The sequence below is a fragment of the Haemaphysalis longicornis genome, unplaced genomic scaffold (assembly GCF_048455015.1).
Source record: "Haemaphysalis longicornis isolate Haplotype H1 unplaced genomic scaffold, Haemaphysalis longicornis Haplotype H1 scaffold_1, whole genome shotgun sequence".
Taxonomy (NCBI): Eukaryota; Metazoa; Arthropoda; class Arachnida; order Ixodida; family Ixodidae; genus Haemaphysalis; species Haemaphysalis longicornis.
In genome coordinates, this window is record NW_027526203.1 from 150421249 (window position 1) to 150493337 (window position 72089).

Consider the following 72089-nt stretch of genomic DNA (forward strand, 5'->3'; position numbering starts at 1 on the left):
AATTTTTATTACCACCTTTTTTTACACAGTATAATTTTCCAAGTTAGATTTACATTTATATGCATTTTATAAAATTAAACCCTTTTGTTTTAAAGCGAAGAATTCTATGTCTCACCGATGGCGACCGTACGCGAAAACACACTGCAGGAAAACCAACTTTCTTTGACTTTGATGGAGACCGTCTTCGGTGAAGTCAAGTTGGTTGAACCGCAGCAATCGAGGTCCAAACCGCTAGCGGTCAAGTCCACGCCTCAAAATCTTCGCGTTTCAACCGTCTACATCGTTCTATGAATGGCCATTCAAATTTTTCCAACAACGAATGCTGTTTAAGCTGATGGTTGGGCCGGCGAACGTGCACAGATAAACCTTGTCGAGCGGTAACGTCATCGTGCGCGCCGACACCGCGCGACGTTGGAGAACACTCTCTCCGGGCCCGCCAGTTATAGAGAATTTTCAGCGGAGAAGTTCGGAAAGACATGTGAGGTGCAAAAGCCTGGTCTCCGACGAAAGGAGAGGAGGTGACAGAAGAAGAGCGTCACTCCTGAAGGAGGGGAAGCGCGGTGCGAAAGCCGCTGCGCCGCTATTCGAGAACGGAGGCGACGACTTTGTTCCAATCCAGAATATGGCGCCGGTGAAGCGGCGCCAAAACATCAGCGAGTTGTAGACGATCCGGAGTTTAGAGCTCACGTGAATAGTAGATATTTAATGACCGAGTGTTCATTCATCTTTGGAGGGGCTAACGACGACTTCACGCAGAAAACTTCACCGTGTCTCGAAACCTAACCACGCAAAAAAACATGGCCGAGTCTCCAACACGGGTCTCCAACACGAGTCTTCAAGCGTGCATAAACTTAGCCGAAACCAAGAATCAGCTCGGTGGGGCCGCTAGCTTCGCGGTTCGCCAAGTGCTTGCGCCAGTAGTGTGAAGCTGCCCCAGTTTTTATATTATTCTGCATTGGGCTGTCAGTGTAACTTGAGCGTTTTTTCGCGTGTGACCCCCGTTATGTAAAAATACCCTTTCACGAGGGCATTTAGAGATATTGCGAATAAATAAATAATGAATACACGTGGCGAGTTTTGTGAGGAATAAATTTGCATTCCGGATTACTCTGCGTGCGTGAGCACACGTAAGTAGTCATCCTTTGTGTGCGTGTTTTGTACCTCTTTTCTCTGGAATGCCCTCCGATCAAGGAATGTAGCCGTCAGAAATATTTTAATTACATTCAAAAAGGGCTGAGACAGTCTTCATTTACCCGGCCGGTGTGCTAGCTCATATGGTTTGTGTACATGTTTTGTCAACAAAAGCTCCAGCTTCTTTCACGTATTATCTCGCGGGGTGATCAATAGGTCGTGATTTTATTTATTTTTTTGCGTTGTGTCGGCACTGCAGTCGGATGTTCTGATATTTACCAGTACCAGTGCCTTGATTCTGTTATGAGCGGCATTCATCGTTTTCGCTGTATGCAGTACAAATATTTTGTACCATGAAATACTTACTGAGTTGAGCTAAAATCTACCTTTTTTTGAATGGGGTCTCACTTTTTCCTAAGTCTGTATACGGTTAACATAAGCACATGTCTTGATATGTCCTTTTCAACACGGTAATCCTCGCTGCATTCTTTTACCACGCGAACAAATTCTCGCAAATTCGCCGCAAGACATGCATCATTATAGTTTATTACGTGTCTATGCTGTTTCGTTCGGGTTCTGCAAAACAAAAGAAGCACTGAAAACTCTGACAGTGGTGGCAAACATAAAATAGATGATTCATTTCGGAAGAAACTCCCAGAAAAGCTGTTGCCATTGGTCAAAATGATTGATTGATTGATTGTAGGGTTTACCGCGCCGACGCAACGCAGGCGATGAGGCGCGCCGTAGTGGGGGGCTCCGGATTAATTTTGATCACCTGGGGATCTTTAACGTGCGCCAAAATCTCGTACACACGGGCGTTTTTACTTGTCGTCTCCATTAGAAAAGCGGCCGCCGCGGCCGGGAATCGAACCCGTGACTTCTTCCTCAGCAGCGCAACGCCTTAGACACTGAGCCACCGCGGCGGGTACCAATGGTCAAAATACTCGTTAGCGTGCAAAAATAATCATATCGCGACGCGCGCTATCCGCGGCACAGAATTTGCACAGTGAATACCTTCCACACAGCCCTCCAAACAGTTTATTTCAATAGTAATCCCATCTTAAACAGGGAACAGAACGGGAATGTCCAGCAAAACACCGCCACGAAAGGATAGAAAACGGGGAGCAAGGTGGAGGTAGGGTACCGGAGGGCTTGGCCTTGAGCGTTTGGCAGAGACTAGGAGAGGGAGATAAGCGGCACTGTGCTGTCTCCCTCTCCCTCTCCATAAGCTACCGGGCTTATGGAGGGGCGCAGTCGTCGAGTCATAATGACTATGGCAGGTTCTAGTGAAGGCCAGTTATTTCATTTGCTGCACATTGCGAAAGGTACGCACATTCGCGTATATGAATCAATACAACATTCGTGCAATGTAACGCAACGTAAAAATTTTGGTGAAGTTTGCAATAAAACACTAGCGTCCGCCGACGGGTCGTCGCAATTCGTTCGCTCAGTTGGAACTAAGGCACGACACGTTTGTGAATTGAAGAATGCGACTTTGTTTACTTTGTTAGTTTGTACACTGTATCAAGCTCCAAGTCCAGATCGCTCCACAAAAGCGCTGCACAAGCGCGCATGCGACGCTTCGCTGACTGGTACGCTAGTACGAAAATCTAAGGCCACTTGAAGGCGGGAGAAGAGTCAGCGAAGACAATATAGGTACTAAGGAAATAAAATCAAATGAAACTAACCATACAGCGTAAAACTAGGCAGCAGAAAGCACTTTTTGCGCTGGGTTAACTAGCACAGTGGTCAGCAGCACGACAACACATCCGCGAACGCTTTTCTTTCTAAGGAATGCAATTGCCAGACATGAGATATTGTGGAAATTTTGGGGACGCTTACTGCACGAGCGCTATACTACAAATAGTCACCTAAGTTGCTTGAAATGGTAAAACTAAATAAAAGTGTAAGGTGGTTATACATTATATACATTTTATTTTTATTATCGGTAGCTCCGGCCCGTGGCCGAGTGGTTTGGGATTCTGCTTCTGGTTGCCGATAGGAGCGGACGCAGAATGGTGGGCTCCGAGCGAGCTGCGTCAGCGGCCAACGCAGTCCGCGGTAACTCGTTTTATGCGGTTCCCAAAGACTACAGGATTATTCGGCCGCAAATACCTTCAGGAGAAGAAATGAACTGCACAGTTGTGCTGCATTCTGACACGAAGGGACGACCGTACAGAATAGAAGATTTTCGGCAGCCGCTCAAGGACTTAGGTGTCATTCAGGAGGTGAGTGGCATTGGCGCGTTCCAAATGTCACACGTGTGGCTTGTGAAGTTTCACACAGACGGTGCGAAGAAGAAGATTGTGGACGCAGGGCACTTAGACGTGAAAAAGCGGGTGTGTCTGGTGGTTGACCCCAACAGACAGGAAGTTCGCGTGAAACTTCATTGGGTGTCATTTGACGTGACGAATGACACTATCCGACGTTTATTCGGGGCGTACAGTGAACTGAAGGACGTGACCAGTGAACGCTGGAGAGTAGAGGACTTTGAAAACGCCGACTCGACGACTCGGTTCGTACGTTTGGTTCTTCGAGAGGGCGTGACCCTGGAATGCCTCCCACACCAGCTACGGCTGGGCAAAGGTACGGCTCTTGTGGTCGTGCCTGGAAGAGCGCCCATGTGCCTACGCTGTAACACCGCGGAACACATTCGCAGGGAATGCCGGGTCCCGAAATGCGGCGAGTGTCACGGTTTCGGACATGAGCAAGCTGAATGTACGCGCTCGTACGTGGGCACAGCAAGACGCGGCACCGACGACGAACACACCGACTTGGTGATGGACGAAGAAGAAGCAGAGAACGTTGCCTCAGCTTTTTCGAACGAGGTCAAGGAGGACGCCGACGTGAAAGCTACAACGGAGACCGTCGTAAGCGAAGTGGCAGAAACAGACGCAAAGGAGCTACCGGCGGACGCCACATCCACAGGTGATAACGCGTCCAGCCAGACGCAGCAAGAACCAGCGGCGAACGCAACCCAAGAAAGCAACGCGGAAAATATGGAACACTAAGAAGTCTCGTCAAAGCGACGAAGGGAGCAAACTACGGATATGACAGATGAGCAACGGCTCCGACACTTAGAGCAGAAGTGGAAAGTCGTCGTCGGGAAGAAGAGAAATGTGAACAAACAACGGTCGTCGTCGCTTTCACGCGACGAAAAGTGAACTGGTTCAGTGTCATTGACTCACATGCCGTAATTAGAAAGGTAAGCGCAGTGCTCTTTGCCTGGTTTCGCTAATCAATTATGCCAGTAGAAGTAGCTAAACCGTTGCGATTTGCTACGCCTAATGTGAGAGGGCTGGCGACGAAAAAGAGGCAAAACCAGTTATATCAATTAGCCACGGAAAAGGACATCGCTGTCTTTGCTGTTCAAGAGACTAATATTGACCGCGAAGACCAGACAGAGAGCATGGCGCAACGGTTCGAAAATCAGTATAACGTTTGTGTCAGCCACGCTGTTGGAAATTCGGCAGGGTGTCTTCTTTTTATTCTAAAGAGCATTGGCGCTGTGATAGAAAGTGTTACTGCATATGTGAATGGAAGAGTTATTGTGTGTGACTTTACACTGTCAAATCAGGAATGGAGAGTTATATGTTTATATGCGTCAACTAAAGTTCAAGCGCGAAAGGAAGATTTCCAATCTGTGGGAAACTATTGCAAATCGGATTGTTTCCTAGTGTTATTGAGAGACTTCAACTGTGTTTGTTCTTCGCGCGATAAAACGAGTGCAACGCCGTTTCGGGATGCAAGTACAGTTATTTTGAGTGATGTAATTAATGAAAGTGGTGTAGAAGATGTAGGAGCGACTTTTAACAATGGGCCCGCGTTCTTTACACACTTCCAAGGTACTAGCCACGCTAGACTGGACAGAGCGTATCTATCCTTAGAATGGATTCCAGATTGTCGAGAATACGAAGTTTGTCCGGTGACTTTCAGTGATCACTGTTTGGTTTCGTTTTGCATTGGCAGGAAAACAAAAAATAAGAATGCCTTTGGTTGGGAAGGGTGGAAACTAAATGGGAAGCTTTTAGAAGATGACGTGTTCGTAGCTAATAAATACGCTTACGTTGCTAGAAAGTTTGAAAAATGATGGCAGCTGCCATTGTGAAGGATGGGAACTCTTCAAACAGAGTGTAAAAATCAAAGAAATTGAAAGATCGAGCCTACTAAAACATGAGGCGACAAAGCAAGAGCCCGTATTGCGGGCAAACTTAGAAGCCTTGTTAGCCGAAGAATGCATCAAACCTGGCGAGTACAAAAATGACATACGAACAGTAAAGCAAAAACTTGAAGGGGTAGACACACAGCGTTACCGTGGCGCGCTTGTAACCGTGGCGCGCAAGGGCTGAAAAGATAACTGCGGGTGAGATGCCGTCCAAACAAGCCTTAGGCCTTAAAAAAATGGCATGCGCGGTGCAATGACATCGTGGAAATAGAAAATAATGGAACAATTACTCGTGATACAAACATTATAGAAACTGTCTTTTTTCAGTACTACAGTGAGCTCTTCGCAAAACATGAAGTTAATTATGAAATTTTTACGCGACATTTTCTGAAGTTAATGCCCAGATTAGATGAAAAAACAAAAGAATACTTGGAAATCCCCATTTCTCTTGATGAAGTCGTGAAAGCTATAGAGAATCTAAATCCTGGAAAATCCCCTGGACCGGATGGTTTAACGGCTGCTTTTTGTAAGAAATTTAGGAATGAAATTGCGCCGGTGCTGCAAATGGTTTTTAATTAGGCATACGATCTCGACGTGCTACCCCCATCCTTCTCTACGTCGCACACTGTACTGATCCCCAAAACAGACGATGCCGTCAAACTCAGAGATGTGAAATCTTACCGGCCTATATGCTTAACAAATGTAGACTATAACATTTTAATCAAAGTATTAGCTAGTAGGCTCCAAACAGTAATGCAAGATATTGTAGGTTCACACCAGACTTGTGGGATCAGAGGGCGGACTATATTCATGAATGTACATAAGGCGCGTTGTATTCTGGAGTGTTGTGATGCCACACAATCTGGGGTTGCAGTGCTCCAGATTGACTTGGAGAAGGCTTTCGATCGCGTGCCGCACGATATCTTATTTCAAATTTTAGAGTACATTAATGTCCGCAAAGTTATTCAAAATGGAGTGCCTATGGCGTACAGTAAATGCACAACTCGTCTTATAGTTAATAAGGCAGTTGGAAAAAGAGTTCAGGTGCAGCGATCTGTGAGGCAAGGATGGCCAATATCCCCCCCTCCTTTTCTGCATATATATTGAGACGTTTTGCTTAAGTGTCATTAAAAGCAGTAACATTCAAGGTTTTCGGTTTCAAATGACGGACGTTCGACTACTAGTGTACGCGGATGACATTGCAGTATTCTGCACTACTAAAGAAAGCATTCTCGAGGTAGTACAAACCGTGAAACACTTTTGCTTGGCTAGCGGTAGTGCAGTAAACTGGTCTAAATGCTTAGGCTTTTGGCATGGCGAATGGCAGTCCACGCCAAGCGTTTTCGCCAACATCCAGTGGGTCACCAGTCCTGTTAAGCACCTGGGGGTGCCACTAGACAGTTATAAAGACAGTAACCCTTACTGGGCCAAGTAACTCAAGGAACTTCGAGAAAAGACAGAGAAGTGGAAAGGGGGGGGGGGGTTATCAATGTTTGTAAGAGCCACAATTTGCAATTTGTTTTTATAAGCAAGCTGTGGCATGTAATGCAAGCTTTGCATTGTTCAAGGGCTAATATTCAGAAATTTCATCGTGTGTTCGCCGTGTTTATCTCGAGTTCATCATGGGAAAGAACGAACAGAACGAACCTCTTTCGGAAAGTGCGTGAAGGCGGACTTGGTTTATCGCACTTATTTTTAAAGCAAGTGGTCAATAGATTTCTGTTTCTTCGTGATGTTGAAGACGCGTTTCTTAGGACGGTTTATCAGCTGCGACTTGGAATACTTTTGCCTGAATTTGTTGTGAGCTCTGAGTACATGAGGGGAACTGTACGTGGATTTTTTTAAGGAGGTGGTGTGGTCATACCGTTTTCTTTCAGTCCGTTTTTCTTTAGAGTACTTAAGCGGGGTGAGTCGGAAGAAACTGTGCAAAGATATCGTTGAGAGTGTATTGCCAGTGCCAATATACCGCAGCAAGTGTAATTTAAGGCCTGAGAGAGATGTACTTAAGCGAGTGAAAAGAATGACGGTCCCAGGTGGAGTGAAATCTTTGTTTTTTAAACTCCATACTGGAACACTGGAAGTAAAGACCTGGATGGAGGAAAAGGGATGGTTTGTGCCATAGGGTCTGCACTGTTTTCTGTGTGGAAGGCCAGAAACAATTGAGCACATGTTCTTGGACTGTTGGGGAGCGGTGCTCTTTTGGGACATCCTCCAGCGAACACTCAAAAAAGATTTGCCTGTGGATGCTTACGGTATTAGGTTTTTGAACGTGGAAAATGAGGACGGTGTGCCGCTTGACACAATTATGCTGTATGGACTACATAGCATTTGGAGAAACAGGATGGCGGTACGCTACTTCGACCTAGATTTCCAGACTCATCAGACACTACTTCAGAGTCAATAGGTTCTTTTGTGCAGATTCAGAAACTTCAGCCCTCTAAACCAGAGTGGCTACCCACAATTGAAGCATTGTTGGTAATGAAAAAATATTGAAATCACCCTGCTTGCCCAAGAAGGGCTGCAGTTCTAGTGTTTGTATTGAGTATTAAGTGTACACATTGTCAGTTACGTGTGTTTTTGTTTTGTCATCCTGTCAAAGAAGGCAATAAAGAAAAAAAAAGTGGCCGGGTGGTTTGGAGCGCTGGGTATGTTATTTTGCAAGTCGCAAGTTCGAATCCCCGAGGGTACATTCTTTTTTTTTGTAAGCTGATTTTTCAGTTTTCGGCCGATGTTTTCTAGACTGAGTTCACCATTTGTGGGCCGTAACTTTTATTGCTCCACGAGCGAGTTCGCAGAACGCGCGCAGACTGACTCTGACGCGCTGGCGAGTTCTCGTTGGCGTGCTGTTGCCATAAGCACCGAGTGCTTGCGGGCAGACAGCACAGGCCAGAATAAGCAGACCCTTGGCCTGGTGCGATCACGCTTTTTACGATACAGGCATGAGTTAAGCAAGCTCCAAGGATGGGGAAAAAGCGCATGCCATTTAAGCCTCTGTGATGACGCGTAGGGCGTTCATCCACCGCGTGCGCCTAGGCTAGTGATTGCAGGGGTGAGACAGCTGCGCATATTGCGCCTTTTTGATACGATTCCATTTGCCTGCGCCAAGCTGCTCCAAAAGCACGAAAACGGCGAAAATTGCGCCAAACTGCTCCAGAAGAGCCTCAACGGCTCGGATTTTGATGCTCATGTCAGTTTCGGCGGGGACGAAAGCCTCCCGCATCCTGGTCACCGCTTTTATCGTCTGTCAATCGCAAACACAGAAATGGCACAAATAGAAAGACTGAAACGAAGCAAGCGATAGCTTCTAAAACTCGATTCGCTTTCCGTCCGGGTTCGCTGAAACGGCCTTCTGGATTAGGCATCGCTGTGGCAACAAACATGGCCGCCGCCTGATCTGGCTGCTACCAACGCGCTCAGTGCGCATCGCCGATATTTTCCCTGGTTTATTTTGCGCCATCAGCTGGGTTCCAGTCTATTCATTCTATCTGTTGTGGCTCTGAACAGTGACGTTAACGCGGGGATATGGTTTGAGATTGGTGCCAGATTACGGGAAGTTGCGCGGCGCGAAAAAAAAGTTCATTGAAATGTGGGCCCGGGCCTAGGACTTCGGCGTGGTTTGTCCTTGAGTGCGAAACGCGGTGCGCGCGTCTATAATCGGGTTCGTGAAGTGAATTTTTTGGCTCGTTGTGGTGTTATAAAATGCTGAGGTGTTGCTGTGCTTCGAAGCGCTATCGCGAGCCTCAGGGATGGAACGGTCGACACGAAAGTTGCGGGCTGTGCTGCGGCGCCGCGACCTGTTCACGCCGCGACTACACGGTTGCCATAGAACGCGACTATAACACTTGATGTATGCTTAAGTGAAATTGAATTCCAGAATCTAGGTGGCTATAGACAGTAACGCTAGTCAAATGACCATAGGGTGAACCTGCGCCCCTGGGGCTGAAACGGGTTATGCTGGTTGGGCTATGCGACCGTTAGCTCGAAGTTGCTCAACTGTAGCCGTGACTACAGTCGTTCGTACAACGCAGCCTGGGATTACAAAAATAATAATTTTAGCATTAAAACGGCAAAAAAATGCCACAATTGCGGAGCCCTTAAATTTGGTAAGAGTTTTAGCAGTCCGTCTGTTCCGTCGTGTACGTAGTTACCGTACTGACCGGGACTCGTCTGGGTTAGGTTAGGTTAGGTTAGGTTGGGCATTCGTAGCAGTAGGGGGATTAGTTCCGCGGGCCTGCCTTCGCCCTGTCCGCGCCTCCTCGCCCTTCTGCGCGCGCAGGCGCTGACCGGTCCCGGTCAACCCGGTAACAAAATAACCAACAGAACAGACGGACTGCTAAAATTCTCTAATGTTAATGGCAGTTTTGTTGTCAGTGTTGCGTGCAGCCGCAACGCAATATCACCAGTTAGGAAAAAGGTAGTGCAGTTAGTACTTTGTGATACTCTTAAAAACTCTTTCAGGTACGTCTGTTTCAGTGTTCTGTGTATTCAAAACTGATTTAAATGTCCACTTGACCCTGCAAATTTCTGAAATAATGATTTTTTAAGCTCACATGACGATGTATTAAATGTCCCTAACTGCTCCAAATCAAGATTCTTCTGCTCCAAAATCGAAATTTTGCTGCTCCGAAAACTGCTCCCAAATCTGTTTGGGCTGTCTCACCCCTGTGATTGTTACGATTCCTCGGAGGCTTATCTTAGGCATTTTACAGCCTACAACATGCCAAAAGCGCGATATGGCGATTATTGAGATATCGGGAATTCCCATCCAACGACAACGTCGGATGCTAAGCACGTTGTTTTACAGAACCGAAACCGAAACTTGTTTGAATGCTAACCTTGGACATTGTCCTATCACGGTGCACCTCCTCCCGATGTCACAGCCTTTATTTGGTGCCGCCGCCGCAGACCGCGCATGGCAGTTTTTCTTCTTTCGGGCTTTATAAAATAATTACCGATTTATTGACCGGACAAACGACGAAAAGTTGTTAATTTGAGCAAGTCTACGCAGTGCAAGCAAAACGGGAGCTTGACAAATTCACTTCAGTGTCCTTTTAAAGGAGCCATGAAGAGAAAACACAAGTTTGGTTCATTCAAAAGATTGTCTCCTTAGAATCATACTGACACCACTTTTAACGTAAACTTCGCTCAAATAAGCTACATAATTAGGAAAAAACGGGAACGGTCATGCGACCCACCAGCTCATTTCCCGCAACAGAACCTATGTCGTCACATGAGCTAAGCTCTGCGATTGGCGGAGGCTGGCAGAAGCAGACGCAAATTAGGTAGAACTTACAAACTAGACGAACGAGCGATTTGCGCTTAAGTTTAGGGCACATTCTTTACAAAGCAATAAGAATGATGGGACAAACAGTGGAAGTTACGAAAGCACATGTAAACATAGAAGTACTGATGCGTTCTGCTGTTCGTACTGCGCACAGCATGCTTGTTTAGCTGCACAGCACTACGGGGCTTGGGGTTGTCTCAGACGACACTGGCCGATTGACGCAAGCAACGGTGTTTTATGTGACCCCATTTGTCGAGCGAGCGCTGTTTCAGGGAACGAATATTTTCTCCCAGAACAAAAACAAGCCAGGTTTAAATGCGGGAAAAAACAAACCAAACGCTTGCCACGGTATGGTGGCGCCATCTAGGTTACGGAACGTAAAGAAACGCGGGAACAAACCAACACCGCTGTACAGGGTGGAGACAACCTTTGAACGGTCCCGTGCCACCGCAATCGGGCCAACGGGCTCAACGCGTTATTCTTTTCGTTTCCCACGAGACCTGGCAACGCGAAACAGACAATATGATTCAAACTTCTTCAGTAAACCGTGTTGCGGCGATAATTTTAGCGCGGTTTTGACACAATGACTTGCTTCGGCGGCGAGCAAGCAACCGAAAATGGCGGCGCCAGCGTATACGTGTCTCTACCCTGTACGGCGGATGCGTGAATGAAGGTACTCTAGGCTGCAGAGCGGTCGGTTCCAGTGATGTCACTTGGTACCACGAAAACGCACGATTGAGCGGGAAAATCAAAATTTTAACCTAAATTGTTTAATTTCTCAGTGAATAAAGCACCGTTTGTATCCGGACAAGCGCTGGGGGCACTATAAAACACGAAATCTTTCGAATAAAACCAACTTGCATTTTCTCTTCATGGCTCCTTTAAGGCCGGGGCTTCTCCGTCCGGCGTCCGTCCGGCGTCCGTGCTCACGGCACAACGCCGTGCAAATCTAAACATCTGTGAACAAAAGGTTCACAAAAGGTTAACAAGAACAAAATAAAAGGTTCACAAAATGTTAGAGATAGACAGAGAGAAAGGGAGAGGGAAAAAATAAAAGGTTCACAAAAAGTTAGAGAGAAAGAGGAGGGAGAGAGAGGCGCACAGCACCGTGTAAATCGAAACATCTGTGAACAAAAGGTTAACAACAAAATAAAAGGTTCACAAAAGGTTAGAGAGAGAGAGGAAGGGAGAGAAAGAGAGAGAGCGCTGCCGTGCAAAAACGTATATAAGCGCGTTCGAGACTACACTCTCCTTCTGCCATGGATGAAAACGAACGTAAGGCACGGCATGCGGCGTCGCAACATCTACGCAGACAACAAGCTACCCCGGAGGCGAGAGCTCGGGAAGCGGCGGCAAAACGGCAACGCCGACAACAAGCTACCCCGGAGTATATACTACACATACGCGTTGTCACTCAGCTACATGCGTGAGTGGGAAATGTAACGGGTGATTTACGGTAAGAACGATCCCCAGTGCTTCGCCCACTCGTCGTGATTTACTTCGTGGAGGTGCGTGAATTTTTTTTTAGCGCTCTACCTGGCTGACCGATTTCAACCGTGTATGGCGATCGGGAGATCGTAGGGTGCTGCACAGAACACTGTTTGGCGTCGAGGTATTACTTTGCGTTCGGTGGGGCCCAGTTTGAAACATCATACAGTTTCTGTTTTCAGGTGCTATGTTTTATCGGGAACCAGCACGGACAAGTACCACGATCTCGTGGAGCCCGACGTAATCGGTGACACGTGATTTCGCGGCGTCGCAATAGCAACGCAGATGCTTGGCGGTGCGCACCCACATGGTTGCGTGCATGCGTGCCACCTTATTGAATATGTCGTCTATATATAGTCTAGTAGGTTAGGGACATTTTATGTGAAATAGCGGTAGCGATAAAAGCAACGGCTGATGATTACTATAATCCCTAATGCGAAATCTGGGCGCAGCGCGAAGTCTCCTCGGTCAAGGCGCATAGCTGCTGCATCTCAGGACGTCATCGAGTGATGAGTGAACGCGCTCCGGCACGTGCTATTCTGCCGATATCTCGCCGCACGTACCCACCGCCGAGCATGCTGTTGTAAATCTGGTTTGAACCTCACCCGGGAATGTCACATGGTTCGGATGAGCCGGGCAACGTGGAGGACGCAAACCACATCCACTGGTTGACTCACTCGTTGTCCAGCACTCACTCCTGGGCGCTGCAGTACACTGGGGCAGCACTTACTCGTGGGCGGCACGAACTGCGGCACGAACTGCGTCTCAGGAAGGGACCGCGAAATGCGTCTCAAGAATTGAACACCCGTCACCGTCGCCCGCACGACGGCACGCGCTGGTATGGCGTCACCTCGCAGCGCGTTGCCACCGCGCAGCATGTCTCACTGTCTCCCCCTTATACTTTCGCCTTGCGTCGCCGCCCAGGAGCGTCTCTTGTGGGCTGAGCATACTGCCCTCTCCCTCACACTTTCGCTACAGTTTCATCCGTCGTTTTGTTTGTCTTTGTTCGCTGGGTTACGCCGCCGACGCCGATTTCAAACCTCAGTAGCGGCCGCCAAAGTGCCTGCTCACTAATGTAGCAGGTAGCGCCGTAGTAACATACTCGGCTTCGACTCTGGAGACGGGGGCTCAACCTAAACGTATATAGAGAAGTGCCCGGCTGACTGACTCACTGACTCACGGACTCATCAACGCCCAACCACAACTGCTGGACCTCGAGACTTGTCATTTCGGGAGTACATTGGTGCTATGGCGCAGGGGCTCACTTATGCATTTTTTAATTGGGGTTCTAACTGAGGGAAAGTGGGTAATAGTATTTCCAGAAATTCATCATTATCTTGCTCACCTGTTCGTATACCGAAGCGCTTTGCTAATATATGTACCCCTTCAGGATATCGAAAGTTTTTTATGGTTTTGCCCTAACCATCACTATTTGACGATTCTGCATTTCGGAAGAAAATGGGTGTTGTTGTAATCCTCCAATAAATGTTTCCATGATTCATTTGTTAAATTGATTTTCGCTAATAAATGTTACACAAACAATCGCTGGAAGCCAATTTTAATGATGTCGCCCTGCGACGCCCGTAAAAGGGCGAAAACGTTTTTTTTAAATGACACGCCTGACGAGCCGAAACAGCCTAACAGTTGATGTCGACGCCTAGTGAAACTTCTGGTTCAAAGGCTTCAATATTCATGAACCCATTATGAATGGTGTAGGTGCTCAATATCGTTTGAAATTTAAATAATTACACCAGGGAGTGTGTTAAAAGCCGTGAACTAATTTTCATATTTTTTTAGCGTAGGCCATTTGAGATGTTGAGCTGGTTTTTGTTGATATCGGTAACTTACTAAGGTATTTAAACACTGTTCTACAACATTTTTCCATACACCCACCTAATAGGGACAATCAGTATTTAGGGTAAGCTGCGTGTTTTTTCACATTCCTTATTGGCTATATAGCCCGTTGATATCTCCAATTCGTTTTTGCTTGCAAATTCTGCCCATACAGTTGTCGAAAAACCACTTTCACGATTTTGTCCTAACACGCGTATAAAGAAGCTAGTGAGATTTCTCAAGTTACATCCTTCTGGACGTGGAATTCAGTTCAATTTCTCCGGGTTTGTATAGCGTTCGCCATACGTTGGGACTTTATGCGACCACGCGCCTCCCGTAGGAGCCCGTGTTATGTACCATAAAACGGACTGATGACTATCGTTAGTAGTCGTTTGAGCGCGCCATTTGGTGCAATTTGTTTCGGGAGGATTAACATTACCCCAGTTCCAGACATTTCCCATTACCACGCGCGCGCTGTTGGAGTCCATGCATTAGCAGAAGTCGGGACTTCCTAATTGCGCGAAACATCATGGTGAACTACCTAGTTATGAAAAATAAGAAATCAGTGATCAAGTGTTATACCCATTAGTGTCATTATTATAATGGCCCTATCGCCGAGTACTACCGCTAGTTTGTCATAAAACTATGACTGATGAGTGTCGTTAGTTGTCGTTAAACAGCACCATCTTTGTACAATTTGTTTCTGCAGGGTTACAATAATATAGCAGTTCCAGGCGTTTCCCATTACCACATGTCCCCTGTAGGAACCAAGTATTGACAGCAGGCGGGACTTCCTAACTTTCTACAACTTCACAGTGAACTACCCAATTATGAAAGTAAGAAATAACGTAAGTGTTATACCCCTTACTGTCTTAGTATTATGGCGCACCCAGGAATCGCCGGGTACTAGCGCTAGTTCCTATATAAGCTGAAACGTGTTCCGTGCGCAGCTCTTTGGCCGCCGCTTCTGTAGTTTGACAGCGGCATTGTCCTCGGTACCGAGCGAACGAAGGGAGAAGCGAAGACAGAAACAAAAGAGAGGAGGAAAGTGTGGCGGAAGTGTGAGGGGGAGGGCGGTATGCCGAGCCAGCGGGAGGCGCAGCTCGACGGCGACGCATGGCGAAAGTGTGAGGGGGAGGCAGTGAGACATGCTGGGTGGTGGTGACATGCTGCGAGATGACGCCATAGCAGCGCGTGCCGTCGTGCGCTTGACGATGATGTGTTCACTGCGGAAAACGCAGTTCGCGGTACGTTCCGAAACACAGATCGCGATCACTTCCTGAGACGCATTTCGTGCTTCCGACGCAGAGGCTTACCACCGCTGACATTTTAGCGAGATGTTCACACACAGTTTACAACAACATGCTCGGCGGCGGCGATGCGCTGCGAGACAATGGTAGGGCACTGCTCACCGCCGTGCGTTCGCTCATCACGCGATCACTTCCTAAGCCGCAGCAGCTATGGGCCGTGACCGAGAATACTGCAGTTCGCGCTGCGCAAAAATTTCGCATTATGAAGTATAGTAATCGTCAGCCATTTATTTTCATTTTCCGTTCAAACCCTAACAGGCATCCTGTACATAACCAGAGGCTTTACCGACCGAGCGGACGGCACTTCCGATGCGGAACTCGTCCCCATGTCTGGCAGGGACAGGCTATTGTCGTGCAGTGACATCACCGGTCATTATCATTTAGGCCGAGCCCGCTTCCCACCCGTGCACCCATCCCTCAATAAGCGGCATTCGGTGGTCTGGCGACTCCTACAGACCCACTCGTATCCAAACCCACTTGTGTATAGCAATTGCTATCCCGGGCACAACTCCCCTGAGTGTCATAGATGTCAGGAACGAGCGGACCTGGCGCACATGTTATGGAAATGTCCGCAGGCGATCACAAATGACCGCACAATCACTAACAGTGAGCAGTGGGAGACCGTGCTGCTCAGCTCCAGCCCGGAAGATCAACTCTGGGTTGTCCAGCTGGCTGAGGATGCTGCCAGAGCCCAAGGGCTCACGGCCGACGACTAACACAGCTGGCAAACTGAATAAAGTTTACTCTCTCTCTCTCTCTCTCTCCGTTTAAAGCGGCGGCGGCCATTACCTGTACCGGACAACACCAACAACAACGACGATGGTTTTTCGCACACTAGGGAGCGCAGAACGCTCGCCTTAAAATTTTGAGATACTCCGAGAAGAGTTGTGCAAAAAATACGCAGAGTCCTTGCCGTTCTGATAGTGACATCTATATATGTGACTAGCTATGTATATATGTGACTATAGATGTCTATAGATCTGACCGATATAACATATTTGTCTATATATGTGCCTATTTCAATGTATGTGTGACTATCAGCAGATAGTGACTGCTGTTGGACTCACCACTGGCTTTATAGCCACTTGTGGTCTGACTTTACTGTCTGGTTCAACCGTCCGCCTTACTGCTGTAACCAAAGGATTGAAAGTTAAGGAGTGCATTTCTATCGTGGCGCAGGGGCGGCATTGGCTGGAGTTCGAGAAATTACACCTAAGGTGTATTTTTCTCCGGTTTTGCTCCGTTTCCTAAGGGAGCAAAGTAGTGAACTTGTGTTTGGACAAAATCCCGGTCTTGCGGTGGTCGGTTGATGTTTCAGGCTTCCTTTCGTTTTCATATGTGTCATGAAACATGTTTCCACAGTAGATTTATGTCTTTTTTGCAGGGAACCGACATTTGGCGACTCAGAAGTTGAGAGTAAATTGGGTTTTTTTTACTCGCTCTTGAATTGATGATTCGCCCTTCGGTATACGGAAGTGGTTTGTAGTGAGACATTTTACCTATAAACATGTGCAAATTGTTTGAGAACGTAAACCAAATACCGCACTAAATGGCGATAGGGATTTTTTTTAATCACACCAGAACACACTTGAGAGGCCTAAAGGGTGATACCGCCGCACGCAAACTCTTCTGGTTCAGGAGGCCCGCCGTTTTGGGAGTATATTCCTATCATTGCTGTAGAACCTCAATATGGCTTGAATTTTTAAAGAAGTACACACCAGAGAACGTGAAAAGGGCTAAAATATTTTTTTCAGTATTTTCTCTTTGGATATCTAGCCCGGTTATATATCGAACTATTTCGCTTATATAGGTAACTAACTAGAGTATCTGAAAGCTGTTTCGAAGGGTTCGCCTCTGTCCTGCTCCCATGGGGTGTGTGGAGATTTAGAGCACATGAGGTTTTTTCCCGCATTCGATGGTATGCTTTCAGTTTCAGTTTTTCAGTTTCAGTTTCATTTCAGCCGGTTCATTTCAGCCGGTTGGTATATATTCACCCTAGAGCCAGTTCATGTATTCACTTGGTTTTCCCTTACAAAACTCCCAACGCTAATGCCCGAAACTATATAAAAAAATTTAAATTTCAGGCCAACAACCCTGTAACAGGGTAATCGAGATACAAAAAGGGCGCTATGGTAGTGAACAGCCTAAAATGTGATGTCAACATTCAGCCGGAGATTGCCGATCTGCAGGTTTCAAAATTCGGAAGTGTATTCTTATGGCAAAGAAACTAAAGAAAGGTTTATTTTAACTACAGTATTGAAATATGAAAATAAATACAGTTATATTGAATAGTACAGAACGTTCGCGACTATTTTGGATTTTCCGCAAAGTGAAATCTCTCTACTTTCGTATACAACTGCCATACACGTTTGAGCCATTGAAGGTTACCATTCTTCAGTTTCCCTGTCAAAAGCTTAAATTTTTCTTTCAAATGAAAGAAAAAAGTTAAAGGAGGCAGGAATGTTAACCATACTATGGCCGAGCTTGCTATGCTACACGATGGAAAAAAGAAAAATGGGAAAAAAGAAGTAAACAGAAAAAGAAGGGGAAGTAAGCACGGAGCTTAAAGTGGCGTGCCCAGCGTTTTGGCACTATGGACTAATGGAACAGGGCGCGAAAGTTTCGGGTCAAGGGCGTTAACGCGTGCACCCATGAATTCTCCGGCCACCCATAATACGTGCCCCCATGAATGAACGGATAGTGTGATCTCCCGGTCAAGGTTGCCGAGAGTCCTAGCTCTGTCTGTCATGGATAACAGAATCGTATTGTCTCGTTTTTTTATGTGCAAACGCCCAGCAGCGCCTGCACTTTCGTTCCCGACAATTTTGAAGTGACTGGGGAGCCACTTGAAGGCTATGTCATGCGCGCTTGGTCAGCATGCTCGTACAGTCTTAGCAACTGTACACGAGGTCCACGGCCCATGACTGACTGGAATGATTGAATCACAGGCTTTCAGTCGCAGAAGATCGCAACCCATCTGAGACATGAGGTTTGCTCAGTGGTGGGATGGGCTCAAGGAATAATGGTAACTTCTGCAGTTGTGGTAGTGTTGGGATGGGCTAGCTTGAATTCGGTGGACATCGATATTTCGGGTATATAATGGTGCCGGCAAAACGAGATGTTACAGAGCAGGGCGGTGTGGCGTTGGATCTTCTGTTGCATTCTCATAGAATCTCAAATCTTGAAGAGACATCGTTCGCATGTATTTTCGTTCGGCTCGCCGACAGACACCTATAAGGCGTTGCAGCTCAATCTTGAACTATGTGATTTCAGGAAACAGTTGTACGGAACGTTTGCAAGCAACCAGCGTGCTTGAAATGGAAGACTCCATATCTCCAGAAACATCGCTGCCTCAATAATCTGCCATATGGGATTCAAACTTCGACCTTGATTACCCGAATGACTTTAGGGTGCAAGTGACGTCGTAGTTCATTATTATTTAAATAGGTCGGAATATGGTCGCTTCCATAGGCGGAGACTACGGGAGAGGGCGCAGGGTCCGAGCCCCCTCAGGGGTTTAGCGGGAGGGGGGCAGGCCCCCCCGTGCTCATCCCTGCCCGCCTACTCTAAAGGGTCATTACCAGTGGCATTGCCAGGTGAAATTTCTTTAGAGTTGCCTATACCTTTCACACATAAAAGTTCGATGGAGACGTGGATGGCTTACTTTCATACTTTCCATTTACTCATTTGAGTCCTTACCATGGGGGACAAGGGCAGGAGAAGCATATATGTATGCATGTATGTATGCATGCATGTATGTATATATGTATGTATTTATGTATGTATGTACATGATGATGGGTGCATTTTATCATCATTATGTGCGACAAGTAGGGAGGCACCGAGCCGCCTCCCCCCCTCTGGCAAAATGAAAACTCTCAGCCTATGGTCGCATCCATGAGTTTTTGTCTGGAAAGCATTTTGCACGGCCGGATAAGCATCGCGACAGAAAGGTTACGCACAATTTACTGCTTTTGGCGGCGCCACGTAGAAAGGTTGGACCTTCCATCATTGAGGAAACACAGCCCATGGTTTTATGCAAACGACAGCGCGGCTCTTGCCTTTGCTGCTAATACCTTAGCTTCCCCCAAGCTAGGGGTGTGCAATAAAATCAATTGTATAGGCAAACGGACAAGTCGTTGTGATTAGTATGTCCTCGAGCCTTTTGCCATTAAAGCGAGGTGTCGAGTGTACGCACACATCCACAGGGGTTAATGCAAGCTTGCGTTTTCTGATGGTTAGGCAGTCGCGCTCGTTACCCCTGTGGTTGCACAGGATGGTGTACGTAGCAGAGGTCTCGTCTGAAGAAAACAGTGACTCCTGGGATCCACGTGTGTGGTTGATTGAAAAACATCATAGCCAGATGGCGTAATAGGTTTATACATGTTCAAGTGGCAGATGATGAGACAGCGGATTGACTTTATGAACACAAACTGGCGGAGATCGCAGATATATGGCATCAGACCTCTGGCGTTCTGCAAGATGGAAGCCCCCTTACGTCTGCAAGGGATGAAGGGCATGTCACTTGCTCACCGGAGGCTTGCGAGCACTAGATCCAGTGCCTTCAGTACCTGTAGTGCACTCAACGCAGATGGACTGTTTATGCTAGTGAGAACTGTGCAGATGGCATTTATGAGGGACGTCAAGGCAGCTTCGACGAGCAGATTCGGGCATGCAGTTGGGGCGGAAGATCGCAGGACTGGCTTAAGTCAGTCATGCGATCATGGGGCTCAGTCGGAGGTACAATCGTTTGCAGTTGGGCCACGCTTCAACCGACGAGGGACCTCATTGCGATGCCTACTCGGTGACTCCTGCTGAGTCGGGGCGGCGGAGGCTGCGACGGTTGCGGTGGTAGCTTAAGTGGAAATAGTGGCACTGGTGTAGGAACTGGTTCCATAGAGTCGGGGGGGAGGGAATAGGCAGCTTTCTTTAAAACCTCCATCGGCAAGACCGTTGGCGCCGCTGCTGTAGCACCGTCGCGACAGCCTGATTGTGTGTGGAGTGGCTACTCACTATCTGCTTCAAGACAGCGACCTCCCTCTTTATACACAAGCACACCTTCGATGAGACATCATGATGTTCTTGACAGTTGGTGCACTGGAGGGTACCTTCACTGCAGTCGCTAACGTTGTGGGTACCACCACATTTGTTACATAGAGTGGCGCTCCCGCAAACTACTGCGACAATGCGAACCTTTAGGTACTAGTGGCACTAAATTATTTTTCGCACATAAGGTCTGACAGGCTGATAGAAATAGTCCACCTTAACATGGGTGACAGGGCTGTAACCGTTGAAAACTATCTTCAGGCGTGTTGACATCTGAACTGTCTGATGACAACACCTTCATCGGCAGATTTGATCAGTATTGTTGTCGTTCAAAAAGACAGAATAAACCTGGGGAGAAGGACAATTCCTCTAGGGCTGTGTGCCAGTTAGACAGAGACGTGGGCTGGGGAAGATGACGACGAAGGAGGAGATCGCGATACTGACTGATTCGTGTCTGTCATTAAACTAGTGCTGCGTCCTTGTTAAGTGGTGTGTCCTCGTTAATAGTTGCCGTAGCGTTTTTCGTGGTAGCGGTGGGATATACATGATGACCTGCAGACAAGCTCGACTCTCGCCGAGAGGCTGTCCATTCTTGCGGTGCCTGCATCCAGCAGTGAGGAGTCCCCTGAAAGAGAGAACCGCGCAATTACCTACCAAGATGTTAGCGTGTTCTCGCCACATGTACTCGGACCGGCGATTGACTGATCTGCACCGCTTCCCGGAGGTGGATTCTCTGCTAACAGTCCGATAGCCATGCAAGACGTCCAGCGTGTCGATGGCGGGAGACACGCTACAGGTCAGGGCCTGCGCGAGCCTCATGTTCAACTAACCGCAAGCCCTAACGATGACTCTGACTGCTGCGATGAATCAAGCGTACTCGGCCTTTGCTGCTCAATTAGAAGCACACTTTGGCGGCCTCATCGGCCACCTGGACCGCCATACCAGTGTCATCGACGAAAAGATGAGCTCACTTAACGAGGAGGTGACTGCCTGCCTAGTGGATGTCAACGGTCGAATAGGTGACGTGTACAACCGTATGTTGGTCATGGACTCGTCGCGTCAGCCGGTTACCCCAGTCGTGAATTCACCTGTCGTACCCTCCACGGCTGTTATACTGCCATTAGCAACTCAGGACCAGTATCTGCCACTTCGTCCACCCATTTGTGATGGTTCTATCTCGCGGGAAGGCTTGCATATCCACATTGAGTCGGTTTCTCTGGCCAATGGTTGGCTCTATTACTGACCAGGGTCGTGTATTGGTGGCCCAGCTATGTCCCCTCGCCTTTGATGTACTGGAATACCATCCGGATTACACGATACTCGATTATCCCAGCTTAATGAGGCCGTGGAAAAGCGCTTTGGCGACGCCAATTTTCAGCAGGTGCATTTTGCCGTGCTGAAGCGTGTACGACAGCAAGGTATGACTCCTTAAGATCTCGCGAAATGCGTGGAGCGACTAGTGCACGAGGCACTCGCGGGTTCACTTAACACGACAAAAGATTTCATTGGCACTGGAGCATTGTCGATGCCCTGGAGGATCCCAACCTTCCGCGTTCGTACGTCTCGCCAGGCCGCCGACTGTACGTGCTGTCTTGGATTGACTCTCGAAGCTTCTGCTGCGAAATCCCTTGCGGCACAGAACGTTGAGCCCGGATATTCGTCTTTCAACTCTTGGGTACCTTACGGCGAGGTTGGGCAGCGTCTTCGTCGCCTGAGCTCTTACCTGTGTGGTGTCCCTGGTCACTATGCGCGTGATTGTAACCGCCGATCAGATTTTGTCTCTTGTCGACCGGGAAACCCCAGAGCGGGCGTCGATGGACGGAACCGGCATTACTTACCAACCCCCTAGCCTGTGACCAGAATTTACTTCAAGGTGTACAGAATCGCATGAACAAAGTGCAGAAGTACCCGAATCCACCCAAAAACCTTGCAGTGTTGTCGGTGCCCACTGTGGCTTCGGGAGTGGCGGACAATGCCACAGTCAGGGCAAGGTTCCCCACAATGCTCCTTACGTGTGGGTGGATGTGGTCGTTCTGGGTAAATCACTAAAGGGTTCAGTGGACACGGGTGCTTCCTTCAACGTTTTGGAGCGTTCTGCCGTCGCTCATGTTCCTCATCTAAGCCAATCTGCACCAGCCACACGGTTGCTTGCCTTCAACAGATCTGAGATACAACCGATAGGCTACGCGCTTGTGGGTGTGGGTGTCCTCTCAAGGCTCTACTGTGTCGAGTTTGTTGTAGCCGGAAGCCCAATTTGGCCGGTTATCGCCGGATGTGGCTGGTGTAAACAGGCTGGAGTCGAAATAACATTTTCGCCAAAGCGTAGGTGCATTCCTACGCGTACGGAAGCTGCTCATTGGTACTGCCTTCCCGCACTTATGCTTCATTTTGTAGTACGTCTCTTACCGTGTGTACGTGCAAATTGGCAATCTCTTTTTGCTTCTGGGGATTTGCCGCACTTGGGCGGCACAGAAATTACATTGGATCGGCGACTGCTGTTAGTACAACATGCTTACCCCCAATGCAGGGACTTGGGCAAAAGTGGAAGTTGAATGCACCTAACTGGAGACATATTGTTCGAGCGAGTGGCTTGCTCAGCAACATTTAACGAGTGGAAAGCAGACCGAGGCGGCGGTGGAGCATGGGTGCCACGACGGAGTTGTACAACTGCCACAAGCTTGGACAGTGCTCGCGAAGGCTTCCAAGACGGAGGCCGTGGAGGCGGCAGGGGCGGAAGCCTGGCCCCCGCAGCAGGGGCCGTGGAGGAGAAGCGCTACAAGTACAATTGGACGGGCCACTTTGCTAGGGAATGCAAGGAGGCTAAGGACAGTGTTGCAGCTGCAACGACACCGGCCACATCTCCAAGCACTGCTAGCACAGACTGGATGACATGACCTACAACAACTGCAGCAAGATGGGGCACATTGCCTGCGAATGCAATTAGCAAGAGAATACACGTTATATCTGCCTTAAGCAGAGCCACATTTCCAGAGACAGCGAACAGCGTGAGTCAAGGAGTGGTTCCGGCATGTTTGCCCAGTTCTACCTGTGGGACAAGCCTGGCCACATCTCACGGGACTTCCCCAACAGCAAGGGGGAGAGCCGCAAATGCTACAACTGCAGCCAACTGGGGTACATCACGCGTGACGTCCGCGAGGCTAGCGTCAAGGACCCCGTCGCCAACGTCTGCTACCGCTGGTGCGAGTGCGGGGACATAGCGCGCAAGCGCCGGTCGACGGGCGCCCACAACCGCTGCTAACACTGCGGAGAGGTGGGCCACTTCGCGAGAAAGTGCAAGTCCTGGAGACTTATTGTTGATCCGTCGCAAGCTTCGTTTTCGTGGTCGCGCCACAGAACTGCTGGGCCACTTTCAAGGCCCGTACCGCGTTGTTTGTAGGCCGGGCCCCGTTACGTATCGTCTTGATGTTCCCGAGCACGTGTCCAACATAAACATTTGTCTTCTGAACCTTGCCGTAAGCTGTGACCATTTTCGCGACCATTACATAGGTATTATCTTCTCTTCTCCTCCCTCCCACCCTCGGGGGAGGGTGGAAGGTGTTGTGGTTCAAAATAACTATTAGAATAAACCTGGGGAGAAGGAAGATCCTCCTAGGGCTGTGCACCAGTTGGACACAAGGGCTGCGGAAAAGAAAGATGAAGGATGAGATCGCGATACTGAGTGGTGGGGGGTGTGATTGCACTAGTTCGGCGTCCTCGTTAAGTGGTGTGTCCTGATTAATAGTTGCAGTAGCAATATACTGGTCCTTCTGAGGGATTTACGCATGGATATCATAATTGGCGCCTACCATAGGGTCTCCATATGAAGTGTCATGACTTCGCACTTTTGTCTTGTAGTGAAGTAATTTCACGCAAAACGTTTGTGCAGTCAGATGCTCCAAGTCGATATCCAAGATACTTCGTCGGGAATCAATCCTTACATCCTTGACTTCTCCAGGCAGAATGGCCTCGAAGAACGCCGAGACCACTTGCTTGTTGAGCACCCTTACGTTGTCACTATTGGCCTATGCAGGAACTGGATCGTGTGCACAGGGTGTTTAGGCACGGGCTTCACTGTCGAGTTGCTTGATGTTGAAGATGCCGTGCGGAGCAGTGGTTTCGCCCTTTTTCTGAGGAATTGTTGAAACCCATCGCCTCAGTCAGTGTCACTTGGTGTTCAGTAGAGCTCGGTGTCCTCGGTGTTCGTGTCAGTTGGGAGGCTGGCGCTCCACATTCTCGAATATATCACGGCCTGGTGATATATCAAACTGTTTTTTGTTCATGTGCAATGTAAGAAATATCTAGAAACTAACTTCAGGGTGTGTCCCAAACAAAGTATCCGGGGCCATCTCTACTAGAGTGATACCTGAGGGGCGGCGAAACTTGCTGTGTATAAGTGTATTTTTGGTGCCTTGGTGTTTTCGCCAACGGAGGTGAAACCTTTAGGGGCTAGCCCACGGAAATGAACAGTTCGAGCGCGAGCCTTTGGAAAACGAGTGTACGGTTTTAGTACTGTGACTAACGGGAGGTGTAAACGAGTGTCCCACTGTTATAATACCGTGACTACCTCAACGATGACTGCAGACGACGACATGAGAAGCCGACAGCCTGAGCCCCTAAATACGTAATCCGCAGAATGTGGCTTGGGTGCGAGTTACTTACGCGCTGTTAGGCTTACTGAATAGCTGTTGTACCCGCTGTTATACATGAGGGGGCATGACCTGTACTACTGGCATTGTTTTCATGGACAGGCCGTCAAGGCCATTGGGAAAGTTCCTGTTTATGAGCGACCATCGGTTGTACCCGGCGATTCCCCGGTGGCCCACCATACTAAGAACACTAATGGGCATAATCCTGTGCAGCTATTTATTGTCATAATCAGGAAATTCAGCGTGAACTTGTACGCAATTGGGAACTCCCGCGTGCTGTCAATACATGGGCTCTTACCGACAGTGTGTTATAGGAAAGGGACGGAAGTCGTGTTTTATTGGAACTCTTACGACGTATCAAGATGGTGCCCTAAAACGACTACTCACCAATGAGAAGTGTTATCTGAGTAAGTATGAAGGGTACTCAGAAGTGACAGTTTTATGATAAAAAACGTGGGCTGGTACGAGGAGGCGCGCAGTTCCGGAAACTCCCAACAGACGGTAAGAACTATGGGAACGAGGGAAAATTGAACTAAATTGCACGTCCAGAGAATGGCAAAATTAAAAATTCGGTTCGCGACTTTACACGCGTGATGTGACAAAGTACTGAAGTTAGTTTTTGGACAACTCATGGCCAGCGTTTGTAAGTAAACACGATGTGTATATACTGTAGCGGAAGCTGCTCGGCACCCCAGCGCAAGCGGCTTCCGCGAGACGGGGCTTATCCTTTCTCTCCGGTCTGCCGCCGCTTGACGACAGTGCGCCTTTGTGGAAGATGCGTTTTGGTGACGGCGCCGCCTGCTTACTTCGGGGGTCATTCCCCCGCCCTCTTCAACGGTCGCCGTCGGGGGAGGCATTACTTGTTGTCCGGCCGACTCCTGGCATTACTCCTGGCGTCCTTGCCGTCTGCTCGCTTGGGGAGCCTTTTTCCTCTCTTTTAAAGGACGCGGGGGTTTCCCTTCTTTCCCTAGTCGGGGGACGCTCTTTTGAAAATAAACAGTCTTGTCTTGAAACTGCAAACCAGCTCCATGTCTGCTTTCTCGCCTCCTTCAGCAGCCGACATTCCGGGCTGCTACAAAATATGTCACCTGAACAACGCTCTAACGAACACGCCGCGATGAGCTCCAACAACACTGCTGCCTCCACGCTTGCAGTCTTCGGCACAGAACTGAAGCTACCAAATTTCAAGCTGCACGCAGTGAGTTCGAGCATATGCTGCAGCTGGGAATTATTCTCCTTTCGTCTAGCAACAATTCACCGCCGCTGCACATGGTGCCTAAAGACGACGGGGACGACTGGCGACCGTGCGGTGACTACAGAGCCTTGAACGCATCGACAACGCCGGGCCAGTATCCGTTGCCACACATACACGATTTTAGTGCGTGGCTGGCAGGTACAAAAATATACAGCAAGATCGACCTTATAGCGGCATACCACCAAATCCCCGTTGAACCGGAGGACATACCCAAAACACCCATAGCAACTCCATTCCGCCTGTTTGAGTTTGTCCGTATGACCTACGGCTTGAAAAATGCAGCGCAGACCTTTCAGACTTGGCAGTAATGAAATTACAGTAAATTAATTACAGTAATTAAATTACGTTTTGCTGTAATGTGTAATGTAATCAATCACTTTTGAGTGTTTGTAATTTAGTAATATAATGAATTACTCCAGGCCACTAATTCATTAAAATTACTCAATACTTTGCCAATAATTTTTGACTACGATATAGCCTGTCCGCTTCTGTTAAGGCAAAAAAAGTTAACCAAGAAAAGTTGACCAAGTAGACTTCCAATGCCCTGAGCATTGGAACTCTACGAACGCGAAGGAAACAAGGCTTTGATGAGAGCTGCGCCTGCTTTCTCGTGCCTCTTCATTCCCTTTCCATGCGTTCCAGAAATGCAGGAGCATTCGAAGGGTGCCCGAAAACGAAAACGTTCCTCATTATGTGCAACACAACCCTGCCCTCATTCGCGCCAGCGGAGCATCTTTTTAGCAAGGCAAAAGACACTCTGTCGTACAAACGGGGACGCCTTTCCGATGCCCACTTTTAATATCGGCTCCTTCCGAGAAAGATATCTAACAGATCAATGTATAGCCCAGTAAATAAACTGTACATAAGTTGGTGTATAAACAAATATTTTTGAGATAGCAGTATATGTATATGAGTTGGTAGTGTAGAAGTGATGAATTTTTGTTTTACTAATTTCAAAGTAATTTCATTACGTTTGAAAAGTAATAGAAATGTAATGTCATTACGTTCGGTCAGCTGTAATTTCTAGTGTAATTTAATTATATTTTAGAAAATTCTACGAAAGTAATCAGTAATGTAATACAATTACTTTTGAGAGGTAATTGTGCCATCTCTGTTTCAAAGGTTCAAGGATGAGGTCACCCGGGGTCTTCCTTTCGTCTTTTTCTACCTGGATGACATTTTGGTGGCCAGCAGAACTCCTACCGAGCACGAACAGCACCTCCGCCAGCTCTTTCAGCGTCTGGATGAGCACGGTCTGGTGTTGAAACCTCAAAAGTGCGTATTTGGTGTCGAGGCTCTCAACTTCCTCTGCGACCACAAAACTGCTGCAGGCATTATGCCATTGGAGTCGAGGGTGGAATCCGTCAAGAAGTTTCCTGCTCCAACATCTTTCCGCAAGCTGAGAGAGTTCCTCGGGCTCTTAAACTTCCACCGGTCGTCCATTCCGTCTCGTGTTCGAGTACTTGAGCCATTGACTGACCTGCTGCACCAAGACGACCAAAAGGCACAAGAGTTTTGTTGGTGCGACGAACACTAGAACGCTTTCCAGAAAGCTAAGGACGAGCTGGCCGCGGCTATCCTTCTCGTTCATCCACTGCCTGAAGCTCCTACACGCCTCATGGTGGACATCTCCTCCACATCGGTCGGAGCAGTGCTGCAGCAACAGGAGGGTGCACAGTGGAAGCCACTGGGCTTCTTTTCGAAACGCCTGAAGCCTGGAGAAGTACGGTACAGTACTTTTGGAAGGGAGATGCTCGCAATCAATTGTCTCATTAAGCATTTCCGCTACTTCCTCGAAGGTCGCGAGCTTTACATCTTGACAGACCACAAGCCCCTCCCCTACGTATTGAACAACAACAGTTCCTCCTACTCAGAACGGGAAATTCGTCAGCTCTCATTCATCTCAGTTTTCTACAGACATCCGCCACGTTCCCGGGGTCCAAAACGAATCAGCCTACGCCTTGTTTCGCGTCAACGCTTCCGGTACAAAAGTCCTGGACTTCGAGGCGATGGCCGCGGCTCAGCGGGAGGACAGAGAGTTGAGGATACTGAAAGATGGGGGATCTTCACTCGTGCTTTCGGAGGTTGCACTTCCCTACGTTCAGGGCACGATAACCTGCGATACCTCCCAGGCAACCCCACGATTTTCCGTCCCACTGAATTTTCGCCAAGTGGTATTCAACACTCTCCACTCCATCATCCACCCAGGTGTCCGCACAACCCAGCAACTAACAGAACGATTCTTTTGGCCCGGAGTCAACGCGGACGTGCGACGTTGGGCTCGGACATGTGAACCGTGTCAGCAAGTGAAGGTGACTCTCCACACTCGGGCTGCACTACAGGAATTGCGCACTCCTGAGTCGCGGTTTGACCACGTTCACCTCGACCAGGTGGGACCGCTACCGCCCTGCCAAGGTTTCAGGTACCTGCCCACATGCATCGAGAGATACAGCCGATGGCCCGCAGCTATACCAATTGCAGACAGATCTGGTGAGACCGTCGCGCAGGTATTTAATCAGACATGGGTGTCCCGCTTTGGCTGCCCCGCCCGCATAACTGACCGGGGAGGGCAATTCCAGAGCAACCCTGTTTCCGCGCTTTCGACCCTCCTCGGCACGAGGCTGCAGCATACAACAGCCTACCACCCCTCCAGCAACGGAATGGTTGAGCGCTTGCACAGGTAACTCAAAGCTGCACTTACAACGAAACTATATCGCCAGCACTGGGTAGAAAAGCTCCCGCGCGTTCTTCTTGGCCTACGCTCAACGGTGAAGGAAGACCTTGCTTCAGTGCAGCGGACATGGTGTACGGCTCAACAGTGCGCCTCCCGGGAGAATTCTTCTCCGACCAGACACTTTCCGCCCCAGCAGCCTCCGACCACATTGACAAGCTGCGCGCATGGCTTGCGCAACTCAGGCCAACAGCACCTCGCATCGCCGGCAACAGAAAGGCTTTCACTTTTCCAGACATGGACTCAGCTACAGATGTGTTCGTACGACACGACGCAACGAAGCCGCCCCTCACCCCGCCGTACGGCGGCCCTTTCAAAGTTTTGGGACGTAATATTATGACCAGCATAATCGACGTGCGGGTCAAACGAGAAGTCGCCGCCGTCGACCGCGCCAAGCCTGCTCATATTGAGGTTTCTGTTCATGCAGCCTCTCACTTACGTTTTCAGTGATAACCAGTGGACTCTGAGGTTTCGCCATTCAGCCGGTAACTGCGGCCTTTCTTTAAAAGCTCCGCAATCTAGGGGGAGCCTCTGTAGCGGAAGCCGCTCGGCACCCCAGCGCAAGCGGCTACCGCGAGACGGGGCTTTTCCTTTCTCTCCGGTCTGCCGCCTGCTTGACGACAGTGCGCCTTTGTGGAAGACGCGTATTGGCGACGGCGCCACCTGCTTATTTCGGGGTTCGGTCCTGCGCCCTCTTCAACAGTCGCCGTCGGGTGAGGCATAAATTGTCCGGCCGACTCCTGGCATTATTCCTGGCGCCCGTGCCGTCTGCTCGCTTGGGGAGACTTTTTCCTCTCTGTTTTGAAGGACGCGGGGGTTCCCCTTCTTTCCCTCGTCGGGGGACGCTCTCAGGGTGCGCATCTTTTGAAAATAAACAGTCTTGTCATGAAACTGGAAACCAGCTCCACGTCTCCTTTCTCGCCTCCCTCAGCAGCCGACATTCCGGGCCGCTACAATACCAACGGGTTGCTTAGTTATTGAGTAATCTTAAAACAATTTTCTCGAAAGGATGATTGGCCCAATTGAATGAGTGTTATGGACAACTCTTTTAACAGAGCCTTCAGATACGTGTATAAGTTACATATATCAACAACAATGAGTTCCATATCGGAACTCGCTGGCCATAAAAAATAAATTTATGAAAATACATGTCAGCGCTCTTCACTCTCTCTAGGGTGTAATTTTAAAAATTTTCAGAAATATTCAGTTGCTACACAATAATCAAGATGTGCGTATGCAATTTAAAACCATATTAATTCGCAGTTTGGCTAGGCGTTGAAATTACCGGTTAGGCCGTTTCGGATGGTCAGGCGTGTCATTTTAAAAATTCGCCCAATTCGCCCTTTTACTGGCATCGCAGGGTGAAATCCGTAAAATTAGTTTCGTGTGTTCGTACTATTGACATTTATTAGCAAAAACCAATTGGATAAATCAATCAGTGAACCATTTACTGAAAAACTCTCACAACACCCACTTTCACCCACTTTGTACCGAAATGCAGAATAGGCACAATAGTATTGGTTAGGACAAAGCCAGAAACTACTTTTCAGATATTCGAAACGCTACGCATATCCACAAAAAAGCACATAAATTTTGTACGGGGGAAATTAGGAATGTACGAAAACACCATTTTCCCTTTTCCCTTGCTTAGGGGTACGATTCCGGAATATTCTGCCTTAGTTAGCCCCTACGTCATCACATGAATGTAGTGCCGAAATTTCAAGCATCTAGGTGTTGGAGTTTTCGCTCGGCGTTGATGAGTAAGTGAGTCGGTCAGTCAGTGAGTCTGCGAGAGTCAGTCAGCCATTCACCTAGTCGGGCGCTTCTCTTTATAGGTGTAGAGTAGGAAACGCTATTCATAACGATTGATAAGGAGACAGTACTGTCAATGCATTGTGTCAGCTTCATTAGCGCATAACTTAACGAGGTGTTTGTAACCTTCTTTACGCAGCTCACAGAGGCGCTGTCGCAGCAGCGCAATAAGACGTCTACGGAGACCAAAGCCTGTCAGACGGATGTCTCCCTCAACTTTCGGGTATGTCGCCATCGGTGCAGTGTTAGGTCTTGCATAGCGCTCAATAAATTGGCCATTTTGAACCACTTTTACGCAGCTCCATCAAATTCTACTCGAGCGGCTCCAGCGGGCGGCAATGCGGAGCATTGGCTGCCAGACATCGGCGTATGCGACTGGCTTGGCGTTGCCCAACATTGCCCTTCTGGGTCTCCAAGATCTTCGACAACGTCCAGGAGCGTCAACCACCTTCGTGGAAGTGGTTTACAAATCCTCTGAGGAGCGCCGGGTAGGTGCACCATTGGAGGCTTCTGTACTTACCGTCCATAGCGCAAACCTTGCCGTAAGCTGTGGCCATTTCCGCCACCATTCCAGAGGTCTGTTCTTCGGCCTCCTTCTTTCCCCCGCGGGAGGGGGGACGGCGTTGTGGTTCACCGTGACAATTAGAATAGACCTGGGGAGAAGGAACATCCTCCTTGGGCTGTGCACGAGTTGGAGACAAGGGCTGAGGAATAGGAAGACGAAGGATGATATCGCGATACTGACTGTTTCGGGGGTTTGATTAAACTAGTGCTTTGTCCTGGTAAAATGGTGTCTCCTCGTTAATGGTCGCCGTAGCAGTATACAGGTCATTTTGAGGGATTTTCTTTATTATTTATTTATTTATTTATTTATTTTTCTTCACAAAAGTGGGAGGTGACAAGGGTAAAAGCCCTTCTGCAACGCCTTAAGGGTTCCTTGGCCACCCGCGGCAGCGACTGGCGCCAATCACAAGCAAACACACATAGCCGGCCTGCACAATTTCAGGAATTATTCAAGATTACGCGAGAACAATAATCAAAACAATTCTTACACAGCTACAACTGCAACTGCAAGTACGATAAATACGAGAAAAAAGTTTTCAAATCCACGCACTAAACAAGTTTACATGATTTAGTCTCAGAGCTTTACATAAATAAAACAAATCATAATACACTTTTCGAGGAATTTGCAAAAAATACAGGCACGTCTTGTTCAGGTTATAGAATGGTGGAATAGAAAAATAAATACAAGCATTTAGGAAACGATGCAGAAACTATATGGGAGTTCCGCGAAAATAATAAAGGGCAAGGCAGTTTCATAAAGATGCAATGACAGCACGAAGTAATAAAAGCGCCTTCGTGTTGGCCCGTGCATAAATCAGTTAAATAAGCAGTCCTTAGCAATGTCAGCTCTATTCCCTGGCTATCAAACTGATTCAGCAAACGTGGCAGGTTATTTGCAAGCATTTGCATTCCATAGTTTGTGCGAGATTTTGGAGCCTTCCATTTCTCTGCTTTTCTAGTTTTGTAAGACAGTTCATTATTATGCAAATCAGCTATTTCAATTAATAGTGGATTATTCTTTTTATTGCTAGTAGATAACTCTCTGGCTAGCCGATATTCATAGATATTATATACTCTCATAATTTTGAACTTTCTAAATAGTTGCGCGGTAGGCTCGGTATATGGCTTGTTTCCAATTATTCTGAGGACTTTTTCTGGATATTTAGTAGTTTTGTTAGATTTGTTTCGGTAGTAGTACCCCACACTAAATGGCAGTAATTTAACTAGGAAGCAAATAAGGCATTATAAACCAGAAGTTTAACGGTCTCAGGAAGAAGGTGTCGGTTGCGGTGCAAAATCCCAGTAATTGAGCTGAACCTTTTCAATAGATAATTTACTTGGTCATCCCAGTGCATGGTTGCCGTGAAATAAACACCAAGTATTTTAAACGAATTTACTACTTCTCTTTTTGATGACCTGAATAAGATTTCAGGCTTAAGCAACACCTCTTTTAGTTTATAATGGTAGACAATTGCTATGGTTTTTGTACGATTGATTTTTAATGAATTTTCGGTTGTCCAAATGTCCAGTTTTTACAAAATGTTATTAGCTGTAGGCACAATTTCATTACTAGAAAATGCTGAAACAAAAATTTTGGTGTCATCTGCATAGATACTCCTTAGTTGATATGTGTACAATGTCATTAATATAGAGAATAAACAACAGTGGTTCTAGTATACTTCCCTGTGAGACCCCTGAAATTAGTTTTTTGTCTGGATTAAAATTATTAATTGAAACGAACTGGTATGTGCGAGACAAATAGCTTTGCAGCAATTCCAGAGGTAACCCACGAATAGCATAGTGATGGAGATTTTTGTAGAGTATTGAATGATTAATGTAATTAAAAGCCTGTGTAAAATCGACATAAATGCCCATTGTTACCTGCCTCTGTTCAATCTTCCGGATAATATACTCCTTGTAGTCCAACAACGCCAGTTCCGTCGACCTATTCTGTTGAAAACCGTACTGGGAGGGAGCTATGATATTTTTCTTTTTGCAGAAATTGGTTATTCTTTTTAAAAGTATCTTTTCTAACCCTTTGGAGAATACAGGAAAGATGGATATAGGACGGTAATTTGAAACATTTTGCCTATCTCCTTTTTTTACAAGGCTGTAACACGTGAGATTGGCATATTAGAGAAGGAAAAACACCCGTAGAAATGCTGAGATTAAAAATATGTGTTAATCAGGACCCATTATATCAATAACATATTTAACAGGCTTGATTTGTATTTCGTCCGCATCGATGCTATGGGAATCTTTCAGGTTCAAGAATGTAGAACACACTTCTATTTCGTCCATTGGAGCACAAGGTCGCGGGTTCGATTCCCGGCGCGGCGGCCGCTTTTCGATGGAGGCGAAAAGCAAAAACGCCCGTGTGTACGAGATTTCGGCGCACGTTAAAGATCCCCAGGTGGTCAAAATTAATCCGGAGCCCTCCACTACGGCGCGCCTCATCGCCTGCGTTGCGTCGGCGCGTTAAACCCTACAATCAATCAATTTCGTCCATTGGTTGTAGGAACAATGTAGACCAGTTCTCTGGGCTTAATGTTCTTTTGTAGGTGGTTGACACTGTGTTAGAATTCCTGTATACAAAGTAATTATTGAATGTATTCACCATAGATTCACCCGTATGCGTCTGTTCTTCGTGCGAAATTTCCTTTGGCTGTTCTTGCATCCTACCCCGCCTTAAGATGAGTGGAGCTTTTTCCATAGAACATCGGATTGTTGCGAACAAGACGTAAACTGTCGTATATAGTAACGTTACTTTGAGTTTTTCATCTCCTTTTTTAAAGCATTTCGGAAACTTTTGAAAACAGGAAAGTATGATTCCTCGCGTGATAACATAAAATTATTATATAGGCGGCCTTTCTTACCAATTTTTTTCAGAATGTCATCAGTCATCCACGGTTTTCTACGCCTCTTAGGTTTGGTCCTACTTTTTCATACAAAATGTTTTTTGTACACCCGGAGAAAAAGAAAAGGAAATTATTATACGCTGTGTTAACATCTGTAGCCTCGAAAACACAAGCAAACGAAGTATAGCTTAATTCGAAACAGAAAGCATCTAACAATGACTGCGTCACCGGTTAAAAACTTGGGTAATCATCTTCACCCAACACACGAGGAAATGCTTTCCTAATATTGCAAGAGATTGCCATATGATCACTTAGTACGTGGGCCAAAACACAGGTTGTAATGACAGAGGCATCAAACTTTGTTATTAACAGGTCTAAAATTGTTTCCGAAGACAGGGTTACTCTAGTTGGTGAGGTAATAAATTTCTTACAACCATTGCAAGACAATACATTTTCCAAGTTCAGCGTTCTTGCATTCTTTTCGTTCATATTAATATTTAAATCGCCAGAAAGGACCACATAAAAGTGATTATCATTAACATAGGCGAATTCATCTAACAAACTAAGAAAGTGTGGCACAGAACCGTCAGGTGGACGTTAAATTGCCGCAATTACGAGGCCGTCCAACTGTGCACAAACCACTTCGTAATCCACTGTTACACAACAAAGGTTTGCCATTAGGACTACATGTAAAGTATCTGTTATCGAGATAGAGAGTCCTCCACCGCGACGGGTAGACCTATACGCAGGAAATGTTGTCATGTCGACAGGCTCAAAGATTATATTTTCGTCACTGCCATGTTTCTGTAAACCTTACAATATCAAAACAAATTTCCAATTTAGAAAATAAACATTCTAATTCGTTCACCTTGTTGCTTATAGACTGTGCATTTAAATGAAAGCAGCGAAGGTAGCAGCTTTTTTCGGTACCAAAATTATGGACTAACTCGTTTAAGGACACTTGCCCCAAGTGAACCATTTGTTTTGGGTACTCAATAACACAGAAGCAGCTATTCAAGTACTCAGAGCATGCAGGTCGTCCTCAGAAGTTATGACAATGGAGGGATCACCAGGCCTTTATCGGACTAGGATCTTTCCGTTGGAGTGCCGCGCAAATACATAGCCTGCGTCCTCCGCCCAGGCTTTAGCATGGTTCCGAAGGATTATCGCATGTTTGGTCATATTCTCAGTAATGCTGATTCCTTCCCGATGTTCCCTTAAAAAACCTTCCTTTTCTCCAACCAGGTATCTCTCAGTTCCTGCCTTGCGAATCTTATGATCAATCCTCTCTCCTTTCCCGGTAGTCCGCTCAGTCGGTGTAGGGAAACAACGTCAGTATGAGTCAGTTCATCCATGTCAATTTTCTTTGCTACTTCAGTACCTTTACTTAGCAGATTCTCATCCTTGCTTTCAGCACCACCATGGATTACTAAGTTAAGACGTCTGTTACGCCATTTACGCATGGACATCATAATTGGCGCCTACCGAAGTGTCTCTATATGAAGTGCCATGTGTTCACACTTTTATGTGTTGTAGTGAAGTAATTTCCCGCAAAACTCCAGTGCAGTCAGATGCTCCACGTCGATAACCAAGCTAGTTCGCCAATTATTAGCCATTACGTCCTTGACTTCTCCAGGCAGAGTGGTCTCGGCGAACGCGGAGACAGCGTGCTTGCTGAGCGGCCTTAAAGGAGCCATGAAGAGAAAATACAACTTTGTTTAATTTGAAAGAACTCGGATTCAGTATCTCACTCAGCTCGATTAGAGCCACAAAAGATGTTTTTTAACGAAAAAAAAGCAAGAAGTATTTCAAAACTTTCAAATTTTGCGCCACAGTGACGTGTTATGAGCAAGGATGACGTCATACGGATCAACAATAAAACGTAATTTTCAGTGCGTTAACTGCACGTTAGCATCAAGTGATGCGGTCAAATGGAACTAGAGGTCCTATTTAAGACGTCCAGTCATGTGCCGTCGCGACAGGTCAGTTAGGCGGCCGCCAATCGCACAAACAAGGTTCCGTGACGTCATAGAAAAGTTGCGGGAAATTGGCTAGGGAGTCGCGACTGCTTCACACGTTTTCTTTAATATCTCCGTTATTTGTTCGAAGATTGCGATGATATTGGTATCATTTTTCTCGGGACTAAGCAGTCTTTCTAATAAACCCAACTTGTATTTTGCCTTCATGGCTCCTTTAAGTTGTCCGTCTTGGCCTGCAGCAGGAACAGGATGGTCTGCACAGGGTGCTTAGGCACGGGCTTCACTGTCGAGGTGCTTGATTATATAGATGCCGTAGGGTGCATTGGTTTCCGCGTTTTTCTGACGAATTGTTGAAACCCATCGCCTGAGTCAGCGCCACTTGGTGTTCAATAGAGCTCGGTGTCCTCCGTGTTGTTGTCAGTGGGGAGTCCGTCGCTGCATATTCTCGGTGATATCGCGAACTGGTCATATACCAAACTGTTTTTTGTTCATGTGTAATGTAAGAAATATCTAGAAAGTAATTTCAAGGTTTGCCCCACCCAAAAAATGGCGGGGGCCATCTCTACTGATGTGATACCTGGGGAGGGGCGAAACAAGCTGTGTATAAGTGTATTCTTTGCCGCCTTCGCGTTTTTGCCAACGGAGATGAAACCGTTTGGGGGTAGAACAACGAAATGGAACGTTCTAGCACAAGGGTTTGGAGAACGAGTGTACGGTTTTAGTACCGTAACTAACGCGACGCGCAAACGAGTGTCCCGGTGTTTTAATACCGGGACTACGTCGACGATTACTGGAGTCGGCGACATGAGACGCCGAAGGCACGAGCCCCTATGGGGCTTCGCCCCTAACTACCTAATCCGCACAATCTCAATTGCGGGGTTGGGGGTGAGTTACGCGCAGTTGGGCTTGCTCAATACGTGTTGTACTTGCTGTTATACAGACGGGGCATTTCTGGTACTACTGGCATTGTGTTTATGTACGGACTGGCCAACGCCGCCTGTGTAAACATTGCCTAACGCGTCGCCCGCTTTCCAATGGCAGCGGTAGGGACGCTTAGTTAAGGCACCCATCCGGTATGTAGCGCGCGCCGGCTGACGTCCGGCCTACGTCACTGCTCGCCAATCGCGAACTCTGCATCCACTTCTACAGCGTGTGTCTGTGAGCTCGCCTCGAAGGCGTCGGAGCGCCACCTGCGTAACACTAGACAAACTGTCAACTATTTTGCATAGTTTCCGAAAAGCGGCACTGGCTGGCGGACATGAAAGCACGTAGGAAGGCTACGGAGCGGGAAGGAGTAGGAGAGAGCAACAGGAGAGTGGATGTTTGGCCATTTTTCGCTCACGCGTCAGGCAAGCATTACACAGGCGGCGTTGGACTGGCATTGCCGTTTATGGAAGTTTATGTTTATGAGCGACTATCGTAGAACCCGGCGATTCCCGAGTGGGCCAGCATACTGAGAACACTAATGGGCACAACTCGTGTTCAGTTATTTCTTGTCATAATTAGGAAATTCAGCGAGAACTTCTACGCAATTAGGAACTCCCGCGTGCTTTTAATACATGGGCTCTTACCGACGCCTGTGGTTATGGGAAAAGGCTCGAAGTCGTGTTTTATTGAAACTCTTCCGAAGGGAATTGTACCAAGCTGGTGCGCTCAAACGAATACTCACCAATGAGAAGTGTTATCTGAGTAAGTATGAAGGGTACTCATAAGTCACAGTTTTATGATAAATAACGTGGGCTGGTACAGGGAGGCGCGTGGTTTCAGTTACTCCCAATAGATGGTGAAAGCTATGGGAACGTGGGCATATTGAAATAAATTCCACGTACAGAGAAGGGTAAGATTCAAACTTCAGCTTGCGTCTTTATACGCGTCATAGGGCAAAATACTGAAGTTCGTTTTTGGACAACTGAAGGCCAGCATTTGTAAATAAAAACGAAGTGGATACACCAAAGGGGTGCTGTGTCATTGAGTAATTTGTTCAAACATAATTTTATCAAAACCATGATTGTCCCTATTACATGTTTGTTGTGAAAAAATCTTCTAATACACCGTTTAGATAGCTGTATAAGTTACATATATCAACAATAATCAGGTAAATGTAGCAACACGTCTGCGATAAAAAGAATTATGAAAATCTCTTTCAGCAGTTTTCGCTGTCTTTCGGGTGTAATTTTGGACATTTTCAGCAATATTCAGCTGTTACACTACAATCAGGATGTGCTCATGAAATTTAAAACCACAGTTTGGCTCGGCGTTGCCCGGTTAGGCATTTTTGGCTCGTCAGGCATGTCATTTAAAAAAGTCTTTTTAGGGTTTTACTGGCATCGCATGGGGAAATCCTTCAAATTTATTTTGTGTATTTCCACTAATAACACTTATTAGCAAACATCAATTATCAAAGACCAATCAGTGTAGCATTACTGGAAAATGCCTCAGGACACCTATTTTGTACCGAAATGCAGAATCGGCCCAAAATAGTGTTGGTTCGGACAAAAGTACAAAGCTACTTTTCAGATATTCGTAAGGGCTGCGCATATCCGCAAAACAGCACATGGATTTAGCATCGGAGGGCGCGATAATGAGAAATGTACGATAACACCATTTCCCCATTTCCCTTTCTTAGGGGTAAAATTTCGGAATATCCCGCCTTATCCCCTACCTCATGACATGAATGTGCTCCCGTAATTTCAAGTATCTAGTTGTACGAGTTTCGGTTCGGCGTTGATGAGTCAGTGGGTCGGTCAGTCAGTGAGTCTGCGAGAGTCAGCCAGTCATTCAGTTAATCGGGTGCTTCTCTTTATAGGTATAGATTAAGAAACACTATTCGTACTGATTGATCAGAAGACAGTATTGTCAATGCATTGTGTCAGCTTCATTAGCGCATTACTTAACGAGGTGTTTGTAACCTTGTTTACGCAGCTCACCGAGGCGCGGTCGCAGCAACGCGATAACACGGCTACGGAGACGAAAGCCTGTCAGACGGATGACTCCACTGACTTGCGGGTATGTCACCGTCGTTGCCGTGTTAGCTCTTGCATCGCGCTCAATAAATCGGCAATTTTGAATCGGTTTTACGCAGGTCCGGCAAATGTTACTCGAGCGACTTCAGCAGGCGGCAATGCGGAGCATTGGCTGCCAGACGTCAGCCTATGCGACTGGCTTGCCGTGTCCCAACATTGACCTCCGGGGTCTCCAAGAATTTCGACGGCCTCCAGGAGCATCAACCACTTTCGTGGAAGTAATGTACAAACCCTCTGAGGACCGCCGGGTAGGTGCACCATCGGAGGCTTCTGCAGTTACCGTCCATAGCGCAAACCTTGCCTTAAGCTGCGACCATTTGCGCCACCATTCCGTAGGCCTTTTCTTCACCCTCGTCCCTCCAAGGGGAGGGGGTACGGTGTTGTGGTTTACCATGATAATTGGAATAAAACCTGGGGAGAAGGAAGATCCTCCTAGGGCTGTGCACCAGTGGGAGACAAGGGCTGGGGAAAAGGAAGAGGAAGGATGTGATCGCGATACTGACTGTTTCGGGGGTTTGATGAAACTAGTGCTGCATCCTCGTAAAGTGGTGTGTGCTCGTTAATTGTTGCCGTAGCAGTATACAGGTCCATCTGAGTGTTTGACGCATGAACATCATAATTGGCGCCACCATACTGTCTCAATATGAAGTGTCATGTGCCCGCACATTTACGTGTTGTAGTGAAGTAATTGCCCGCAAAACTCCAGTGCAGTCAGATGCTCCGTGTTGATAGCCAAGATAGTTCGTCGGGAATTAGTCCTGCGTCCTTGACTTCTCCAGGCCGAGTGGCCTCGAAGAACGCCGAGACACCTTGCTTGTTGAGTACCCCTAAGTTATCCCTCTTGGCCTGCACCAGGAACAGGATCGTGTGCACACATTCTTTTGACATGGGCTTCGCTGTCAAGGTGCTTGGTCATGAAGGTGCCGTGGAGAGCATTGGTTTTGCCCTTTTTCTGATTAATTTTTGAAACCCCTAGACTGAGTCGGCATCACTTGGTGTTCAGTAGAGCTCGGTGTCCTCGGTGTTCGTGGCAGTTAGGAGGCCGGCGCGCCATATTCTCGATTATATTACGGGCTGCTGATACATCAAACTGTTTTCTGTTCCTGTGTTATCTAAGGAATATCTAGAAAGTAAATTCACGGTTTGTCACCCCCCCCCCCCCCCAAAAAAAAAAATTCAAGGGGCCATCTCTACTAACGTGATACATGGGGAGGTGCGAAGCAGGCTGTGTATAAGTGTATTTTCGGCGCCTTGGCGTTTTTGCCAACGGAGATGAAACCGTTGGGGCGTAGCCGACGAAATGAGATGTTCTAGGGTGAGGTTCATGGATACCGAGTGCACGGTTTTAGTACCGTGACTAACGCAAGGCGTAAACGAGTGTCCCGGTGTTTTAATTCCGCGACTACATCGATGGTGACTGGAGATGACGACATGAGACGCCGACAGCCCGAGCGCCTAAGGGGTTTCGCCCTAAACTATGTAATCCGCACAATCTGAATTGCGGGTTCGGGGGGGGGGTGAATTCCGCGCTGTTAGGCTTACTCAATTCCTGTTGTACCCGCTGTTACACAAACGGGCATTACCAGTACTACTGGCATTGTTTTATGGACGGACTGGCAATGCTGTTTGGGGAAATTCCTGTTTATAAGCGACTATCGTAGCACCCGGTGATTCCCGGGTGGGCCAGCATACTGAGAACACTAAGGGGGCGGAACTCCTGTTCAGTTATTTCTTGTCATAATTAGGAAATTCAGCGAGAACTTGTGCGCAATTAGGAACTCCCGCGTGCTGTCAATACATGGGCTCTTACCGACGCGTGTGGTATGGGAAAAGGCCCGAAGTCGTGTTTTATTGGAACTCTTCCGAAACTAATTGTACGAAGATGGTGCGCTGAAACGAATACTAATCGATGAGAAGTGTTATCTGAGTAGGTATGAAGGCTACTCATAATTGACAGTTTTATGATAAATAACGTGGGGTGGTACAGGGAGGCACGTGGTTTCAGAAACTCCCAATAGATGGTGAGAGCTATGGGAACGTGGGAAAATTGAACTAAATTTCACGTCCAGAGAAGGGTAAGTTTCAAAACTCAGTATGCGTCTTTACACGCGTCATAGGACAAAATACTGAAGTTCGTTTTGGGACAACTGAAGGCCAGCCTTTATAAGTAAAAACGAAGTTGATACACGAACGGGATGCTGTGTCATTCAGTAATTTGTTAAAACATAATTTTCTGAAAACCATGATTGTCCCCATTACATGTTTGTTCTGGAAAAATCTTCTAATACGTCGTTTAGATACCCGTATAAGTTACATATATCAACAAAAATCAGTTCAAATCGGAACTCGCTTGCAATAAAAATATATTTATGAAAATCTCAGCACTTCGCTCTCTCAAGGGAGTAATTATTGTGGCAATTTTCAGCAATATTCAGCTGTTACACTATAATCGGATTGTGCTCATGAAATTTAAAACCATATGAATGCCCAGTTTGGGTAGGCGTTCATGTTACTGGTTAGGGATTTTCGGCTCGTCAGGCATGTCATTTTAAAAAAAGTCTTTTTAAGGTTTTACTGGCATCGCATGGGGAAATCCTTAAAATTTATGGTGTGTGTTTGCATTAGTAACATTCATTAAAAAATCCAATTGGATAAATCAGTCAGTGAACAATTTAGTGGAAAAATCTCTCATGACACCTATTTTGTACCGAAATGCAGAATCAGCCAGTTTGAATGCATGACAAAACCACAAAACTACTATTCACATTATCGTAAGAGCTGCGCATATCCACTAAAATCACATTAATTTTGTAGGGGGAAATGAGGAATGTACGAAAACACCGTTTTCTCTTTTGCCTTGCTTAGCGGTACAATTTCGGAATATCCCGCCTTAGTTCGCCTCTGCGTCATGACGTGAATGTAGTCCCAAAGTTTCAAGCATCTAGGTGTTGGAATTTTCGGTCGGCGTTGATGAGACAGTGAGTCGGTCAGTAAGTGAGTCTGCGTGAGTCAGTCGGTCATTCACTTAGTCGAGCGCTTCTCTTTATAGGTATAGATTAAGAAACACTATTTATACCGATTGATAAGAAGACAGTATTGTCAATGCATTGTGTCCGCTTCATTAGCGCATAACTTAACGAGGTGTTTGTAACCTTGTTTACGCAGCTCACAGAGGCGCTGCCGCAGCAGCGCGATAAGACGGCTACGGAGACCAAAGCCTGTCAGACGGATGTCTCCATTGACTTTCGGGTATGTCACCGACGTCGGAGTGTTAGTTATTCCTTAGCGCTCAATAAATTGGCCATTTTGAACCACTTTTACGCAGATCTATCAATTTCTACTCGAGCGGCTCCAGCGGGCCGGAATGCGGAGCATTGGCTGTCAAACATCAGTCTATGCGACTGGCTTAGTGTTGCCCAACATTAACGTTCTGGGTCTCCAAGATCATCGACTTCGTCCAGCAGCCTCAACCACTTTCGTGGAAGTAATGTACAAACCTTCTGATGAGCGTCGGATAGGTGCACCATCGAAGGCTTCTTCAGTTTCCGTCCATACCGCAAGCCCTGATGTGGGCGATTTGGCCAAACCGTGCGGTGAACTGGACACTGCAGTGATCTGTCCACCCAGTCCAATGGCCCGTAAGCAGGTTCGGGACGGGGAAACCGAGATAGGAAAAGAAACGGGCTCACTTGAGGGCCGTACGTGCGGAAGCCAGACACTCGATCCGGAGTCAACAAGGTCAGTTCTGCAGGAAATTCTTCGATTTGGCTCGAGAGTTATCTGTGTGGCTGGTATATTTCGATGTGCCAGTTACGTAATCGTTGATTACAAAACCTGCTGAAGTGTTGTTACCATGATAACAGAAGATGCACTGGTTGCGCGAATCTTAGTTCGTGATCGGCGCATTTGCAAGATGTTTTATCATGTCACACTGCTTGCTAGCATGCGAACTCGCTCATTTTGATTGCTACTCAGCCGGTACCTTTTTTAAGCAGGGGAGGGTCTCCTTAGTTGAATTATCTGGCTTCACTACTCTCGTGCAAATTCTGAGTTATTATATCCAATTGCTCTTCCCTGAGAACGCTTGCTGTGCAGATGCCAAAAAACAATTTAACAACTTCCATATTTCGTGTCAACAAACCAGAGAAGGGGTAATCAACACACAGAACGTGCACCGTTATGGAAGGGAGCAGCATTTGAAGGGGTGTTAACGCTCAGGCGGAGACATTCGACATGCAGTTTTCAAAATTCGAGAATGTATTATTTTTCCGGGGCAGGAACTCAATACTGGTAACTGGTCCACCCACACCAATGGCATACGAGTGTGTAGGGGATGAGGGAGGCGAGTTAGCCAAAGAACCGGAGTCGCCTGAACCTCGTACGTGCGGCGGCCAGACACCAGATTCAGATTCAACAAGGTGAGTTCTGCAGGAAATACGTTTAATTTCGCTGGAGAGTTACTTCTATGGCTGGTGTATTCCCACATGGCAGTTAAGTAGTTATTGATTGAAATCCTGCTGGAGTATTGTTACAATGCTAACAAGAGAAATGCACAGGGTGCATGAACTTTTGGGCATGCTCGGTGCGTATGCAAGATGCTTTGTCATGTCTCTGCCTACAAGTTTGGTAACTCGCTCATTTTGGCGGCTACTTAGTCGCTACTTCCTTGTAAGTAGCGGACGATCTGGTTTTACTAATCTCTGTACAAATTCTGGGAGTCAATATTTCTTATTTGTCTTCACTTACGCAACTCGCAAGCAAATGCCCAAAAACAGTTTAACAATTTCCAAATTTTCTACCATACCTGTGAAATGGTAATCGAGACACAAAAAGTGCACCGCTAATGAAGTGAACATAATAACACTCAGCCGGGAATGCTCGATCTGGAGTTTTCAAATTTCGGGAATGCATTATTCTTGTGGCACAGGACCTCAATACAGGTAACGGCTATGCCCAGTCCGATGTTATACGAGGAAGTTGGCGATGGGGGAAGCGATATAGCCAAAGAACCGGAGTCGCCTGTACGTTGGACGGGCGGAGACCAGTCACCAGATTCAGAGTCAACAAGGTCAGTTCTGCAGGAAATACCTGCGATTTGGCTGGAGAGTTACCTATATGGCTGGTGTATTACGACATGCCAGTGAAGTAACCATTGATTAGAATCCTCCTGGAGTGTTGTTACGATGCTAACAAGAGACATGCACTGGGTGCATGAACTATTGAGAATTCTGGGAGCGTATATAAGATGATTTATATGTAACTGCCTACTAGTGTGCTAACTCGCTCATTTTGACGGCCACTTAGGCGCTACCTTGAGAGTTAATATATCTAATTCAGGGGTGAGACAGCTGCGGATACTGCGCAGTTTTGATACAAATCTGATTTGCTGCGCCAAGCTGCTCCAAAAGCATAGAAACTGCGAAAATTGCGCCAAAATCTCCGAAAGAAGCAGTGCAGCTACGGTTTTAACGCTCGCGAGTTTTAATGGAAAAAATGCCGACGTAACGTCATTTCTCAAGCAGGCTGAAGGTGGTGCTATTTTTAGCGGGTTGATTGATACCTTCGTCAATCAATCAATCCAAAAAATCTGGTGCTAACATAGCAAAACTTGCCACAGAAATTGTTTTCACGAAAGTCCCATTTTGGGGTTGCACGTTTTATATTCTGGATATTTCCTTAGTTTCCTTGCCTAAAACCGTTGCAAAGTGCCATAGAAAAACACTTCTCAACTGAGGTGACCAGCTTGTTGCGCAGGGTGACGAAACAACCGAAATGTTTGGTTCAGTGTATCTCCAGAACGACACTACCGGGCGGCGCAACCTTGATATAGTTAGATGGGCCGAGTCCTTTCATCCGCATTTCGGTCGATTTTTTTACCTTCTCGCATGCACCCAAATTGCAGAAAAAAGGAAGACGGTGAAACGATGAAAACAAAAGCTTCTATTGAATTTATTGCCGGGTCCACAGAAACCGCGATCTCGATCTCTGTGTAATGCATTTGTTCAGGTGCTTAGTGCGCTTCGCCGATCTTGTCCGTGGTTTAGGTTACGCGTGCGACTGGGTTCCAGTTCAGTCGTTTTAACTGTTGCGGTACTGAACAATAACGTTGTCGTGCCAGTAATGCTTGAGAACGTGGGCCAGGTTACGGGAACTTGTGCGGCTCGGAAGACGGAGTTCAGGGAAAACAACTTCACCGTCGTTCGCCCTTGAGTGTGAAAGACGCTGCGTGCGTCTATAATCGGTGTTTTTGAAGCGAAATTTCGGACTCATTGCGGTGTTACAAAACGCTAAGTTATAGCTGTTGGAAAGCGAGCTCACAAGCGGCGGAAATGGGACGGTTGACACTCCAAAAGTTGCGGCGCAAGCTGCATCGTCGCGAAGTTTTTGGGCACCGCCCGATAGAGGAACTGGTTAATCTTGCACGCGGTTCATAGTATTTACTCATGTGAAGTTACATTTCATGCCAACAGCATACTGGCCAAATTATCAGCATTACTCTAATTACGATCGTCATAAACGTGCACCTCGGGGATGGAAATTGCAGAGTTCGTTACGTGCAACGACTGTCTCCTCACTTTGCGCACATTTAGCTGTGGCTCAACACTTGTTCGTACAACGCAGTCTATGATTTGAAAATAATGATGTCAGCATTTAAATGATAATAAAAATACCTTTATATTGCAGTATTTTTTAATTCGGTGGTATTAACCGCTCTCTTCATTGTCAATGCATACAGCCTCCATAAAATATAAGCGTGTAAGAAGGTACTTCAGTTCGTATCTTAGCAGACTCAGTTTAAAAAAATGTTTCCTCAAAGGCTGTTTTAGTATTGATAGTACTCCAAACTGATTAAAAATTGTACTTTTCCCCGATTTTCTACAAATTTAATTTTTTTAGGCTCCTAAAATCAAGTGTCCGTAACTGCTCCAAAATAAAATTCTGCTCCAGAATCGGTTTGCGCTGTCTTACCCCTGCTAATTGCTCTTCCCTTACGAAACTCGCTATGCATATACCCCTAAACAATTTAACAATTTCCACATTTTGGGCCAGCCAACCTCTGAAATGGTAATCGAGACACAAAAAGCGCACCGCTATAGAAGTGAACACGATAAAAACGGATGTCAACGCCGCAGATGCTCGACCTGCAGTTGTCCGAATGCGAGAGTGTATTATTCTTGTGGCGCAGGAGCTCAATACAGGTAACTGGTCCACCCAGTCCGATGTCATGTGAGGAAGTTGGCGACGAAGGAAGCGACATAGCCAAAGGACCAGAGTCGCCTGAACCTCGTACGTGCGGCGACCAGTCACCAGATTCAGAGTCAACAAGGTCAGTCCCGCAGAAAATACCTTTGATTTGGCTTGAGAGTTACCTACAGTGTTTAACATAGTTGCTTTTAAATTGCAAGTATTGATGTCGGTCCGTTGGCTTCCTGTGCAGTTAGATCACAAGCTTGTTGTCCGATATTCTTAGCGACACATCCAGAAAGTTAATAGCAGATGCGGAATATGAATGGGAGAATGAAATGTTCTTCTGGGCGTTGATGAAAGCGGTGATAAATTTTAGAAGTTGCTCTTCGTCGGGGCACCAAATGAGAAAAATATAGTCAATGAACCTTTAATAAAAAAGGGTGAAACTGTGTGCTTCTTAAGAATTATAATGCTATGTGGCTATGAAAATAGCAGCATAGTTGGGTCGTATTTTTGTTCCCCTAGAGCTCGGTCACTCCATAATAGCTGAAAGTGATGTAAACTTTCGAAGGGGAATTTCCTTGCGTTCGGTTGAGAAGCCGGCAGACGTGAACCGTTGACATTTTAACGACCGTGAACCTCGGAGGTGGTGCAGCAGCACGGGCTCCAGGTGGAAGTCTACCTCTCATAATAGTGCCCTCACGCCGAGACATTACCACTACCAAGCGGGTGAGCTGGGCACAATTTGTGTCTCCCATTGCTACCAGTTACCCAAACTACCCCCCCCCCTCATAAACCATTACCTACAGCTTGTCAACAATGCACAAAACTCCGAGTGCAAATAGCACTACTCCAAACCAGAATTGTAACAACTGAGGACTCCCAAACAGGAAACGCGCCGCACAAACACAAAAAACCCAACCGTCCTGGCCGAGAACAATGACCACAAATGGACACGGGTCCTCTACCACCACCCACAACGAAGGATCCACTAAGCACGACACTCGAAGTTCCCGCAGCAAATGGAGTTCATACGCTAGATTACTTTGATTTCGCCGAACCCCACTGGTTTCAGGCAGCCATAGCAATTCTAATGGAGACAACGAGGAAAAGACTTGATGCGCAGTATAGTGCCCTACAAAAGGACCTATAGAGATTACACCCAGACGTACGAGTATTGAAGCAGGATATACAGTCCCGTAGGCAAGGAAGAGAGCGCTGCACAATCCGCACCACCAACCGCGAACCCACCTAGCAGACGCAGCCTCCGCAGTAAAGGAGCGGTTAACAGGAGCTTGATGCACAACTCAACCCCTATTCAGGAACCAGCTCTGAACTCCTGAAGGCCCTGGAGAAGAAGTAGCTCCAAACAAAGGGAGGTTTTCCTCACCCTCCGAACAGATTATCTCTCAACCAAGAATCAGACCAGGAGATTCAATTCTACGAGCTACAAGAGGCGATATGACACAGAAAGTGTAACAGTGCCCCGGGCCCAGACGAAATTACAAATACGTTTATTGCCAACTTTGATGACCCCACCATAAAAATCCTATTCTACCATTTTAACTCCTTCTGGATGAAAAGAAAACTACCGCATCAATGAAAGGTGGCTGAAGTTCGCTTCATCCTAAACAACGGCAAATTGCCACCCATCAAGACCTTGGGGTCGATATCACTAATATCCTCGATTGGCAAAATCATGGAGGGAATCATACTGAAAAGACCTCAAAACCACCTTCACGCAACGCAACAAACGCCGGACACAATGACTTGCTTCAGTAAAAATATTGTGACACAATTAAGATGTACTTATTCAACAGCTGCACACTATTGGTACTTTTTTTAGACTTCAGTTAAAGATTTCATTCGATTGCACATGATATACGGCTTGTTAAGTTCCCATATTACGAAATAAGAGGTATTGCACTCTAGTTGCTACGGGGTTATTTATCTAATCGGAAGCAGTTTGTAGTTATGTCTTCAGATACTGAATGTACAAAGTTTGGTATCACGCAGGGGTCAATATTAGGACCAATTGTATTGCTTTTATACATCAATGACAGACACTATTCCACACACGCGGAAAACTGTTTCCCGTGTGTGTCTCTTTTGTGTGTTTTCTCTTACGTGTTTCTCTTATTTCCTTAACAAATTCATGGCTCGACAGCCAATCACGATGGCTTAGTTCCAACAGCTACAGCTGAACATTACTAAAACGAAGTGTTTAGTGTTTGCTCTATTAACAGAACGGTTACTCTTAATAATACACCTAATTTTGAATCTACACTTTTGGAACAAGTTTCTGATCAGACGTTTGCAGGTGTAGCTTTCCTGAGAACCTTCGTTGGGGATGCCACACTAGTTCTATGAAACATAATATTGCGCAACGCATTGGTATGCTGAGTGTGTTTTAGCGCTTTTGCCCACAGAAAAAAAAGCAACTGTATTTTCCATATGTGCACTCACGGTTACATTAGTAATTACTTGTAAGGGAGTTGCGTAAAAAGCGTTCATGGTAGGCTTACATCGCATGCAAAAGAAAGGCCTGTGGTTCATCCATAATTTCTCAAGCTATGCCAACACATTTCCATACTTTCAACAAGATTGCATACTTGTTGTATAATGAAGAACTAGGTGAAGCGATTGTTGTGGAGTTCAATGCTGACCCAGAACTTTCTCTTTTCAATTACACAAACACTGAGGTGTAATATAATATCCAGCATAAAACCTTTTAAAAAATGCAAACTTGAACGAATTATAGCACTCAAACACTAAAATGGCAAATTCCTAATCTCTAGAATAGTCACCCTGTAGTTTGGCATGTATGAGCCCACTTACTCGGTAGCTGCTTTTCGACAGAAAACGAAAATGTATTTCATACCTCAACTGTAATATTTTAATGTAATTCTGTGTGACTTTGTGTATATGTTTACACTAGTTTTGTTTCCTTTGCAAAAGCGGAGTGATTACACGGTAATTTTATATTAAGTTTGTTACGCAAGAAAAGAGTGCATCTCTCTTCAGTTATGTCTTTGTAGTAGGTATCTAAATTCATTACGCTGAAAGTGCCCATGATATTTGTATTTATTTAGGCATGTATAGCTGTTTGTATCCTTGTCGCTTGCGCTGTCAAGTGCTACGGACCTAGTCAGGTGACTATTACAGTGGCCATTTGCCTCAGCACCGTGGTAATTTCTTAATGTCAAAAGTTCACTAAACAAACAAACAAACGAACAATCCCTTGCTCAGTGAACATGCAATGATAGGTATATCATCGTTCAGAAACATATGCTGAGAATGCTTAGTAGGGTAGGATATGTATATGAAGAAACCGACACCATTTTGGGCAGGTTTGCGGAAGTCTCCGATTCAGCCCAGGTTGAGAAACAGGCAAAGCGGTGCATCAAGTTACATATCACAGGAAAGTGTTGAGAATACGTAGTCTGGTTGTAATGACAATTACTACGTGGCCGTTTTTCTAGTAAGAAATAGCGAGGAAACAAACCAAGGGCAGTTCTTGTGCCCCAAATACAGCAATATGCAAATAAACGAAATGTCAGGTGATATGGTGAGAAAATGCCCTGCGCGAATTCATTGGCGCGTATTTGATTCCTTGCTCTCGCGAAGCGGAACCTAAATAGGCCGGTAGACGCGCATAACTGCACAAGCTCCCAACAAAGTGTGGTATGAAGGTTGTGTGACTCCGCCTGCTATAAATGTAGATCAGAGAATGTGTCGCAGAGGAAAATTTCTATTTTTACAGGAAAAGCCCGCCGCGTCCTCTCTCGCAGTCAGTTGAAGGTTTTGCAGCAGAATCTTCCGTTGGAGGTAAGTTCGCTTCTTTTATGTTGCTTGTGAAAAGCTTCCCGTGTGTTTTTATTGTGCCTGTGAGCGTTGCAAATAGACGTAATGTGTAGTTCTTTAAAAGTATGTGACCGTTTAAGTTCTTTCAACTTCTTCTTAAACCTTAAGCGCTTACATAAGGTACCCAACCAACGTATCCAGTACTTAAGTTGCAAAGTACTTAACCAAAAATTGCTGCTCTGTACTCATTAGGTAGTTTGAAAACCTCCTCAAAAGATTTTTCTCTCTTTCCCGAGTCATGGCGTTCATTGGGCGCTTGAATTACATCCATAATGGCATAGTAGAGGCTGTTGGCCGCTTCTTTTCTGTTGCATCAATGAACGCATTCGATATCCACTTCAGGAAGAAGCCACAAGGGAAGCAGAATCGAATTTGGGATAGTGTTGTAACACTTATTTGGGCTCCAACTCATGGGGGGTCTTACTTTCCGGAGGATCGCCGAGGATGCCCTAGACCCGTTTGCAGAACAGTTCCTGAGGGCAGACGAACTTTTAAATTTTCACGAAATTACCCAACATTAGAGAGTAACGCGTAAGGTTCTTCCCCCGCCTAATGCACAGCTTAATAAAGGAGCCATGAAGAGAAAATGCAAGTTGGTTTTATTCGAAAGATTTCGTGTTTTATAGTGCCCCCAGCGCTTGTCCGGATACAAACGGTGCTTTATTCACTGAGAAATTAAACAATTTAGGTTAAAATTTTGATTTTCCCGCTCAATCGTGCGTTTTCGTGGTCCCAAATGACATCACAGGAACCGACCGCTCTGCAGCCTTAGAGTACCTTCATTCACGCATCCGCCGTACAGGGTAGAGACACGTATACGCTGGCGCCGCCATTTTCGGTTGCTCGCTCGCCGCCGAAGCAAGTCGTTGTGTCAAAACCGCGCTAAAATTATCGCCGCAACGCGGTTTACTGAAGAAGTTTGAATCATATTGTCTGTTTCGCGTTGCTAGGTCTCGTGGGAAACGAAAAGAATAACGCGTTGAGCCCGTTGGCCCAATTGCGGCGGCACGGGACCGTTCAAAGGTTGTCTCCACCCTGTACAGCGGTGTTGGTTTGTTCCCGAGTTTCTTTACGTTCCGTAACCATGGAGGAAGAAAAAGTTAGGAGACGGCATGACGTCACGCAGCTAGCCTTCGCAAGCCCAGCTCCGTTGAAGCCACTCCCTCCGCCATTTCCCTTTCTCAAGCCGCCGCAGTCGGCCCAGCACGTGACCTCCATGGTCGGGTGGGCCGGCGGCGGCGGCGGCGGTCTCCGACTCCGGCGCATCTCTCGTGTTTCGTTGGCGGTAGCTTTTCCCCGTCCTTCCTGCATTTGTCTGCTCGGCTATCTCATGCTCGCGTGCGGGCAGGAGTGCCGCGTACGTGCGGAAGACAAAAGCCGTGGAAAAAAAAACAACATATAGCAGGCTTCATGACAACGGGCCGCAGAGCAGTTTCGAGCAGACGAAATTGAAGACTGCGCGGCGGCCCATACAACGGCGGCGCGGGGGGGGGGGGGGGGGGAGGGGGGAGGGGTCACGTGGTGCAGTGACGCCTGGGCCGACTTCGATTTTACTTTTTATGTATAGGCTTCACGTTTGTCCGGCGGCGCCGTCTCCTAACTTTTTCTTCCTCCATGTCCGTAACCTAGATGGCGCCACCATACCGTGGGAAGCGTTTGGTTTGTTTTTGCCCGCACTTAAACCTGGCTTGTTTTTGTTCTGGGAGAAAATATTCGTTCCCTGAAACAGTGCTCGCTCGACAAATGGGGTCACGTAAGACACCGTTGCTTGCGTCAATCGGCCAGTGTCGTCTGAGACAACTCCAAGCCCCGTAGTGCTGTGCAGCTAAACCAAGCATGCTGTGCGCAGTAAGAACAGCAGAACGCATCAGTACTTCTATGTTTACATGTGCTTTCGTAACTTCCACTGTTTGTCCCATCATTCTTATTGCTTTGTAAAGGATGTGCCCTAAATTTAAGCGCAAATCGCTCGTTCGTCTAGTTTGTAAGCTCTACCTAATTTGCGTCTGCTTCTGCCAGCCTCCGCCAATCGCAAAGCTTAGCTCATGTGACATCATAGGTTCTGTTGCGGGAAATGAGCTGGTGGGTCGCATGACCATTCCCGTTTTTCCTAATTGTGTAGCTTATTTGAGCGAAGTTTACGTTAAAAGTGGTGTCAGTATGATTCTAACGAGACAATCTTTTGAATGAACCAAACTTGTGTTTTCTCTTCATGGCTCCTTTAAGAAGAGGTCTACTGGAGGAAATAGCAAAACGGGGTCGGCCAAACCCTTTATTACACAACAAATGGCACCCCAAAGTATACGACTCTGGATTGAAGAGCTGTGACAGCATCACGGACCTCGTCCACATGGTGGGGAAGCGTCCCTTTCACAACAAACAGGGCACCCTGGGAGGTCCTATTACTCAGCCGGACCTCAAGCACTCAGCGCAAAGTCATCGGTCTCGCCTTGGAAGCGGCTGTGTCCCAAGGGATGCCGGCCGACAGATGGGAGGGGGGGGGGGGCGAAGGTTAATCTCTGCTTTTGTTTGGTGCAAATGAATTTTCTTATGTATGTATATGCTCCGACGAGAAAATAACACAGCGCCGCTTCGTGCTGTTGATAGCTATAGCTTTGACGATGCTTCCACAGCCGAAGTGAAGGTGAAAGCGTTTATCAGAAATGTTGCCGAGTCGATAATTCACATATGGCTATGTGACCGCTGTATCCACATACTGATTCTGTCTCCTGTGGTGGTGCCACAGTAGTGTGCATCTGCCTAAATGTACCAAATCTCTCTGGCAAACAGCAAAAATTCAGTGGATATACATAAATAAGTGGCCCTACATTTGTTAGGCAGGGGCTCGGCTAACTTCAAAGAGCAAGCCGTTAACCGGTAAGAACGACCAGCAATGTTTCATGCCCAGAGTAGGCCGGGGAATCTACGCCTGACGTTTTCTCAGGCAACACGTCAGGAAGTTTAACAAGACACGACTGCCTCACCCCCGAATGGGAAAGGCGTCGAAAGAATGAAGGCTGGCTTCCTGGGAAAACATGTTCATGAATTCTGAAGGAATTATCCCTAACGACAGGCGCTGTAGTGAAGAGAACAATGCCGTCATGACTACTCATGAAGTGTATTTAGTCGGACGTGACGAATGCCTGTTGTGGCCTAACTGTTACTGTAGGAACTGGTCCCTGGACTGTTAAGGTAGCGTTTCTCGGAATTTTTAATTACATTACACAGGTATCGCTCTGAAAGTATTACAGAAGAAATGTAGGACGCTATTGCCAGAAACCAATTTTTTTTTTCAATGCATGAAACACATTGAGTTTTTACACCTAAGTTGCGACGCCACATTCACCCCGCTTCTCTCCAGCCAACGTGGTGTTCGTGCATGATCTCAAAAACAGCAAGAAAACCACGTATCTCAATTAGCCTCAACGCTGGAGCGGTTGACTTAAAAACGACCGGTTTAAGCTCGAGAGGGCGCTCTGTGTGGAGCATTACGACAAATCAAGAAACGTAGAACCCAATGCGACGCCTATAGCTTCTGGTCGTCCCGCCTATGGGGTACTACGACTCAAGAAGTGCTAAGAGGGGGCAGAGACAATGCGACAAAAGTCGTCGCGCGAACAATGGTAGCGCACAACATCGGCGTTTAGCCAGTCCCGAATCGCTACACAAAACATTTTGCCCTGGTTATCGGCACCCGAAAAAGACGCAACAACAAGATCTTCGGGAGCGACCATTGCTAATTCCGTTCCAGTTAAAATTTATGACCGTTGGTCATAACCTATTTCGCACGCACGAGTGCTGCGAAATAGGTTTAATGACTTCCGCCTGTGTCATTGGGAAGTATATGCACAGATCACTTGATTCATCAGTTGATAATGTTGTTGACGAGAGGTGCACAAACCATACCCAAACAAAAATGATGGCAGCAGTAGGCATAAGTGTGCTCTGCCTCTCACTGATAAGCTCATAATCTATTACACTCTTACAGGAAGGATTGAACATTTTTAGGCATCCGCTGCTGAATCATGATTAGTAGATTCTGTTGTGGCTGCCGCTGAGATATTTGTCTACTGAACGTTTTGTTTAGCGCTGGTGCTGGTCAACCCATCCTTTTGTGAGTTTTTCAGTGGCACTGTCCCTTCTGTAGAAGGAACAAACCCTAATAGTCATTTTAGTAAAAAAGTGTCCTTGTAATGTTGTGTCCGTACTACAAACTCCGATTTAGCTCCCATTCAGTCAACGGTCTTCGATAAGTGACGCATTTTAAGTGCGGACCCGTTTAAGGCGATTAATATGCGTCCGTCGCCCCAAAATACCTCGAAGTGTGAGGGAAGGTGGCGAGAATGACAGGAGCCCACGAGTAGGTGTTGGGAGGGCGCTCTTCAATATATAAACATGGTTATGGAGGTCCCGGGGATCGATCCCTTTCCCTTACACGCATTGAAAGCAGCAACCTAACCACTGGGTCATCCAAAAGCCCGTAAGAGTGCGGGGTTAGCAGCGTCAGGGAGAAATACCATGTGCAGCCAATTCAAAAGAAGACAAAATTACTCCCACCTCCCCTCCCGGGAACTCCTGTGTAGATCAACCTAACGGAAACACTCCTGTGTTTCCGTTAGGTTGATTCTCCCATCGCGTGAAACGTGCCGTGAACCCCCTGCCGCGGCTATGACGCAACGTGGCGCGGCTATGACGCAACACAATCCAGCACAATCCACTTTAATCCAATCCAATCCAATCCTATCCTATCCAAATCCAAGCCAAGCCAAGCCAATTTAATCCAAACCAATGCCCCTCGCGAGAGATTGTTCGCTATCGGAGAGGAGAGGGGGTGAGCGGCGGAGAGTGCAGCTCGCGTGGCGAGGACAATGGGGGAGGGGTGTGGACGGACAACGACAACGCCGTATGGAGGGACAAGGCGAGTGAATGAGATGCCGTCGCATCTAAAACACTTTTCGTGTCCGAATCCCACCTGGGTCCCTCGAGTTATGAAACCGTCGTCTATCCGTTTGAGCTGTCATATTTTTCAGGGCGCGCAGAATGTTTGGGGGGTTCATTCCATTGCGCCGGCTTTGGCTTTAAACCTGGCCGCGTGTTCTAGCGCGTCCTAACCCGCCCACTATGGGAAATGCGTGAAAGCCTGCGGGCGAAACGATGCCGCCCTGCCAGCATGATGAAGAAATTTCACCGACAAGCACGGAAGTAATTGCGAGGTGCAACCGCCGGGTTCATAACGAAGGCAGAGGGGCCGCCAGCTCTTCTGTTCGTCCAGCCTTGCACCACTGGTGCAAGCTGCGCTTATATATTTTTGCTATCAAACTTTCGTAGGCTACTACCAAGCACTGTCGTTGTAGAAGGTTCATGATGGGTTGTCTTGCAGTGGTTGAGTTTGCAAAGGAACAGTTGCTTCTTTGGCCGGTATGAAACCTTGTACTTCGAGATCGTCCACCTGCCCCGCTCACCGCCTCTTCCACGGACCAGGGGGGTTTTCTGTGCGCAGAGAGATTGGAGAACAGCTGCCCTACGCGCGTTGTGTTGGACGCCGTGTTTGCTAAAACTCAGCTCAGACGTGTATATGAGGGCGCGATGTGTGGTCTCTTAGATTAAATTTACCCTGGCGTTCCCATAAACACCGGGGTCAAGGTCATGTCACGGAAACCCCCGTTGCAGTGGAAGCCACAGTTTGTATAACAAACTCCAGGAATGTGGAACTTTCGTAGGCAGAGTTCGACTGGTTTTAATCACCCATGCAGCATACTGTCTGCTGTTCAACAGAAACCACCAAGCTGGCTTTGTTCTCAAGACTATGAACAACGCTTCCTCCGTGGGTGTCTTCGAAAGTGAAGGAAGTGGAGAACAAAATGGCGCTTTCAATTAAGACTGCACGCAGCTGCAAACAACGGCCAGGAATGCGAAATAAACAGTTCCTTGAGTATATCTCTATCGTGACGAGGATGTGGCCATCCGCTACTGTCAATGAGGACCCAAGCCTGCGGCAAATCTATGGATTATCGCAACGCGGCTTCTTAAAGTCCTCGTGTCGAGATGGTCTGCGCACACTCGCTCTGATCAAGGGATAGCTTGTTTGGGGGTCGTTTTACCAGGGCAGGAATAGACTGCGTTTACGCTGTAGGGGGTGCAAGAAACTGCGACCGGCTAGCCGAACGGTACGGTTTCTTATCGACGAAACCCGCTTCCCCTTAGTCTTCTTCACCACTTCAGTGCCGGTGCATCGCCTTATTTGTCGGATTGTCCGCGGGAAGGCCGCACATCCAGCTTTGGGTGTTTCGCGGCCATTACACTCGGCCACGCTGCGAATCTGAAAAAAAGGACGTACGTAGTGATACGTTAGTCCGTTCGACCAATTCTTTTTCTCATGCGTGGCATATATGCAGCGAACTTGTCTGTTCTCCGCCTATCGATGCCCATATCGCTTTGAACAGTAGCGACTTGCCAGATTTTCTGTCCTAAGCGTTGCGTAATAAGGAATGGTCCCTCAAACTTTGGTAGTAGCTTGTGGCCTGCTGTCTGCACCCCTCGCTGAACCCACACCTTGTCACCAACAGCATACTGCGGTGCGCGTCGATACGGATGGTCACAGTACGCCTTCTGCGTCTTCTGTACGGCTCTAATGTTGTTTCGAGCTTTTCTCCGTATATTGATGTACGCCTCCGGCCGATCGACGGTTTGTCCGCCGTTTTCGCGTCTATCTAAGCCGGCTACGACGCTCAGCTTCGGAAGTTGCCCATAAACGATTTCGTAGGGTGTTGTTCCCGTCGAACATTGGACGTATGTGTTGACCGAATAGGCGGCTGACTGCAAGTATTTGTCCCAGCCTACTTCTCCGGCCTTGTTGGTCTTCACATACGGTGCCAGTCGCGCATGGATGGTCTGGTTGGTCCTCTCCGTAAGACCGTTCATCTGTGGGTGGTAGGGTGACGAGAAGTGGAGCTCCACTCCCGCCTGGCGAAGGAAAGAGCGTGGCTGGTCAATGCGGCACGTGGTGTAATAGTATTATATGCAGCTTCTTAGGCAGTCCATGTCTCCATTCAAACTTTGCTTTCAGGAAGTCGATGACGGGACTGGCAGCCAGCGAAGGCCCGGCCACTTCCTCGACGTACTTAGGCAGGTAGTCCACGCCCACAATTATGTATCGGTTGCCGCCGGCCGTGGTGGACAGAGGCCCCACATGGCCAATGCCGATCGTGTGAAAAACCGTCTCTGGAGGTGGGATGGGGCTGAGCAAGCCGGGCTGCCTCCCATGAATCCTCTTGTATTGTTGGCAAACTTCGCAGCTCGCGACGTATGCGGGCATTTGACTATGCATCTTCGGCCACTAGAAGCGCTCTTGTACCTTCCGTAGAGTTGCACGCTGCCCAATCTGCCCTCCCTCAGGAGAGTCGTGGATGGCGTGCAAAATCTCCGAGTTCAAGGCCGCAGGGACTACAATGAGCTGGTAGTCTTTGCTGCGATTCTTGCGCCACAAAAGGGGGTACAGTGTTTCATTGCGAAGGACGAAGTTAGGATTTGCTGATGGGTTGGCGATTGCGTCAGTTACCGCGGCGAGGTGTGGGTCATCTCGCTGTGCTCTAGTCACGTCTCCTTGGGCGAATAAAATCCAACTGTCACCACGATAACATGGCGAGCACTCCCCGGTGGGGTGACGGTGGGGCCACCTGGTTCAATGTGCTTCGGCGATGGCGTACGTGGTACGTGTACTCTTGGAGCGTAATGACCCAGCGGGCAAACTGGTGCTTCAGATGGCGTTTCGCTGACACCCACCTCATGTAGCGTTGTCTGTGACCACCGTGAACTCCCTACCAAACAAGTAATGTCGAAATTTCTCGTCGACGCTCCAGAAAACGGCTAGGCACCCCAGCTCATTGGAATGATTATGCCGCTCGGTGTCCGACAGTTTACAGAGCATACGTGACGACGTGCACCTCTCCGGCTGGATCGCGCTGTATAAGCACAACCCCAAGGCCAACCTGGCTAGCATCGGTATGGACTTCTCGTGACTCAGTCTTCGTTGAAATGACTTAGCACTGGGAACCGGTGAGCTCCTGTTTGGGAGCTAGAAAAACGTCTTGTTGAGCAGCTCCCACACAAATCTGGCGTTCTTGTTCGCCAGGTCAGTAAGGAAAGCGGCCGCCGATGCAAAGTGGGGGACGAAATTACGTAAATATGAGGCGACGCCAAAGAATGACTCAACCTCTTGCAGGTTGGTTGGCGTTGGGTAATTTACCACAGCGGTGATTTGTTCTGGAAGCGGCTCTGTCCGTCTGGAGAAATCCTGTACCCCAAATATGGTATAGAGGTAGCCCCGAATCATTTTTCACGGTTCAGGCGGAAGCCAGTATCGTAGAGCCGGGTGAGAACGTGGTCTAGATTTTGTAGGTGCTCTTCTGGGGTTGAGCCAATAACTAAGATATCATCCAAGTAGACGACGCAGTGTCCCCAGGACTGAATGCATGGCCCTCTGAAGGGTACTGCGTGCTGTTCGCAATCCGAATGGCATGCGGTTGAATTCAAAAAGTTCCGATAGAGTTCGGAAAGCTGTTTTGTTATTATCTTCTTCCTAAACGGGAATCTGCGAGTATCCAGCATGTTGGTCCAGGGATGAAAAGAACATAGACTTTCGGACCATGTCGAGGGCGCCGTCGATGGAAGGCAACGGGTATGAATGAGGTATGGTGTGCTTGTTCAGCTCCCGGTAATCGACGCAAAATCGGATCCTCCCGTCCTTTTTGCGAACAAGGACAACAGGGGCAGCCCAAGGACTGGACGAGTGCCTGGTAATTCCTGCATTGAGCATCTCAGAGACCTGCTCTTCAATCACTGTCCGCTTTTTTTCGGCATAGCGCCGTAACGGTACACAGACTGGCGGATGATCGCCCGTGGGTATTGAGTGGGCAAGAAGGTTTCTACCGGGCAGGTGCGCCCTGTTGTCGGCGAACAAAGCTTTGTGGCGCTCGAGCAACAATGCCAGATCATCGGGAAGAGCTGATTCAACTTCGTCGATGGCGGGCGACGGCTGTCCAATGGTAGAAGGACGCAGATGGACTTGTCCGCGCTCAGTGCGTACTTCTACGTAGTCCGCCCCCAAGATGACGTCTGCTGGTAGGTCTGCAATGACCGGAACAGCCGTTGACGACCTGCGGCAAGCCCCCGTCCGTATGGTCTGGTCAAGCGCTCCGACCGGCAAGGCAGAGCCGCCTGTGCCACCTAGAGGTGGCTACGTCCACTGCTTCATGACGTCGTCCGAAGCATGGCGTTGGTGGATGGCAGTGCGTTCAGTCCCGGTGTCGACCAGGGCCGTAACGTCGCCAATTCCCGCCGACATGCACCTGGAGCATGGGCAGGGGAGGCACTTGGTAGCGCATTTGCGGACGTGGCGCTGGAAAAGTCCTGTACGAGTGGCCCGGGCGCCCGCGCGAAAAGCATCCCCGCGGCTCGCCGATCCTTTACGTGGATGGACCGTTCGGTGCCACTGCGGCTGTGTTAGCGGGAAGACGGCAGTGAGTGGTACTGTACTGCAATTTTGCAGGCAGACGGACGAATGCCGGTGGGTGTAAATCTGGTGGCTGCAAGGTCAAAATTGCAGCATGAACAGGGTCCGCCAGGCCGTCTAAGACATACTGCCTGGCAGCACGAGACTCCAAAGCACTATTGCAGGCAGAGAGAAGGCGCAGTTTGTAATAGACGTAAATAGCGACGTCCTCGAGCGGCGAGCACGCGTTTGCATCAGGCGGTCATCGTGAGCGGCCGACAGGACACCAAATGCCGTGATAAGTGCCCCACTCCACCTTCCCCAAGTCGAGTGTGAGGAGCCATCATAAAGATGCCACGCTCGAGCAGCATCGCGCAGTCAAGTAATGGCCGATTGACGTTCAAAAGCTACGCATGGAGAGCGGCAAAGGCGTCTATTTTCTGCAGCCAAATCTGGGACAGCGGCAACCACCGAAGAAGGAGCCGCCCTGCACAGAAACGAAGAGGAGACGCAGCCGGTGAAGTCGCCAAGCCGTCGGGTCAACTCGCCGATGGCTTGTAGAATATCACCGGAGCTAGTTGGGTTCGGCGGCGCACTGATGCTCGTTTTGCGCCCGTGCACGCTGCCCTCGGACGAAGACACTTGAATTTCTGGGAAGATTCGGCCGCTTCGCAGTACCGTCCCTGACGCCGGAACACCGTGAGGGAGTTGGGTCCCAGGGGCGGGGTCCCCTGGGCTTTGGAACATTGGCGGCTGCGCCATTGTAAGAAACTGCGACCGAGTAGCCGAACGGTGCGCTTTCTTCTCCGCGAGCCCCGCTTCCCTTTATCCTTCTTCACCACTTGAGTGCCAGTGCATAGCTTTATTGGTCGGATTGCACGCGGGCAGGCCGCACTTCCAGCTTTGGGTTGAGAGAGTTTCGTGGCCATTACAGCGGTTAATTCCAGTGCGGGCAGTAAGGTGACATCTTCGAGGGCATTGTATAATTATAAAATGTTTGCGTTCGCAGTGTTCGGAATATGTACGCTTCGGAACTTGATAGGGAGGGGTGTGACGGAGGAATGGAATCGTATCGAATAACATTTATCAGCAGGGATGGTTGGAGGCCGAATGGAGAAAGCGGAAGAATGATGAATGATGCCTCGTGAATAAGTTTTCAATCAGCGGAAGATGTCGTTAAGATTTTACTAAACAAAAAATATTCACCAGGTTGAAATTATGCGGAGGCAGGAATCCGCACGACATACGTGTGTTTGTCTCTCAGATTGTGTGATTGGACGGTGTTAGTTATGTATATGGAGCTCCAGTAATCTGTCGAATTCCAAATTTGCGGGAAAGCATCTCTCAGTGAATACAATATTCCCAGTGCTTGCTATTCCCTGACGCGCGTTTCTCATTGAGACCCAATACTCCTTGCAGGTCGTGGCTGGAGAGTGGTGGAGCCGGAACCTGCATCGGAGGACTCTGATGATATCGAGGTCAGTGCCACAGTTGGAATAGCAGGCAGGTGTCTAGCCCTGGTATTGTTTTGCGGCTCCTAGAAAGGCGTGCTGGTGAGCCCACAGACCTGGGTTGAGGTCAGTGCCACAGGTGGATTAGCGGGCAGGCGTCTAGCCCTGGTATTGTTCTGCGGCTCCTAGAAAGGCGTGCTAGTGAGCCCACAGACCTGGGTTGAGGTCAGTGCCACAGCTGGAATAGCAGGCAGGCGCCTAGCCCTGGTATTGTTCTGCGGCTCCTAGAAAGGCGTGCTGGTGAGCCCACAGACCTGGGTTGAGGTCAGTGCCACAGCTGGAATAGCAGGCAGGCGTCTAGCCCTGGTATTGTTCTGCGGCTCCTAGAAAGGCGTGCTGGTGAGCCCACAGACCTGGGTTGAGGTCAGTGCCACAGGTGGATTAGCGGGCAGGCGTCTAGCCCTGGTATTGTTCTGCGGCTCCTAGAAAGGCGTGCTGGTGAGCCCACAGACTTGGGTTGAGGTCAGTGCCACAGCTGGAATAGCAGGCAGGCGCCTAGCCCTGGTATTGTTTTGCGGCTCCTAGAAAGGCGTGCTGGTGAGCCCACAGACCTGGGTTGAGGTCAGTGCCACAGCTGGAATAGCAGGCAGGCGTCTAGCCCTGGTATTGTTCTGCGGCTCCTAGAAAGGCGTGCTGGTGAGCCCACAGACCTGGGTACCTGGGTTGAGGTCAGTGCCACAGGTGGATTAGCGGGCAGGCGTCTAGCCCTGGTATTGTTCTGCGGCTCCTAGAAAGGCGTGCTGGTGAGCCCACAGACCTGGGTTGAGGTCAGTGCCACAGGTGGATTAGCGGGCAGGCGTCTAGCCCTGGTATTGTTCTGCGGCTCCTAGAAAGGCGTGCTGGTGAGCCCACAGACCTGGGTTGAGGTCAGTGCCACAGCTGGAATAGCAGGCAGGCGCCTAGCCCTGGTATTGTTTTACGGCTCCTAGAAAGGCGTGCTGGTGAGCCCACAGACCTGGGTTGAGGTCAGTGCCACAGCTGGAATAGCAGGCAGGCGTCTAGCCCTGGTATTGTTCTGCGGCTCCTAGAAAGGCGTGCTGGTGAGCCCACAGACCTGGGTTGAGGTCAGTGCCACAGGTGGATTAGCGGGCAGGCGTCTAGCCCTGGTATTGTTCTGCGGCTCCTAGGAAGGCGTGCTGGTGAGCCCACAGACCTGGGTTGAGGTCAGTGCCACAGCTGGAATAGCGGGCAGGCGTCTAGCCCTGGTATTGTTCTGCGGCTCCTAGAAAGGCGTGCTGGTGAGCCCACAGACCTGGGTTGGATCCTGGCCGTGGCGGTAGCTCTTAGAGAGAAGCGAAAATGCCCGCGTGTCGATATTTTAGCGCGTATATAAGATCATCAGGTGGTCAAAATTAATGCTGAGAACAACGCTACGGCTCGCCTTATAGCGGAGATGTTGCTTCGTGCTTAGTACACCATTATTTGACATTTTTGTTCGCGTTTCTGTGGGTGTTTTGTGTTCTCGATTGTATCACCCACTATCGGCCTTTTCAGTTCCACTTCGAAAGCCAAGCTCGCTTTTAGGCTCAGCCATGCTAATCATGAAAGCTTCCTCTCCCTGTTATTGGGTTCGGTCAGCTATGGCGTGTGACAACGCGGGGTACCATACTGTATCTTTTAGGAACTTATGAAATATTTATTCCACCTAAGTGAACCTTTTGAGGCTGCGTGCCTCCCGTTTCCTTTTTTTATTAGGTGCAACATATCTACAGCGAATTGGTTAAATACACTTAGGGCCTCTACAGGATTCACTCATAGCATGATCAGCGATATCTTACTGGCGCGCAATTTAAGCAGTACTTTTTTTTCAGACCTGCTTAATCCCATGCACAGTGCAAAGGACATCTAAGTACTTGGTTCCTGCGTGCTTCTGGGTTCTGCATATAATCTCCACCTCCTTCGCGCACCGCCGCACCCCTGACTGTCGTATTAACGTGATTCCTGCGGCTCAATGCATTTAATTTGCTTACTACTTCCCACTCCTAATCTCCGGAGCTTTCTGGATACCTTCCATTCTAATATTTGTTTTTTTTACTGCGAAGCAGCATACCTCTAACGAACCAAGAAACTTTTCATGTCTGCGTCAGCAGAAAACTCCCCAGCAACTACTGGCAACTGGCCACAGCCTGGCTACACAAATGAACTGCTTATACCGCCAGGCATCGAACCTGGGCCCGCGTAGAGAAGAGGAGCGAGAAGCCGTCGTCTTGCCGACTAAGCTACACCCACACGTGTACAAGGCGGCGAGAGACGGTTGTTTGGAGTCAGCGTCTGGTTCGGGGGAGGGTGCTCTTTGGCGGTGAAGCCATAAAAGAGCAGTGATGGGGAAGCAGTAAGAGAGATCAAGCCAAAGACGCGTTGTCGCCCTCTTCCTCACCCGTCGAAAGACGCTAAATGTGGCCGCCAGAAACGGCAAGTTCCAAAGTGCGCAGTTAGGCGGCGGCACGTGCGAAATCAAAGCAAGCAACAAAAGATCAGAACTCCCGCTCGCGCTGTTCAGGCAGGGGGCGCGATGCACTGCGAAGGCGGGAAATTCGAAATGCATTGGCCATACCTCCGTTCAATTAATCAAGAGAGGAGTGATAGAGGGAGGCGAAGAACGTGCTGGGTGGTAGGAGTGAGCGGATGCAACGTGTGTGAATTCAAGTGACGCGGCATAGGTAATCTTTGTGGGGGTCGTTTACTGTTTTGCAATAGAATCACCTTTACAGCCTGGATCGGAGCCAATTTTTAAACGATGTGTTTTTAAAGCGAGGGAAACGTTTTAACGACGATACTGTTTTAAGTGAGTTGGGCTGATTTATTTATTCATTTGTTTATTTAGCGAGGTTTTGAAAACCTGGGCTGTGAGGCGCGTCGTAGCGGAAGGTTCCCGATAAATGTCAACCTCCTGGAGCTCTTTAAAGTGCGCCGAAAGCTCGACACACGGGCTCCTCCGCTTTCCGCCTCCATCAGATTAGCAGCCACCGCGTGCGGGATCGATCCCGTGTCGTTCGGCTTAGCAGCACAACGATAAAGTCGCTGAGCCACTGCGGCGGATACTGCTCGTGTTCGAGCAGCGCCGGTCGTAAGCGCGCACTTTGTAGCACGTTCAGTTTTGCGTACGAAAGATTGCGGTGACGATTACGAAAAAAATAATCAGACACTACTTTTTAGAGCGCAGCCCTCTGGCAGCCGTTACCTGACATTCGCGGCGTCGTCGTTTACGACCGCGTAACTAAGTCAGCGAACACAGCAGCGACGGCAGAAAGAGAACGGAGAGGAGCGTTAGGCGAAGGGTAATGACGGGGGGCGGCGCGCATGGCTATGGCGCCATCTGTCTCGCTGCCTCCCCCTCAGGCTTCTCTCATGCGTCGCTGCCAAGGCCCTGACACAGTCTCCACACGCTTTCCGTTCTCGCCGCTAATCCAAGCCACGTGGCATTTGCGCGGGAGCTTCAAACTTGATTTGCAACGGCATGTTCGCTTCTCCCCGTGCGTGTCTAATCTGAACGAGGTGAGGTTTGCGCGGAAGTTTAAAACACTATTTCCAGAAAGACCCTGCCCTTCGGCGGCGACGCGGTTCGACAGAGCAGCAGAGGAACGCGCTCCGACGTGCGTTTGCTGATCATGCGATTACTCATGAGACGCTCCAGATATGAGCCGTGGTCGAAGAGGCTGGAGTTTGCGCTGCGCCCAGAGTTCGCGTTTGAGATTATAGTAATCGTCAGTGCATTTTTTAGGCTGTGTTCGTACTCTTATGTTACATTCAGCCATCAGGCAAAACTTCGGTCTCAACTAGCTAGCCTCTCGTTCTCGAAAGTTGTAGGCTTTTTTTGCGTAAACATTCTATTCCGGTGGTGGAAAATTATGAGCTCACACTAATAAAACTGCCTTACGCCACCTTTTATAGCCGGCATAGTTCAGTGCAAGCTTGTAAAGGTGACCCGTTGACGAGAGAATGCTTTCAATAAAGAGCCATGTAGTACACCTATTGTAACTATTCGTTCGTGTAACATATTCGCACGCGGCGACCAGCATACTGGCGGGACGCCTCGTCAATTTAAAGCTGCGTATAATGCCGCGGTCCAGGCGGCCTCGAGCGCAAGCGGTCCACCAAACAAGCGGCCCACCGATCACACGGCCTGGAGTTCAGGCGGCAATCTAAAGCGCCGCTAACGAGAGGGCCTCCTAAACGCGGGGCCGCGTGTTCAGCGGGTCGCTGGCCGTACTTTTTCTACGCGGCCCGTTATGCTAATCTATTCCCGCTTACGAAGCGGCTCCCAGATCATACGGCCCCTCCGATAAGCGGCCTTGTGGCTTTCCACCAAAAAAGAAAAAGAATCCACCCAGTCAGGATTGATTTTATTATTTCTTTTGCGGGCATTTCCAGACCATCGCCAGAATCCCTTGACGGATGCTTTCAAACATGTTATATCATACAAGACACACAAAGTACACACAGCACATACACACAACCCTGCGCGGATTCGAACCTGGTTCTACAACACATCAAGAGGGGGATATCATACCCACTGCGCCACGACCCTCGGCCTGATGGGGAGTGCAAACATGGATTTATAAATATACTGCACGCTGCAGCTGGTTACGCAGGAGTCTAAGATCATACATTCATCTGCGAGTGGCTTTCCTTCGACCGCCGTATTTGAATTGCTGTACCAAAGAGGCATAAAAGTATAGTTTGCGGGACTTTAATCACATTGGTACGAGTGGAAACCTTTTGCCATGCTGTGTGCCCATTTCAACAGTATAATGCGCCGTGCAGTGCTATATTCCATCGAGAACGGGGTGGGGAAAAACGCAATTGATAACAGTTTTTCTTCATTGTTACCAAGAGTATTTTTGGTCATAGGTGGAAAGTGCCCTATGGCAATGCTTGCAAATAGCTAGTGTGTAAGGTGCACTGTAGCTCATAAAATCAGAGCTGTCTCATCACGAGTGGCAAGTACGCAAATTATAAACTGGTGTACTAAATTATTTCCCCTCGTCTATCTCTTCTGATGATGCGGTTACATGCCCTGGCCGTTATTTTTGTAAGAAGGGGACGGTAGTAAATTGCGCGTGTGGTAATAAACTGAACCAATAGCAAATCGCCCACTCTATATAATATCGCGCAGCCTGCAGAATTGCTGCGTTGACGGCGCTTCAACACCCAGGTAAAGAGCCGCCGGACGACACTCTAGATTCTGCGTTGTTGTAATGGATTGCGCGCACACAAAGAATATCTTAGCGTTTTCCGGTGCAGACCTGTTAAGCGCTCGGCCGTGTAACGTGTAACGCCCAGCATTTCCAGAAAAATACAGATTTGCGGAATAGCGTAAATGGAGTACATTGGTCGACCGAAATACTCAAAAACTAAAAATTAAGAAAAATATTCAGAAATACGGAAAATGCGAACCGTATAACGCCCTGCACATGCACACAACGCAGATTTTGCGGAAGTTCCACTTCAAATTGTTGTAATAGCGCAAATGGAGATAATTGGTCGAAGCGTATCTGCTCCTTTCGTTGCAAATGTCGTCAAAAGACGAATCTTTGTAGACATTTGCCAAGGAGATGGCCCCCTTTGCTTTCCCGCTCACCTCTCATGCTGTTCCTGTACCGTCGCGCTAATCCCAAGGTAAACACACTAAAAGTTTGTTAAAGGCGATTTGAATTTAACGCGTTCCACTGCTACAGGACGGGTTCCTCGATGCCAGCGCTGCAGTACGGCGGAGACGCGCGTGAATCGAGGCGGCCGATTCACGCCGAGGCGGCGTGAATCGAGAACCGCGTGGCCGTGCTCCACGTGCGTTCAAAGGAGAACGTGGAACCTAGCTAGTGGAACCTTTCGTGGCTGTTGCCGCGTGATTTTGCATATGCCGCCAGGAGATCGCGCGGGCAACAGCAGGCGGTGGTTTTCTGTAGTAGATGTAGAATATAATTTGCTATCGAAAAACCAAGCATATGCATGAATTGTTTAATAAAGAAACACAGAAAATACCCCTTGTGTACTAATTTCCTGCCTTATATTTGCGTAATGTCTTGTTCTTGTTCAACAAAGTTGACAAGTATAAACATACAAACCGGGCTTAGACGTTTACATTTGACTTTGAGTATATAAGATTATTGCGCAATATCTTTTTTACATGGGCCGGGCGGCTGAATCGAGTCACAGATAGACAGATAGACAGACAGACCAAAATTTCTGGGTTTAAATAGCCCAAAAAAGACTACCGTCTTTAAAAATATATAAATTAAGGGAAATGGCGAACCGTGTAACGCCCTGCATTTCCACAATAATGCAGATTTCGCGGAAGTTCAACCTGTAATCGTTATAGTAGCGTAAATGGAAGTAATCGGTCAAACAGAAGTTTGAAATTCTAAAAAACAAGAAAAATACCACAAAATGCGGAAAATTGCGAGCCATGTAACGCCCGTTATTTATAAAAATGCAGATTTGGCGCAAGTAACACCCGTGATCGTTATAATAGGGTAAATGGAGATAATTGGTCGGTCAGGATTTAGAAAAACAAAAAAAAATGGCTGCAACAAAACTCACACTCAGGACAAGCGGCATAGGAATGCTGCACGTTGGTAGACAATTCTCTGAATGTCTGCAGATTTTTTTTAAGTGGCCTCATTTCATTCGCGCTTCCGTTAATTAAGAGTTATATTATTGAACGCGGAAGGGCAAGGTCACGCTTCGGCATTTTCAGCATTTTCGAGGTCATTCACTAAAACATATTCAATAGCTCTTGGGCACGCACGCACCCTTGTGTATCTGTAGTTTACTGTATAAAACAATGCCCCTAATATGGGTTGCAGTGTCTGCGCATTTGTTATTTCTGCACTTCTGGAGCATCTTCATGACCTCACTTTTCATGCAATGAGGTTACCTTTATAATCTCACTGTGTTGCCACCGGATTTATCAGGCCTAAATGCTCATACGATTAAATAAAAGTCCCAATATTTATAATGACAGTATCAAGCCAAGCTGTAAAGCAAGTATCTGTATACCTTAAACCTATCCGGATCTTGAAGTGATAGTCTACTCATACAAGTTTGGTACACGAACATAGAACTGAGTAGGGTATCTGAACGTTAAGTATTTTGTCATTCTGGAATTCATGAGCATGAGATGAAAATTGCATAAATGACACCATGTCCAAGGAACAATGTTTTCTTTTTATTTGATATCGAAAATACAAATAAGAACACAGAATACTTGTATTGAAATAAAAAAAATACAAATATTAGCAGATTGCCCTTATGGAACTCACAATGAAAATATTTTCTTGTGGAAGAGCAAATGACTACCTGTCAATACAAAATGTTTCTTTTCATTTTTGCCAGAACTTTCAGCAGCTTGGTGCTTACAAAACAGGTATGAAATTCATCTTTTTCGCAGGCTACTGACTGTATAAGGCCCAATGTTTGGCCTAAAGCTGACGGATACCTCATGTCCTTAATATAATATATCCCCAAAAAAAGAAAATGTACTTTCTCTGGGCTTCGATTAAGGCCCAGGTCACGGAGAAAGAAGTATTTGAGGAGGGGAATCTGCTTGACTGGGACAGCTCGGGCGGGCTGCGCATTAATGTCACTGTCTGGCGAGGAGGAAATGTAGCTTGCGGAGCAGCACAACAGATGGCGCGTCAAGCTTGTTGCCATAGTTTACATGTTCCTCTACGGACGCGATGCACAAAAATCGTAATATGACAGAGTATATTGTGAAAATTTACAGATTTCTCTCTGTAAAATAAATAAATACAAGTTCTGGGAATTTTAGCAGCAGTTACTAAAGACTGCCCTTGTTACAAGCCATGCCGGGCTTGAAACGAAGCACTAGAAGGAATCCCGGAGCAGACGACGTCTGCCGACGCCGACTTCCCGCCACGAGTGGTTCACTCGCGCCGCTGTCGCCTCTCGCGGGCGGCTTCTCAGATTTGCACGCGGTTTTCATGTTGCACAGGCAGGGCGGCGAAGTTAGGACAGTCTAAATATGAAGTAATGGCATGAAGGATAAGAACCATCATTCACTGGAACTGATAATACCTAGATTCTCAACCACATGTTTTAGGGGCGAAGCTCCTTAAGTCATGGGTCTGTCCATCCCTTGTGTCTCGTGGTACGTGGCCGCGTTACACGCGCAAGAACCGGCTGCAACCGGCAGCGCAAACTCGGCACCGGGAGCGCGAGCTTGTCTGTGTTCGCCAACGGAGGCGGGAGCGCACGTGCACTGCGAGGGGGAGATCACGCAAGAGATCACGCCACGAACGCAGGCAGTCGTTCTCGGAGATCGAACGAGACGCAAGGACCTTTGCTCGTTTCCTCTCGTCTTGTTCGGGCACAAGTTCGCCCTAAATAAAAGTTCTTTCTTTACCGTTGTGTCCCATCCTACGTGACAAATTGTGGTGGAGGTGCGGGGTAGTCCTCGATGGCGCGGGGTCTTTCACCAGGTCTGGGCCTGGGAGCATTGACTCCGAAAATAAAAGTTGATTTGTACAATGTACGCACACAGTCTTACGTCTTTCTTAATGATGTAATGGGTGAACTTTCACGGGAGAGTTACGGTTACCGATGATCTCCCCCTCTCGAGCTTCGCCCCACTTATCATCATTAATTCCGTGGATATGTCGTGATTTTTTTTTTATTGTAGGTTCCGAGTTCTAAAAAAACTCGAAGCCCCTTCGTCCCACGAAAAATGTTTGAAACGCGATGATTTCTTCCGCCGCAAACCGACTCCAATGAAAGTCCAGTCACGCGAGGGATTCGTCGGCGCCGTCTCTCCTCGGCGGCAGCCGGCCATGCACTGACTGACCTTGAACCGGCGAGCCTTTTTCCCTTTGGCGCCTGCCTACAGAGGGCGCGTCGGTGCCGTGCCCGGCGCCGTGACGCTATCGCGCCGCCGGAGCAAGCCCTGTTTCGCCTCCTCAGTAATTCTTGCTCCGTGGCCCAGGTACCCACTTCCGATGACGCAGATGGCCTGTGTAGAATCCCCCCAAGAAATCTATGGCCTGGGAGCTGCTTCTTCTGGAATCTCTTCGCCCTGGAATAATTCAGCTACTGGAAACAGCATCGTAGATCATTTTAAAAACGTTGAGTTGCAGTTAGCAATCTGTTGTGTAGCAGTGCGTGAAGAAAAAAAAAACGTCAGGTGAAAAAGTGACCAGGTACAAACCGGCGTGGTTTTTTATCGGCCCTATAACAGTATAGCATGAAAAGGCACAGCAGATGTATCACCAACGCATTAGTAGATATGTGAAAATATCATAAATAAGGCACTCACATCACTGTAGTTTAGGTAATTATTTTTTAGTTGTGGAGTACCTTAGGACTGCACAATGTCCGTTCACGTCCGTGCGCATAGCATTTACAATCGCAAAAAATCACACAGGCACCGGCAGCATTCGAGCCTGTGTCTGGTAGACCAGACAGAGTTAAAGTCAGTCGTCTTACCCATTGGGCTACGACCTGGATTTAGCACCCGAGATTCAAACGGCTTACTCCCTCGCCTGTAACGGCGCGGAGTACCTTAGGACCCCCCAGTGTCCGTCCGCGTCCATCCGTGCGCACACCATCATCAAGCAAAAATCAAGCGAAATTCGATTTGAGCCGTGAGTTGCAGTTTCATTTAGGGAATAATCAAGGTGCAACTCACGGCTCCAATCGAATGACGGTCGGGGCGGAAATCGGGTGTCACTCGAGGCGCAACTTGGATGTCTTTCGAGTCCCCGTACTCCGAACCGTCGCCATCATCCATGGTGTGGAGATGCTGCCATTTTTTCTCACTGCTTGTAGATTCAAACGCTTTCTAAAAGGACGTTCGCTTCATATATATAGGAAGGCGGAGCACTCTTTCAGTGAAAAGGCGCGCGAGGGAACCGTGCCATAATTTTATTTCAAGCCGTCACGTCAACTGAACGTTGTACACAAACTTCGTTCGCTTTTACATGCGGAGGACAATGTGTTCTAGTTTCTTTTTATGAAACAATTTTCACCAATAGTATGGCACAAAACATTTTATGAAAGATGAAACAAAATTGTTAGCAATATCGTTTGCTCAAGCATAGCTAAATTGCGCGCATTGAGAAACCACCAGCGCATCTACAACACAATTAGAAGCCACCGCTTCCAGCGACCTCCACGGCGGCGACAGGCCGCGTTGACGCTTCTGATGCTATCGTGTTTCTGGGAACCGCGAGTTGACACTCCAGGCAGGCGACAGCCGTGACGAACACACCTAAACGGGAACTGGTGTTATTCCTGAATGTTGCTTCATGTGAAAATTTTACAATTGAGACGCACCATAATGAAGTTTACAAATCGCCACAGAATCTAGACTACTCAACGTGCCACGAAATTCACTAGCCGCAACGACGATCGCGAAAACCTAGTTACGACAAAAGCGTTACCGAACTTTTTGCTACGCCTACCGAAAATGACAAACAGTGGCCATGAAATACTAAAAAATACAAAATTCAAACTTGGTTTTATGTGCTTTGACATGTACACTGAAACGCGTGTCAATATGCAATTTCTTTATGGTACCACGGAACTCTTTACGGCACCTGAAGTCCCTAACATGCACGCCTTTTCATTTCTCGCCTGGATCCCAAAACGGCCGCCGCACTGGGTAACCAAATCGACCGTTTTTCGCACTCCGAATATTCTGACTTGCTGGATATTTCGGTCTTTCCCGAGGAACCGTCAGTTGTCCCACAGAAGTAACGACTTGGGATTTTCCAGACTGCTCTTTTATAAGGACTATTTTCCTCTCCCCTCCAGGTCCGAAAAATCGGTTGGCTAGTGTATAGCACGTCAAATTTACCGTGCGACCCCGGGGATCGGAGAATGCTTCTGACTGAGGGCTTCTTACGATGGCGTAAAAGGCATAATTTCGTGGCCCTTACTAATTGGTTGCAAACAC

At 47.8% G+C, this 72089-nt stretch overlaps 1 protein-coding gene and 1 pseudogene across 1 annotated transcript; one reads left to right on the forward strand and one right to left on the reverse strand.

The window, feature by feature from the left end:
- The first annotated feature begins 22897 nt into the window (after positions 1-22897).
- Positions 22898-31192, forward strand: LOC144155147 (uncharacterized; annotated as a pseudogene).
- Positions 31193-36304: 5112 nt separating this feature from the next.
- Positions 36305-57503, reverse strand: LOC144155154 (uncharacterized). The gene is made up of 3 exons (XM_077686431.1): positions 57237-57503; positions 57017-57139; positions 36305-36355 (listed from the first exon to the last, which is right to left on the reverse strand). The coding sequence occupies exons 1-3, from the start codon at positions 57501-57503 to the stop codon at positions 36305-36307; spliced, it is 441 nt and encodes a 146-aa protein (XP_077542557.1).
- Positions 57504-72089: the final 14586 nt, after the last annotated feature.

What these genes read in the sequence shown, in the direction of transcription:
- LOC144155154 (XM_077686431.1), bottom strand. Translation starts at nt 57,503, where the DNA reads ATGCATAGTCAAATGCCCGCATACGTCGCGAGCTGCGAAGTTTGCCAA. An exon ending in CCGTCATCGACTTCCTGAAA is followed by an intron (nt 57,140 to 57,236) that starts GCAAAGTTTGAA and finishes TTCCTTCGCCAG; the next exon opens with GCGGGAGTGGAGCTCCACTT. An exon ending in AGACCAACAAGGCCGGAGAA is followed by an intron (nt 36,356 to 57,016) that starts GTAGGCTGGGAC and finishes CACCCTGTGCAG; the next exon opens with ACCATCCTGTTCCTGCTGCA.